Here is a 72,089-nt window from a genome sequence, read left to right on the forward strand (position 1 = left end):
CGGTGCGTTGCTAGGCAGTCTACGGCCTGCCCCATGGTCTCTTCTCTCGTGGTGTCCACCGTGGGGGAGTTTTCGCCACGGACTCAGCGGGTTCCATCCTCAGCACGTGTCCCAGAGTCTTTCTCCCTGTTCTGTCCTACGTCTTCAATTGGTCTCGATGTTACAGGTTCCGGTTCGAAATCTTGTTTGCCAGGAGATATTTCTCCTTAGGCAGTTGTTGTGAAAGGTTCATAGGGGGGAGGTCATGTCTGCCTATCAAGGGTGGGGGGGGGTTAATTACTGTCGTTTTAAATTAATGATCAAATCGTTTAAGATATTTATTTATTGTCGTTTTAAATTAATGAATTATCAAATCGTTTTGAATATTTATGTTATTTATTATTATTTTTTGTACTTTTTAAAACGCGATGTCGGTGGTGGAGTTTAACTTTTAAGTTAGGAGTCAACTGTCCCAAACAACATCCCTTACTTCGTAGTCCAGTAAGTCCCGGGTTGCCGAAGACCCCCGGGGACTTACGGAGATTCTTCCTTAGGGAAATGCCCCCCGCCCCCCCATGAGTCGCGTTAAACAAAAACAAAAAACGAAACACGCCTAAAACGTCCGCGTTAGTTAGGCGAGCGCAAAGTAGTGCGGCGCGGATGAACACCGCGGAGCGAGGAGGCGTAAGTCGGCCGACCGCCTCACGCCTCGTCGCTCCGCCAAAACGCCACCCTCACCGAGCTTCGGCAGGATGAAGGGAATTCGGATTTTTACAGGTGGGAACAACAGGTTCCACACTGCCCACCAGGGATTATTTGTCTGTCTGTCTGTCGTGCATAGCCGCGTGACACGGATCGCACGAATGCGCTGTCCAACCAAGCTCCTACCTGTCCACTCCGAATGAACATGTTTGTTTGTAGCGTTGCGGAGATTGTTTTCCTTTTGTAGCATTGCATCATCGTTCGTTCCCTGGATGCACGAGTTTAATAATGGTGGGGGGGGGGGGGGTGTAGTGTTTGGGTAGATATTCGGTGGAATTAAAGAATCGTGGGAGGTGCGGGGAGCAATATGATGTGGGCAGCGATAGAAAATGGGCGACGGCGCGACACGGCGCCGGGAGAAAACGAACCCGGCTATCGGGTAGTAGGGGAGGCCACAACTATTGCCGGCTCTGGGATGTTTATCGATAATTTTCAGGGGGTGGAGGGGAGATTTGTTTAGTTTCCGACACGCGGAAAATCCTGGGTTACGGATCGTTCTGGAGAACCTAACCCTTGCGTGAGCCGGGGACTGCCCCAATTAAGCCGACAGTGGAAAAGCCCCATTGGAACCTCGAGCTCTCATACTCTGATGGTGCGTTGTCTTTGAGTTGTGCGCCTTTTGGCGTCATCTGGTCCAACACCATGTGAGACTAGGCTCTAAGGAAAGCTGTCTCGGGTGTGGACCAATCAACTTCAAGGACAGTGCATACATTATCAGAGTTGTGTTTTTTGTTTGCATTATGACTGCAGGTATTGTGGTCTATGCAAACATGACTCCTTGTAAAAAGGTGTCAGTTTTGTTGCCAGATAGAAGGGTAAAAAAACAATTATCGGTGGAAAAGCCGTTGACGATGAACGAAATTTCATTGTTTTTTTTTTCTTTTCCATCCACCACGCGCGGTTATTTTGTTTCGAAGGCCACATCGTCCCCTGTCCTGGAGCCGCGGGATATGCCCCGTCCACCACGAGTTGGCCCAGCGGCAGGCCAGGCCACGTGCGGGTGGGGTAGCGCCATCCTCCTACCAACGTCGAACGGTCATCTCGAATCTGGAGCGTCGCCGCCGCCGGTCGAAACGAACGTTCGTGTCTCGTTCGTCGTTGAAGCCCCCCGGCGAGTAGCTCAGTGGTGGAGCTTCCCGATGAGACCCCGGGTTGGCGAAACGTCGGGCGCCGGAGTTCGCTCGCTTTGCACGTGGCTCGAGCGAGAGGCCGAGGGGCTGGAAGGCCACTTCGTTGAGACGCGGAAACAAGGGGCACTGTTTGTTGATGTTTTTGGAGCCGTTTCTTTGAACGCATCGACGCGATTTCTCGTCGGTGGGTCACGGAGTTCGTCCCGGTCGCTCCCAACACGACTGACCGAGCGACTGACCGAGCGAGTCCACTCCACCCTGCTCCTCCTTGACAAACGACCCAATCGTAAGCGCCCCTTCCCCACGTTGCGGTGAGACCACATTGTTACCTGTAATTGTTGATTCTGTAAAACAAAAAAATAACGATAATACTAATTTAGAGTAACGTTTTTGCGTGTAAATTAAAGCGATTCAAGCCCCCCATTACGTTGGCTCTGTGTGTGCATTCTTTTTCTGTTTCAATTGCCACGAATTCCACTCGACGACAACTTCGTCGTACATCGAGAGAGGACCGCAGAACTTGGGCAACCTCATCGCCACCACCGCTGTGGAGGGGGGGACGTGGCGGATTGACGCGGGCAGGAAGATGCAAGAGTCGTGTGTGCATGCGCCCCTGGCGGGGGGTCTGCAATGTGACCCGAAAAAGAATCTGCTCCCCAGCGAACGTTTGCCCTCCTCGGAGGGCATTTCATGAGCGACCGTGAAGATCTACGTCGGTTTTGTTTCCCCCCCCTTTAGCCACACGGCACGCACGGACGCTGGCCACGCGTCTTGATTTAAAGCTTTCGTGACTGCAGGAAACCATCTTCTGTGGTTCTTTCGGTAAAGTCCACGTGGGTAGAAAAACTACATTGTGTTTTTTTCGGTAAAGTCACGTAGGTCCGCGTGGAGGGGATTCATTCTAGATTTGAAGCTTTCGTGACTGCAAGGATTACATCGTGCTACCAGGTGCGAAGGCGGCCTCAACGTGAGCTGCAGTGGAGCTCTTCGCTTGTCACAAGCGAACTCCCCGTCACAAATGAAAGCAGCTCTACCGAGCCGGAGGTCCAATATCGCCATCGCTCGCTCGTGGCCAATTGTCGGCGGAGCTTCTGTTCAGCCGCCCGCTCTATTCCCCGCCGATGAGTTGCGTTGCCTATTGAAGCGAGGCAAAAATTCCAAGATACAAGTTCTAAAATACAACTTCTTGGTTCTTTCGGTAAAGTCACGTAGAATGGAAATAATAAAATAATAAAAATAAGGCAGCCCCGAGCCAGAGCCGTCGCTCCCGGCGGCTCTGGCTCGCCTGAGCCACGGTCAGCGCAGCCCCGAGCCCGAGCCGAGCCGTGGCCGAGAACCCGGGGCCCCGAATAGTCTGAGAGGCGCGTCACAGGCAGAGGCGCTACTCTGGACACAAACGCAGCAGCAGTAGTAGCAGTAGTAGCAGCAGTAGTAGCAGTAGCAGCAGGGGTGCTACTCTGGACACAAACACAGCAGTAGTAGCAGTAGTAGTCGCAGTAGTAGTAGCAGCAGCAGCAGTAGCAGCAGCAGTAGCAGCAGCAGCAGCAGTAGTAGCAGTAGTAGCAGCAGTAGCAGTAGTAGCAGCAGCAGTAGCAGCAGTAGTAGCAGCAGTAGTAGTAGTAGCAGCAGTAGCAGCAGCAGTAGTAGCAGCAGCAGTAGTAGCAGCAGTAGTAGTAGTAGCAGCAGTAGCAGCAGCAGTAGTAGCAGCAGTAGCAGCAGCAGCAGCAGTAGTAGTAGCAGCAGCAGCAGTAGTAGCAGCAGTAGCAGCAGTAGTAGTAGCAGCAGTAGCAGCAGCAGTAGTAGTAGCAGCAGCAGTAGTAGTAGCAGTAGTAGTAGCAGGGGCAGCAGTAGCAGCAATAGTAGCAGCAGTAGTAGTAGCAGCAGCAGCAGTAGTAGTAGTAGCAGGGGCAGCAGTAGCAGCAATAGTAGCAGCAGGGGCAGCAGGGGCGACAACACACGGAGACGCTTCGAGCGGCCAAACTCAACTTTATTGTTCTCGCTCCGGCGCCGGCCTGCCCCACATGTGACGAGCAGACCGGGCACAACAATCACGGCCACAACCGTCACGGCACAACCAGCACGGCACAACCGTGCCAGTGAAATAAGGGGGAGTGCTGCGCGTGAAAGGGGGGGTGAGAGGAGGGGCGAGAGGAGGGGCGAGAGGGGGGGCGAGAGGGGGGGGGGGGCGAGCATAAGGGGGGTGGCGGGCATGAGGGGGGGGGCGTGAGGTGGGGGGCGTGAGGGGGGGGCGTGAGGGGGGGTGAGCGGGAAGGGGGTAAGGGGGGGTAAGGGGGGGGCAAGAGGGGGATGTTGAGACAGGGAGTGGGAGGGTTGAGAGGGGGCGAGAAGGGGAGGGGGGGCAAGAGGGGGGGGTAAGGGGGGGGGGGTGAGCGGCAAGACCACGTGGAGAGGCAAGCCACGTGGGCCACACCCTGACCACGGTGGCCACACCCTGACCACGCGGGCCACACCCTGACCACGGTGGCCACACCCTGACCACGCGGGCCGCGTGACCGGTGGCGGTGGCGGTGACGCTGACGCAGGCCGAGCCCTGCCTTGTGGCGGCAGGAGAACAAGTCGTCATAATTTAAAGCGCTGGAGGAAGCAGACCCGGACACACGGCTGCCATCCTCCCGTGGGTGGTGGGGGGGGTCGTTGTCTAGGCGGGGGGGGGGGGGTCGTTGTCTAGGCGACGGGGGCGTTGTCTAGGTGATGTCTAGGTGATGGCGTTGTCTAGGCGGTGGCGTTGTCTAGACGGTGGCGTTGTCTAGGCGGTGGCGTTGTCTAGGCGACGGGGGCGTTCTTTAGGCGACGGGGGGCGTTGTCTAGGTGATGGCGTTGTCTAGGCGACGGTGGCGTTGTCTAGGCGACGGTGGCGTTGTCTAGGTGATGGCGTTGTCTAGGTGGTAGTGTTGTCTAGGCGATGGCGTTGTCTAGGCGACGGTGGCGTTGTCTAGGCGGTGGCTTTGTCTAGGCGACGGTGGCGTTGTCTAGGCGGTAGCGTTGTCTAGGCGACGGTGGCGTTGTCTAGGCGACGGTGGCGTTGTCTAGGCGACGGTGGCGTTGTCTAGGCGACGGTGGCGTTGTCTAGGCGACGGTGGCGTTGTCTAGGTGGTGACGTTGTCTAGGCGACGGTGGCGTTGTCTAGGCGGTAGCGTTGTCTAGGCGACGGTGGCGTTGTCTAGGCGACGGTGGCGTTGTCTAGGCGACGGTGGCGTTGTCTAGGCGACGGTGGCGTTGTCTAGGCGACGGTGGCGTTGTCTAGGCGACGGTGGCGTTGTCTAGGCGACGGTGGCGTTGTCTAGGCGGTGGCGTTGTCTAGGCGACGGTGGCGTTGTCTAGGCGGTGGCTTTGTCTAGGCGACAGTGGCGTTGTCTAGGCGGTAGCGTTGTCTAGGCGACGGTGGCGTTGTCTAGGCGACGGTGGCGTTGTCTAGGCGACGGTGGCGTTGTCTAGGCGACGGTGGCGTTGTCTAGGTGGTGACGTTGTCTAGGCGGTGGCGTTGTCTAGGCGACGGGGGCGTTGTCTAGGCGACGGTGGCGTTGTCTAGGCGACGGGGGCGTTGTCTAGGCGACGGTGGCGTTGTCTAGGCGACAGTGGCGTTGTCTTGGTGGTGACGTTGTCTAGGCGGTGGTGTTGTCTAGGCGACGGTGGCGTTGTCTAGGCGACAGTGGCGTTGTCTTGGTGGTGACGTTGTCTAGGCGGTGGCGTTGTCTAGGCGACGGTGGCGTTGTCTAGGCGACAGTGGCGTTGTCTTGGTGGTGACGTTGTCTAGGCGGTGGCGTTGTCTAGGCGACGGTGGCGTTGTCTAGGCGACAGTGGCGTTGTCTTGGTGGTGACGTTGTCTAGGCGGTGGCGTTGTCTAGGCGACGGTGGCGTTGTCTAGGCGACAGTGGCGTTGTCTTGGTGGTGACGTTGTCTAGGCGGTGGCGTTGTCTAGGCGACGGTGGTATTGTCTAGGCGACGGTGCCTCCGCCCTGCTTGCTCTCCGCCTGCCTCCGCTTCACGTCCCAGTTGTAGACACGCGCCATGTCTGCCGCGTCGACCCCGCTCAGGAAGAACCACGACGTCGGGGGGAGGGGGGGGAGCATCCAGCGTAAGGTTGGGCTGGAGGCGGGGCTAGAGGGTTTAGAGGCGGGGCTAGAGGGATTAGAGGCGGGGCTAGAGTCGGGGCTAGAGGGTTTAGAGGCGGGGCTAGAGGGTTTAGAGGCGGGGCTAGAGGCGGGGCTAGAGGGTTTAGAGGCGGGGCTAGAGGATTTAGAGGCGGGGTTAGAGGGTTTAGAGGCGGGGCTAGAGGGTTTAGAGGCGGGGCTAGAGGCGGGGCTAGAGGGTTTAGAGGCGGGACTAGAGGGTTTAGAGGCGGGGCTAGAGGGTTAGAGGCGGGGCTAGAGGGATTAGAGGCGGGACTAGAGGGTTTAGAGGCGGGGTTAGAGGTTTAGAGGCGGGGCTAGAGGGTTAGAGGCGGGGCTAGAGGGTTTAGAGGCGGGGCTAGAGGGTTAGAGGCGGAGCTAAAGGGTTTAGAGGCGGGGCTAGAGGGTTTAGAGGCGGGTTTAGAGGTGGAGCTAGAGGGTTTACAGGCAGGGCTAGAGGGTGAGAGACGGGGCTAGAGGATTAGAGGCGGGTCTAGAGGGTTTAGAGGCGGGGCTAGAGGGTGAGAGACGGAGGGGGGGGGCTAGAGGCGGGGCTAGAGGGTTTAGAGGCGGGGCTAGAGGGTGAGAGACGGGGCTAGAGGATTAGAGGCGGGTCTAGAGGGTTTAGAGGCGGGGCTAGAGGGTGAGAGACGGAGGGGGGGGGCTAGAGGCGGGGCTAGAGGGTTTAGAGGCGGGGCTAGAGGCGGGGCTAGAGGGTTTAGAGGCGGGGCTAGAGGGTGAGAGACGGGGCTAGAGGGTTTAGAGGCGGAGCTAGAGGGTTTACAGGCAGGGCTAGAGGGTGAGAGACGGGGCTAGAGGATTAGAGGCGGGTCTAGAGGGTTTAGAGGCGGGGCTAGAGGGTGAGAGACGGAGGGGGGGGGGGGGCTAGAGGCGGGGCTAGAGGGTTTAGAGGCGGGGCTAGAGGCGGGGCTAGAGGGTTTAGAGGCGGGGCTAGAGGGTGAGAGACGGAGGGGGGGGGGGCTAGAGGCGGGGCTAGAGGGTTTAGAGGCGGGGCTAGAGGCGGGTCGAGAGGGTTTAGAGGCGGGGCTAGAGGGTTTAGAGGCGGGGCTAGAGGGTTTAGAGGCGGGGCTAGAGGCGGGGCTAGAGGGTTTAGAGGCGGGACTAGAGGGTTTAGAGGCGGGGCTAGAGGTTTAGAGGCGGGGCTAGAGGTTTAGAGGCGGGGCTAGAGGGATTAGAGGCGGGGCTGGAGGCGGGGCTAGAGGGTTAGAGGCGGGTGGATGAGTGGGTGGGTGAGTGGGTGGATCGATTAGTAGGTGTGTGAGTGGGTGAGTGGATGAGTGAGTCGGTAAGTGTGCAAATCAATGAGTAGGTGGGTAAGTAGATGAATGGGTCGATGGGTGAGTGAGAGGGTGAGTAGTAGGTGAGTGAGTGAGTAGTAGGTGATTGTGTGGGTGAGTGGATGAGTGAGTGAGTAGTAGGTGAGTGGGTGGGTGAGTAGTAGGTGATTGTGTGGGTGAGTGAGTGAGTGGGTGAGTGGGTGAGTAGTAGGTGGGTGAGTGGGTGAGTAGTAGGTGATTGTGTGGGTGAGTGAGTGAGTGGGTGAGTGGGTGAGTAGTAGGTGGGTGAGTGGGTGAGTAGTAGGTGATTGTGTGGGTGAGTGGGTGAGTGAGTAGTAGGTGGGTGAGTAATATGTGATTGTGTGGGTGAGTGGGTGAGTGTGTGAGTGAGTGGGTGAGTAGTAGGTGAGTGAGTAGTAGGTGGGTGAGTGGTAGGTGATTGTGTGGGTGAGTAGTAGGTGATTGTGTGGGTGAGTGGGTGAGTGTGTGAGTGAGTGGGTGAGTAGTAGGTGAGTGAGTAGTAGGTGGGTGAGTAATATGTGATTGTGTGGGTGAGTGGGTGAGTGGGTGATTGTGTGGGTGAGTAGTAGGTGGGTGAGTAGTAGGTGAGTGAGTAGTAGGTGATTGTGTGGGTGAGTAGTAGGTGATTGTGTGGGTGGGTGAGTGGGTGGGTGAGTAGTAGGTGGGTGAGTAGTAGGTGATTGTGTGGGTGAGTAGTAGGTGAGTGGGTGAGTGTGTGGGTGAGTGGGTGAGTGTGTGGGTGAGTGGGTGAGTAGTAGGTGAGTGGGTGAGTAGTAGGTGGGTGAGTGGGTGAGTGTGTGGGTGAGTGGGTGAGTAGTGGGTGAGTGAGTAGTAGGTGGGTGAGTGTGTGGGTGAGTGTGTGGGTGAGTGGGTGAGTAGTGGGTGAGTGAGTTGTAGGTGGGTGAGTGAGTAGTAGGTGGGTGAGTGTGTGGGTGAGTGGGTGAGTAGTAGGTGATTGTGTGGGTGAGTAGTAGGTGATTGTGTGGGTGAGTGGGTGGGTGAGTGGGTGATTGTGTGGGTGAGTGGGTGAGTAGTAGGTGGGGCAGTGGGTGTGTGGGTGAGTAGTAGGTGATTGTGTGGGTGAGTGGGTGAGTAGTAGGTGGGTGAGTAGTAGGTGGGTGAGTGGGTGAGTAATAGGTGATTGGGTGAGTGGGTGGGTGAGTGAGAGGGTGAGTGAGAGGGTGAGTGAGAGGGTGAGTGAGAGGGTGAGTGTGTGGGTGAGTGTGTGGGTGAGTGAGTGTGTGAGTGTGTGAGTAGTAGGTGAGTGAGTAGTAGGTGAGTGAGTAGTAGGTGGGTGAGTGGGTGAGTAGTAGGTGATTGTGTGGGTGAGTGGGTGGGTGGGTGAGTGGGTGATTGTGTGGGTGAGTGAGTAGTAGGTGGGTGAGTGAGTGAGTAGTAGGTGAGTGAGAGGGTGAGTGAGTTTGTGGGTGAGTGTGTGGGTGGGTGAGTGTGTGAGTAGTAGGTGAGTGAGTAGTAGGTGAGTGAGTGAGTGAGTAGTAGGTGAGTGAGTAGTAGGTGGGTGAGTGGGTGAGTAGTAGGTGATTGTGTGAGTGAGTAGTAGGTGAGTGAGAGGGTGAGTGAGTGGGTGGGTGGGTGAGTGAGTGTGTGAGTGTGTGAGTAGTAGGTGAGTGAGTAGTAGGTGAGTGAGTAGTAGGTGGGTGAGTAGTAGGTGATTGTGTGGGTGAGTGGGTGGATGAGTGGGTGATTGTGTGGGTGAGTGAGTAGTAGGTGGGTGAGTGGGTGAGTAGTAGGTGATTGTGTAGGTGAGTGGGTGGGTGGGTGAGTGGGTGATTGTGTGGGTGAGTGAGTGAGTAGTAGGTGGGTGAGTGAGTGAGTAGTAGGTGAGTGAGTAGTAGGTGGGTGAGTGAGTGAGTAGTAGGTGGGTGAGTGAGTGAGTAGTAGGTGGGTGAGTGAGTGAGTAGTAGGTGGGTGAGTGAGTGAGTAGTAGGTGAGTGAGAGGGTGAGTGAGTGGGTGGGTGGGTGAGTGAGTGAGTAGTAGGTGGGTGAGTGAGTGAGTAGTAGGTGGGTGAGTGAGTGAGTAGTAGGTGAGTGAGAGGGTGAGTGAGTGGGTGGGTGGGTGAGTGAGTAGTAGGTGATTGTGTGGGTGAGTGAGTGGGTGGGTGGGTGAGTGAGTGAGTAGTAGGTGAGTGAGTGGGTGGGTGGGTGAGTGAGAGGGTGAGTGAGTGGGTGGGTGGGTGAGTGGGTGAGTGAGTGGGTGGGTGGGTGAGTGGGTGAGTGGGTGGGTGGGTGAGTGGGTGGGTGAGTGGGTGAGTGGGTGAGTGATTGTGTGGGTGGGTGAGTGAGTGAGTAGTAGGTGATTGTGTGGGTGAGTGAGTGGGTGGGTGGGTGAGTGAGTGGGTGATGATCGCTACGTCGCCGAGCCATCATTTGTGACGTCCAGCTCCATGGTAGCTCAGTGGTAACAAAACAAAAGTAGTGCAACGCGCTAACCGCTCCACTCCCGCTCACGCGCGCCGGCTGGCGACTCTCCCGTCTCCTCGGCGGAAGGATACTGACTTCTGTGGTGGTGAACTGGTCCCGCAAGAAATCCAGGTCGGTGCCCAGCTGCTCCATGTTGCGCGTCGCCGTGTCCAGATTACGCTCGAGCAGCGAGCGAGCCTCACTCACCTCGTACTCCAGCATCACGTTCGCCTGACGCACACACACACACGCACACACGCACACCGAGTTAGCCTGACACACACACACACGCACACACACACACCACGTTAGCCTCACTCACCTCGTACTCCAGCATCACGTTCGCCTGACGCACACACACACGCACACACACGCACACACACACACGCATCACGCGCACACACACACACACACCACGTTAGCCTCACTCACCTCGTACTCCAGCATCACGTTCGCCTGACGCACACACACGCATCACACGCACGCACACACACAAACACACACACCGAGTTAGCCTGACACACACACGCACACACACGCACCACGTTAGCCTCACTCACCTCGTACTCCAGCATCACGTTCGCCTGACGCACACACACGCATCACACGCACGCACGCACACGCACAAACACACACACCGAGTTAGCCTGACACACACACACGCGCACACACACACACCACGTTAGCCTCACTCACCTCGTACTCCAGCATCACGTTCGCCTGACGCACACACACACGCACACACACGCACACACACACACGCATCACGCGCACACACACACACACACCACGTTAGCCTCACTCACCTCGTACTCCAGCATCACGTTCGCCTGACGCACACACACGCATCACACGCACGCACACACACAAACACACACACCGAGTTAGCCTGACACACACACGCACACACACGCACCACGTTAGCCTCACTCACCTCGTACTCCAGCATCACGTTCGCCTGACGCACACACACGCATCACACGCACGCACGCACACGCACAAACACACACACCGAGTTAGCCTGACACACACACACGCGCACACACACACACCACGTTAGCCTCACTCACCTTGTACTCCAGCATCACGTTCGCCTGACGCACACACACGCATCACACGCATGCACACACACACGCACAAACACACACACCGAGTTAGCCTGACACACACACACGCGCACACACACACACCACGTTAGCCTCACTCACCTCGTACTCCAGCATCACGTTCGCCTGACGCACACACACACGCACACACGCACGCACACACACACACACGCATCACGCGCACACACACACCACGTTAGCCTCACTCACCTCGTACTCCAGCATCACGTTCGCCTGACGCACACACACGCATCACACGCACGCACACACGCACAAACACACACACCGAGTTAGCCTGACACACACACACACCACGTTAGCCTCACTCACCTCGTACTCCAGCATCACGTTCGCCTGACGCACACGCACACACATCACACACACACACACGCACACACGCACACACACACACCACGTTAGCCTCACTCACCTCGTACTCCAGCATCACGTTCGCCTGACGTACACGCACACACCAAGTTAGCCTGACGCACGCACACACACACACATCACACACACGCACGCACACACACATCACGTTCGCCTGACACACACACACACATCACGTTAGCCTGACGCGCACACACACACACCAAGTTCGCCTGGCGCACACGCACACACACCACGTTGGTGAGTGAGTTGGTGAGTGGGTGGGTGAGTTGGTGAGTGGGTGAGTTATTGAGTGAGTGAGTTGGTGGGTGAGTTGGTGAGTTGGTGGGTGAGTTGGTGATTAAGTGGGTGGGTGAGTTGGTGGCTGAGTGAGTGAGTGGGTGAGTTGGTGAGTGGGTGATTAAGTGGGTGAGTGAGTTGGTGGGTGAGTTGGTGGGTGAGTTGGTGAGTGGGTGATTAAGTGGGTGAGTGAGTTGGTGGGTGAGTTGGTGAGTTGGTGGGTGAGTTGGTGATTAAGTGGGTGGGTGAGTTGGTGGCTGAGTGAGTGAGTGGGTGAGTTGGTGAGTGGGTGATTAAGTGGGTGAGTGAGTTGGTGGGTGAGTTGGTGGGTGAGTTGGTGAGTGGGTGATTAAGTGGGTGAGTGAGTTGGTGGGTGAGTTGGTGAGTGAGTTGGTGAGTGGGTGGGTGAGTTGGTGAGTGGGTGAGTTGGTGAGTTGGTGAGTGGGTGAGTTGGTGGGTGAGTTGGTGATTAAGTGGGTGAGTGAGTTGGTGGGTGAGTTGGTGAGTGAGTTGGTGGGTGAGTTGGTGAGTGGGTGAGTTGGTGAGTGAGTGAGTTGGTGAGTGGGTGAGTTGGTGGGTGAGTTGGTGATTAAGTGGGTGGGTGAGTTGGTGGCTGAGTGAGTGAGTGGGTGAGTTGGTGAGTGGGTGAGTTGGTGAGTGAGTGAGTTGGTGAGTGGGTGAGTTGGTGGGTGAGTTGGTGATTAAGTGGGTGGGTGAGTTGGTGGCTGAGTGAGTGAGTTGGTGAGTGGGTGATTAAGTGGGTGAGTGAGTTGGTGGGTGAGTTGGTGAGTGAGTTGGTGAGTGGGTGGGTGAGTTGGTGAGTGGGTGAGTTGGTGAGTGAGTTGGTGAGTGGGTGATTAAGTGGGTGAGTGAGTTGGTGGGTGAGTTGGTGAGTAAGTTGGTGAGTGGCTGGGTGAGTTGGTGAGTGGGTGAGTGAGTTGGTGAGTGGGTGGGTGAGTTGGTGAGTGAGTTGGTGAGTTGGTGAGTGGGTGATTAAGTGGGTGCCGGCCTTCATAGGTGCTGCTCGCTAACAGCACTTGCCCCAACGGTCCGTTCAGGCTACGCGGGGGATCTTTGTCTTCGACGCTGGCGGTGATGATAGTGGAGGTGGCGATGGTGGCGATGGTGGCGATGGTGGCGATGGTGGCGATGGTGGCGACGGTGGTGGTGGTGGCGGCGATGGTGGCGATGGTGGTGGTGGCGACGGTGGTGGTGGTGGCGATGGTGGCGATGGTGGTGGTGGCGATGGTGGCGATGGTGGCGATGGTGGCGATGGTGGTGGTGGCGACGGTGGCGATGGTGGTGGTGGCGATGGTGGCGATGGTGGCGATGGTGGCGATGGTGGTGGTGGCGATGGTGGCGATTGGTGGCGATGGTGGCGATGGTGGCGATGGTGGTGGTGGCGACGGTGGCGATGGTGGCGATGGTGACGATGGTGGCGATGGTGGCGATGGTGGTGGTGGCGATGGTGGCGACGGTGGCGATGGTGGTGGTGGCGATGGTGGCGATGGTGGTGACGGTGGTGGTGGCGATGATGACGATGGTGGCGATGGTGGCGATGGTGGTGGTGGCGATGGTGACGATGGTGGCGACGGTGGTGGTGGCGGCGATGGTGGCGATGGTGGTGGTGGCGACGGTGGTGGTGGTGGCGATGGTGGCGATGGTGGTGGTGGCGATGGTGGCGATGGTGGCGATGGTGGCGATGGTGGTGGTGGCGACGGTGGTGGTGGTGGCGATGGTGACGATGGTGGCGATGGTGGCGATGGTGGTGGTGGCGATGGTGGCGACGGTGGTGGTGGCGATGGTGGCGATGGTGGTGACGGTGGTGGTGGCGATGGTGACGATGGTGGCGATGGTGGCGATGGTGGTGGTGGCGATGGTGACGATGGTGGCGATGGTGGCGATGGTGGTGGTGGCGATGGTGGCGATGGTGGCGATGGTGGCGGTGGTGGTGGTGGCGATGGTGGCGATGGTGGCGACGGTGGTGGCGATGGTGGTGGTGGCGGCGATGGTGGCGATGGTGGTGGTGGCGGCGATGGTGGCGATGGTGGTGGTGGCGGCGGCGATGGTGGCGATGGTGGCGATGGTGGCGGTGGTGGTGGTGGCGATGGTGGCGATGGTGGCGACGGTGGTGGCGATGGTGGTGGTGGCGGCGATGGTGGTGGTGGCGGCGATGGTGGCGATGGTGGTGGTGGCGACGGTGGTGGCGGCCTTCGTAGGCCCTGCTACTCGCCACTAACAGCGCACGGACCCCGACGTGTAGACTCACCCCGAGCCACAGGCACACACGGTCGGTGGGGGCGATGGTGGCGCGTGCGTACAGGTTGTCCAGCAGCAGGAAGTGGGTCTCCAGCGGTTCTGTGGAGTCCTGGACGCAGGGCACAAGACTCAGCACCCACACACACAGGCTCCTCCCACTCACCCACAGGCTCCTCCCACTCACCCACAGGCTCCTCCCACTCACACACAGGCTCCTCCCACTCACACACAGGCTCCTCCCGCTCACACACAGACTCCTCCCACTCACCCACAGGCTCCTCCCACACACCCACAGGCTCCTCCCACACACACAGGCTCCTCCCACTCACCCACAGTCTCCTCCCACTCACCCACAGTCTCCTCCCACACACACAGGCTCCTCCCACTCACCCACAGTCTCCTCCCACTCACCTACAGTGGGTGGGTGGGGGGAGACCCCCCCCCCCCCCCATTCAACCCATGTGGTGGTGGGTGGTGCCACCCCCCCCTGCCGCTGCTGCTTGTTTGCGCCATCTCCCCTCCCTCCCTCCCCTCCTCCCTCCCCTCCCCTCCTCCCTCCCTCCCTTCCCTCCCCTCCCTCTCCTCCCTCCCTCCCCTCCCTCTCCTCCCTCCCTCCGTGCCTCCCTCCCTGCCTCTCTCTCTGCCTCTCTCCCCTGCCTCCCTCTCCTCCCCTCCCTCCCTGCCTCCCTCTCCTCCCCTCCCTCCCTGCCTCTCTCCCTGCCTCTCTCCCTCCCTCCCTCCCCCCCTCCCTCCCTCCCTCCCCCCCTCCTTCCCTCCCTCCCTCTCTCCCTCTCCTCCCTCTCTCCCTCCCTCCCTCTCTCTCTCCCCTCCCTCCCTCCCTGCCTCCCGATGGCGCTCCACTCCGTCACGCCCACCAACTCCTCACCTTCTTCTTCTGCATGTGCCGGATGATGTCCAGAGACTGCTTGATGTCGGGCACCTGGTTCTTTAACCTGGAACGCAAGCGCATGGACACAGACACACACACACACAGCATCACACAGAATCACACAGACACACACACACAAAGACACAGACAGACAGACACACACAAAGACACACACAGGTGCGAACACACGCATACACACACACACGTGCACACAGACACACACAGACACGCGTGCACACAGACACACACAGGCATGAACAGACAGACACACACAGGCATGCACAGACAGACATACACACAGAGGGACACACACAGACACACACAGGTGCAGACACACACAGACACGCGTGCACACAGACACACACAGACAGGCGTGCACACAGACACACACAGACACGCGTGCACACAGACACACACAGGCATGCACAGACAGACACACACAGGCATGCACAGATAGACACACATACAGAGGGACACACACAGACACACACAGGTGCAGACACACACAGACACACACACGTGCACACAGACACACACAGACACACGTGCACACAGACACACACAGGCATGAACAGACAGACACACACAGGCATGCACAGACAGACATACACACAGAGGGACACACACAGACACACAGAGACAGACACACACAGACACAGACACGCGTGCACACAGACACACACACACAGACACACACAGACACACACACACAAAGACACACACAGACAGACACACACAAAGACACACACAGGTGCGGACACACACAGACACACGTGCACACAGACACACACAGACACACACAGACACACACAGACACACAGACACACAAAGACTCACTCAGACACACACACAAACACACACAGACACACACAGACACACACAGGCATGCACAGACACACAGACACACAAAGACTCACTCAGACACACACACAAATACACACAGACACACACAGACATGCACAGACACACAGTAACACAAAGACTCACTCAGACACACACACAGACACACACAGACAGCCCACGCGAGACAGCACGCACGAAATAAGACGGCACGCACGCGCTTAGTAGAGTGATGCACGTGGTGGCGGCAGTGGTCGTCGTGATGACAGTGACGGTGATGGCAGTGGCACCGGTGGTGGTGGTGTTGGTGGTGGCGTTGGCGGTGGTGATGACAGCGGTGGTGGTGTTGGCGGTGGTGTTGGTGGTGTTGGCGGTGGTGTTGGTGGTGTTGGCGGTGGCGTTGGTGGTGTTGGCGGTGGCGTTGGTGGTGTTGGCGGTGGCGTTGGTAGTGTTGGTGGTGTTGGCGGCGGTGTTGGTGACGTTGGTGTTGGTGGTGATGGTGGTGGTGTTGGTGGTTGTTGGTGACGTTGGTGTTGGTGGTGGTGTTGGTGTTGATGTCTGTGCCCGCCGCCCTCTCCGTCTGCGCTCACCGCAGCTTCTTCTGCAGCAGGTTCATCTCGAGGTATTTGTACTTCTGGTGCTGCTCGTCCAGGTGCTTGAGAACCGACTCCGTCGTCTCCGCGCTGCCCTTGCTCTTCATGTACGCGTCCACGTCCTCCTGCGCAAGCACCAGCAGCACCAACAGCAGCAGCACCAGCAGTAGCAGCAACAGCAGTAACAGCAGTAGCAGCAGTAATAGCAACAGCGGCAGTAGTAACAACAGCAGCAGTAGCAGCACCAGCAGTAGCAGCAACAGCAGTAACAGCAGTAGCAGCAGTAATAGCAACAGCGGCAGTAGTAACAACAGCAGTAGCAGCAGCAACAGCAGTAGCAGCAGCAGCAGCAGCAGCAGCAGCAGCAACAGTAGCAGCAGCAGTAGCAGTAGCAACAGCAGCAGCACCAGCAACAACAGCACCAACAGTAGCAGCAGCAACAGCAGTAGCAGTAACAGCAGTAGCAGTAACAGCGGCAACAGCAGCAACAGCAGCAACAACAGCAGCAACAGCAGCAGTAGCAACAGTAGTAGCAGCAACAGCAGTAGCAGCACCAGCAGCAGCAGCAGCAGCGACAGGAGTAGCAGCAACAGCAGCAACAGCAGCAAGAGCAGTAACAGCACCAACAGCAGCAGTAGCAGGAGCACCAGCAGTAGCAGCAGCACCAACAGCAGCAGCAGTAGCAACAGTAGTAGCAGCAACAGCAGTAGCAGTAACAGCGGCAACAACAGCAGCAACAGCAGCAGCAGTAGCAGAAGAAACAGCAGCAGCACCAGCAGCAACAGTAGTCTCAGGGTTAGCGAGTCCGAGTTTGTGTGCGAGTCTCTGTGAGTCTCTGTATGTGAGTCTCTCTCTGTATGACTCTCTCTCTATGAGTCTCTCTGAGTGTGAGTCTTTCGGTGAGTCTCTGTATATATGAGTCTGTGTGTGAGTCTTAGTGAGTCTGTGTGACTGTGTCTGTCTGTGAGTGTGTAACTGTGTTAGTGTGTGAGTCTGTTAGTGTGCGTGTCTGTGAGTCTTAGTGTCTGTGAGTCTTAGTGAGTCTGTGTGACTGTGTGTGTCTGTGAATGTGTTAGGGTGTGAGTGTGTAACTGTGTGAGTCTGTGTTAGTGTGTGTGACTGTGTGTGGTTGTGTTAGTGTGTGTGAGTCTGTGTGTCTTAGTGTGACTGTGCGTCTGTGTGTGACTGTGCGTCTGTGTGTGACTGTGCGTCTGTGTGTGACTGTGTTAGTGTGTGTGTCTGTGTGTGTGTGACTGTGTGTGTGGGGAGTGGTGGTGCAGTGGTTAGCGCGCTGCGCTATGAACCCGGCCACCCGAGTCCGATTCCCGCTCACGGCCACCACCACCACCAGTGACGACTATCTGCACCGGTCCCTGGGCCTCCCCTAGGTCGACTCAGCCTCAAATGGATCCCTTGCGCGGTGTGTAAAACATCGCTAGCACTGGGGAGACAAAGGCGGTCGGGCGTGGTGCTGGCCACCCACCCCCGCACTTGCCCCTACAGCGTGTGAAGGCTACACGAGGGGGGGGGGATCTTTGTCTTTGTGTGCCACTCTGACCATGAACACGGCCGCCGGGATTCCGAGATGTGACTTCGTTTCGGACGCCATCTTGCAAAAGAGCCGCGCCCACGTGACACCCCCCTCTCGTGACGTCACGCGCGGCCACCAACAGCCGCGGGCGATGACGTCACTCGGATCCCCCCGCCCCCTCGTGACCCCCCTCGTGACCCCACCTCGTGACGTCACTCACGGCCACCAACGGCCGCGGGTGATGACGTCACTCGGATCCCCCCGCCCCCTCGTGACCCCCCTCGTGACGTCACTCACGGCCACCAACGGCCGCGGGTGATGACGTCACTCGGATCCCCCCGCCCCCTCGTGACCCCCCTCGTGACGTCACTCACGGCCACCAACGGCCGCGGATGATGTCGTCACTCGGTTCCCCCCGCCCCCTCGTGACGTCACTCACGGCCACCAACGGCCGCGGGTGATGACGTCACTCGGTTCCCCCCGCCCCCCCTCGTGACGTCACTCGCGGCCACCAATGGCCGCGGTGATGACGTCACTCAGGTCCCCCCGCCCCCCCCGTGACGTCTCCGACCGCGTTGGTCGATGACGTCATGTCAGCGGCGGGCTTGATCGATTCGCTTCTGGATGAAGGCCTCAGCAATCCATTGACATCCTGCATTTGTATCGTAAATCCTTCTCCTTTCCCACGTTAGTTGAACAAACAACATGTTGACAATGTGTTTTCATGGGTTGTATTCTGGCCACAAGCATTGCGGTCAATGCAGTAACATGATTCCTTGTAAAAAAAGGTGTTTTATTGGGGAAAAACCTCTTATCAAACAATGTCGTTATTGTTCTTTTTCAGAAAACTACCCTGGCTATCACAAATTATAGCGGCGAAACAGCGTGGCTTATCATGTGCACATTTATACCAGTAGCCCAATGATAACCCACTCACCAACTCACTCACCAACTCACCCACTCACTAATTCACGAACTCACCCACCCACTCACCAACTCACCCACCAACTCACCCACTCACCAACTCACCCACCCACAATCACCCACTCACCAACTTAATCACCCACTCACCAACTCACTCACTTAATCACCCACCAACTCACCAACTCACTCACTCACTTAATCACCCACTCACCAACTCACCCACCAACTTAATCACTCACTCACCCACCAACTCACCCACCCACAATCACCCACTCACCAACTTAATCACCCACTTACCAACTCACTCATTCATTGCAGCTTCTGCGGTCTTCAAGTTTGGCTTTTATTTATTTCCGTGTTCCACGCGTTTTAAACTTTGTACATTCCACTTGCAAGGTTCGTCTCGTGCGCGCTGTCGTTGTGTGCGTTGTGTGTTTACAGCCACCAAATCCCTCGCTCCGAGGGTCAAGTGCCATCGCGTTCGGTTGCTCCTGGGGCCACGTGCCCACATTCTCAGCGCAAATCATCTGGTCGCGGTTCGAGAGATTTAGCCAGCGCAGCTGAAATAGCCTGGGTTCAAGCCCTGGGTCTGAGTGTGTCTCTATTAGTGGGTTCATAATGGCCGTGTCAGAGACACTGAATCAATACCAATGAGATCCTCATCCTGGGTTCAAGCCCTGGGTCTGAATGTGTCTCTTAGTGGGTTCATAATGTCCGTGTCAGATACTCTGGGTCAAGACAGCTGAGATACTGATCCTGGGTTCAAGCCCTGGGTCTGAGTCTTTCTTAGTAGGTTCATAATGGCCGTGTCAGAGACACTGGGTCAAGACAGCTGAGATAACCTGGGTTCAAGCCCTGGGTCTGAGTGTGTCTCTTAGTGGGTTCATAATGGCCGTGTCAGAGACACTGGGTCAAGACAGCTGAGATAACCTGGGTTCAAGCCCTGGTTTTGAGTCTTTCTTAGTGGATTCATAATGGCCGTGTCAGATACTCTGGGTCAAGACAGCTGAGATACTCATTCTGGGTTCAAGCCCTGGGTCTGAGTGTGTCTCTATTAGTGGGTTCATAATGGCCGTGTCAGAGACTCTGGGTAAACACAGCTGAGATACTGATCCTGGGTTCAAGCCCTGGGTCTGAGTGTGTCTCTATTAGTGGGTTCATAATGGCCGTGTCAGAGACTCTGGGTCAACACAGCTGAGATACTGATCCTGGGTTCAAGCCCTGGGTCTGAGTCTTTCTTAGTGGGTTCATAATGGCCGTGTCAGAGACTCTGGGTCAAACACAGCTGAGATAACCTGGGTTCAAGCCCTGGGTTTGAGTCTTAGTGGATTCATAATGGCCGGGTCAGAGACACAGAATCAACACAGCTAGGATTATTTACATGGGTTCAAGCCCTGAGTCTGACTGTGTCTCTATTCGTGGGCTCATAACGGCCGTATCAGAGCCACACACACAAGAGCCAGCGCTGTGGAGGTGCTGGATTTGAACCCCGGTCGGAATCTTCCCCCGCGCATCACAACCCAGACCACCCTTCACGACGCCTTTCATTCCACTTCGAATTCGTCGGTCATTTTAATAGAAAATCATTCGGAGGAAAAGAAACGGGTCCGGATTAAATAAAAATAACAAAACAAAAATAATCATCTCGCGCGTGATGCCCACATCGATTACAGCCACGAGCTGAGATCAACAGGTAAACGTCGTTCACGTTCAACCCAATTGAGCGCTTTCCGTGATGCGGTGACCGAGTTGAAATAAACTACATGGGCTGGAGGAGCCCATCCGACCCCGTCCCATCCTACCCGACCCCGTCCGATACTACCCAATCCTGTCCAATCCTACCCAATCCTGGTCCAATCCTACCCGACCCCGTCCGATACTACCCAATCCTACCCGACCCCGTCCGATACTACCAGACCTCGTCCGATACTACCAGACCCCGTCCAATCCTACCCGACCCCGTCCAATCCTACCCAATCCTGTCCAATCCTACCCGACCAATCCTACCTGACCCCGTCCAATCCTACCCAATCCTACCCAACCAATCCTACCCGACCAATCCTACCCGACCCCGTCCGATACTACCAGACCCCGCCCAATCCTACCCGACCCCGTCTGATACTACCCAATCCTGTCCAATCCTACCCGACCCCGTCCGATACTACCCGACCCCGTCCAATCCTACCCGACCCCGTCCGATACTACCCGACCCCGTCCGATACTACCAGACCCCGCCCAATCCTACCCGACCCCGTCCAATCCTACCCGACCCCGTCCGATACTACCCGACCCCGTCCGATACTACCAGACCCCGCCCAATCCTACCCGACCCCGTCCAATCCTACCCGACCCCGTCCGATACTACCCGACCCCGTCCGATACTACCAGACCCCGCCCAATCCTACCCGACCCCGTCCGATCCAATCCCACTGCTGGGTGCCGCTGGACTCATCATCAGCTCACCTCACGGGCGCCGGGGTGAGGGGTCAAGCCGGGGTGAGGGGTCAGGCCGGGCGAGGGGTCAGGCCGGGGCGAGGGGTCAGACTGGGCAAGGGGTCAGGCGGGGCGAGGGGTCAGGCTGGGGTGAGGGGTCAGGGTGGGTAAGGGGTCAGGCCGGGGTGAGGGGTCAAGCCGGGCGAGGGGTCAAGCCGGGCGAGGGGTCAAGCCGGGTGAGGGGTCAGGCCGGGCGAGGGGTCAGGCCGGGGTGAGGGGTCAGGCGGGGTGAGGGGTCAGGCCGGGGTGAGGGGTCAGGCCGGGGTGAGGGGTCAGGCCGGGGTGAGGGGTCAGGCCGGGCAAGGGGTCAGGCCGGACACCACAACAACAACCACCGCCACAACCACCACCGCTGCCGACACCACAACAACAACCACCACCACAACCACCACCGCTGCCGACACCACAACAACAACCACCGCCACCAAAGCCGATACCCGCGTCATTCGCCACTAAGCCACGGCGCCTGTGCCAGGCTAGGTGCACTTTGAGGCCACGTGAAGTGTCGAAGGCTCGCCGACACCACAACAACAACCACCGCCGCCGCCTCCGCCGACACAACAACAACCACCGCCACAACCACCACCACAACCACCACCACCGCCGCCGTCACCGCATCGGACAAATGGTCAATTTGCGGGAGGGAATCGGTCGACTTGGTGCCGGTCTCGCGGGGGGCACCAGGCGGGGTGGGCTCAGGGGGCACGGAGAGGGGGGAGCGGCAGAGGGTGGAGGTGGAGCTGGATTCTGGGTGGAGGTGGGGTTTGGGTGGAGCAGGAATCTGGGTGGAGGTGGAGCTGGAGGTGGAGCTGTAATCTGTGTGGAGCTGGATGTGGGTGGAGGTGGAGTTTGGGTGGAGCTGGATGTGGGTGGAGGTGGAACAGGAATCTGGGTGGAGTTTGGGTGGAGGTGGAGCTGTAATCTGGGTGGAGGTGGAGCTGTGTGCGTGACCGCTCGCCCCCCGGGTCGATCCGCCGCGTCGGCGCCGCCGGGAATCCTGCGTTCAACCCGCCGTGAAACGCCGTGGGCAGCTCCACCCAGCGGTGCGGTGAAACACCCAGCGGTGCGGTGAAACACCCAGCGGTGCGGTGAAACACCCAGCGGTGCGGTGAAACGCCGTGGGCAGCTCCACCCAGCGGTGCGGTGAAACACCCAGCGGTGCGGTGAAACACCCAGCGGTGCGGTGAAACGCCGTGGGCAGCTCCACCCAGTGGTGCGGTGAAACACCCAGCGGTGCGGTGAAACACCGTGAGCGGCTTGGACGCTGAATGTCGAAAATCTCCTGCGAACATCTTGGCAAGTTCAAAGCCACTTGCTGATCAGATGCCCGATCCCCTTCATCCCAGACCCCCTCATCCCAGACCCCTCATCCCAGACCCTTCATCCCAGACCCTCATCCCAGACCCCTCAGCCCAGGCCAGAGCCACCATCCCCACGCGCCGAGGCATCGGCGAGGCGCTCACTTGCCGAAGCGCTGCTCACACTCGGCAAAGCCGCGCATGGCCGAGTGGAGGTCCTCGTAGCACAGGCCTTGCAGGGGGCCCACGGGGCTGGGGGGGGGGGGGCAGGGGGGGGGGGGACGGGGGGGGGGACAGGGGGAGACGAGAATTACGTCACGGGGCAGAGACAGAAGTGTGGGCACAGTGGTGATGAGGGTGACAGAGCGCTGTGTGTCTCCCCCCCCCCCGTGTCCCCCCCCCCCACGTCACCCCCCCCCCACGACCCCCCCCCCTCCCACGACCCCCCCACGTCACCCCCCCACGTCCTCCCCCCCCCACGTCACCCCCCCCCACGTCCTCCCCCCCCCACGTCACCCCCCCCCACGTCACCCCCCCCCACGTCACCCCCCCCACGACCCCCCCCACAACCCCCCCCCACGTCACCCCCCCCACGTCACCCCCCCCTCCCACGACCCCCCCCCGCCCCCCCCACGTCCTCCCCCCCCCCCACGACCCCCCCCCCCCACGACCCCACCCACGCCCCCCCCCCCAGCCCCCCCACCGACCCCTCCCCCACCCCCCCACGCCCCCCCCCCCTCACCCCCCCCCCTCACATGATCTCTGCGAGGTGCAGGTGCCAGGGTGGGTACCCCAGGGTGCTCTCCACGCGGCCAAAGCGCAGCACCAGGTCCGGCTCGGGGAAGCCCTTCATGGCTGAGGGCACAAAGACAAAGACCCCCCCCAACCCCGTGTAGCCTTAGCAGACTGTTGGGGCAAGTGCTGTTAGCGAGCAGCAGCAGCTATGATGGTTAGCGCACACACACTAACAACTACACTAACACACACACACATCTACTAACACACACACTAACACACACACACACACTAACACACACACTAACACGCACACACACTAACAACTACACTAACACACACACTAACACACACACACACTAACACACACACACACACATCTACTAACACACACACACTAACAACTACACTAACACACACACACACATCTACTAACACACACACATCTACTAACACACACACACACTAACAGACACACACTAACAGACACACACACACACTAACACACACACACTAACACACACACTTACACACACACACACTAACACACACACCTACACTAACACACACATGCGCCTACACTAACACACACACACACACACGCGCCTACACTATCACACACACACTAACACACACACGCGCCTACACTAACACACACACACACACTAACACACACACACGCGCCTACACTAACACACACACACACACTAACACACACACACGCGCCTACACTAACACACACACACTAACACACACACGCGCCTACACTAACACACACACACTAACACACACACACGCGCCTACACTAACACACACACACCTCTAGTAACACACATACACACGCGTGACACAGTGAAACAGTGACTCTACCACGTGACACAGTGACTCTGTCACGTGACACAGTGACTCTACCACGTGACACAGTGACTCTGTCACGTGACACAGTGACTCTACCACGTGACACAGTGACTCTACCACGTGACACAGTGACTCTGTCACGTGACACAGTGACTCTACCACGTGACACAGTGACTCTGTCACGTGACACAGTGACTCTACCACGTGACACAGTGACTCTACCACGTGACACAGTGACTCTGCCACGTGACACAGTGACTGCCACGTGACACAGTGACTGCCACGTGACACAGTGACTCTGTCACGTGACACAGTGACTCTACCACGTGACACAGTGACTCTGTCACGTGACACAGTGACTCTGTCACGTGACACAGTGACTCTACCACGTGACACAGTGACTCTCACGTGACACAGTGACTCTACCACGTGACACAGTGACTCTACCACGTGACACAGTGACACAGTGACTCTACCACGTGACACAGTGACTCTGTCACGTGACACAGTGACTCTACCACGTGACACAGTGACTGTCACGTGACACAGTGACTCTACCACGTGACACAGTGACTCTGTCACGTGACACAGTGACTACCACGTGACACAGTGACTCTACCACGTGACACAGTGACTCTGCCACGTGACACAGTGACTGCCACGTGACACAGTGACTGCCACGTGACACAGTGACTCTGTCACGTGACACAGTGACTCTACCACGTGACACAGTGACTCTGTCACGTGACACAGTGACTCTGTCACGTGACACAGTGACTCTACCACGTGACACAGTGACTCTACCACGTGACACAGTGACTCTACCACGTGACACAGTGACACAGTGACTCTACCACGTGACACAGTGACTCTGTCACGTGACACAGTGACTCTGTCACGTGACACAGTGACTCTACCACGTGACACAGTGACACAGTGACTCTACCACGTGACACCTCAGTGACACAGTGACTCTACCACGTGACACAGTGACTCTGTCACGTGACACAGTGACTCTGTCACGTGACACAGTGACTCTGTCACGTGACACAGTGACTCTGTCACGTGACACAGTGACTCTACCACGTGACACAGTGACTCTATCACGTGACACAGTGACTCTGTCACGTGACACAGTGACTCTGTCACGTGACACAGTGACTCTGCCACGTGACACAGTGACTCTACCACGTGACAGTGACTCTACCACGTGACACAGTGACTCTGTCACGTGACACAGTGACTCTGTCACGTGACACAGTGACTACCACGTGACACAGTGACTCTACCACGTGACACAGTGACTCTATCACGTGACACAGTGACTCTACCACGTGACACAGTGACACAGTGACTCTACCACGTGACACGGTGACTCTGCCATGTGACACAGTGACTCTGTCACGTGACACAGTGACTCTGTCACGTGACACAGTGACTCTACCACGTGACACAGTGACACAGTGACTCTACCACGTGACACAGTGACACAGTGACTCTACCACGTGACACAGTGACTCTGTCACGTGACACAGTGACTCTGTCACGTGACACAGTGACTCTACCACGTGACACAGTGACACAGTGACTCTACCACGTGACACAGTGACTCTGCCATGTGACACAGTGACTGTCACGTGACAGTGACTCTACCACGTGACACAGTGACACAGTGACTCTACCACGTGACACAGTGACTCTGCCATGTGAGACAGTGACTCTGTCACGTGACACAGTGACTCTGTCACGTGACACAGTGACTCTGTCACGTGACACAGTGACTCTACCACGTGACACAGTGACACAGTGACTCTACCACGTGACACAGTGACACAGTGACACAGTGACACAGTGACTCTACCACGTGACACAGTGACTCTGTCACGTGACACAGTGACTCTGTCACGTGACACAGTGACTCTACCACGTGACACAGTGACTCTACCACGTGACACCTCAGTGACACAGTGACTCTACCACGTGACACAGTGACACAGTGACTCTACCACGTGACACAGTGACACAGTGACTCTACCACGTGACACAGTGACAGTGACTCTACCACGTGACACAGTGACACAGTGACTCTACCACGTGACACAGTGACTCTACCACGTGACACAGTGACTCTGTCACGTGACAGTGATGAGTGGTCTTCTTGGTTCTTTCGGTAAAGTCACGTAGAAGGGAAATCATAAAATAATAAAAATAAAACGTAATAAAATACAAAAAAAAGTGATGAGTGGCTCACCGGTGAGGCTGGCCCCGAGCTCGCCGGGAGTGAGCCCCGGTGCCGTGCGTCGCCGTGCCGCCACCAGGGAGCAGAAGGCGGCGGCGGCGCGAGCCACAGCGGCACGGCCGTCACGCGGGGACAGCAGCGCCACGCGCACCGTCGCTACGCACACAGCAACAACAACAACATCATCAACATCAACAACATCGTCACCATCACGCGGGGACAGCAGCGCCACGCGCACCTTCGCTACGCACACAACAACAACAACATCAACAACATCGTCAACAACAACAACATCGTCATCAACAACATCAACATCACCACCGTCACAGAGACAGCAGCGCCACGCGCACCGTCGCTACGCACACAACAACAACAACATCAACAACATCATTACCACCATCATCACCATCAACATCGTCACCGTCGCTACGCACACAACAACAACAACATCAACAACACCATCACCACCATCATCACCACGCGGAGACAGCAGCGCCACACGCACCGTCGCTACGCACACAACAACAACATCAACAACATCACCAGCACCATCAACATCGTCACCACCATCATCACCACCGTCACGCGGGGACAGCAGCGCCACGCGCACCGTCGCTATGCACACAACATCAACATCATCAACATCGTCACCTCCATTACCACAATCACCATCGTCGCCTCCATCACCACAATCACCACCGTCACCTACGTCACCACCATCACCATCGTCACCACCACCATCACCACCACCATCGTCTTCACCATCACCACCACCACCGTCACCACCGTCACCACCTACACCATCGTCACCATCGTCACCTACGTCACCACAATCATCGTCACCACCACTTCTCCTCATGTCACATGACCCCCCCCCCACCTCACCTGGTGTACCCTGCAGTAACGCCTCTGCCGATTGGTCGTCCACAAACTCGACCTTCCGCTTGGACCAATCGGATCCCAGCTGCTCCCTCTGCTGCCTCAACACCTCCTCCATGAGGCGGCCGTTGGTTTCCTTCAACATCCCTGGAAACCACCACACACACCAACATCATCAACATCACCATCAACACCATCAACACCATCAACATCATCAACAACATCAACACCATCAACACCATCGACACCAACACCATCAACACCATCATCATCAACACCACCATCAACATCAACACCATTTCAACAACACCACCATCACCACCATCAACACCATCAACATCAACACCATCAACATCAACACCATCAACATCAACACCATCAACACCATCAACATCAACACCGTCAACATCCCTGGGCAGGAGGCAACCACCACACACACCATCACCATCAACACCATCACCACCATCAACATCACCACCACCATGCACACAAACAACATCAACACCATCACCATCAACACCACCATCACCACCATCACCAACACTACCACCAACATCAACACCATCAACACCACCATCACCAACACTATCACCATCATCACTGCCATCACCACCACCACACACACCATCAACATCAACAACATCATCACCACCACCATCACCACCACCACACACACCAACACCATCACCACCATCACCACGCACACCAACACCACCATCACCACCACCATGCACACCATCAACATCAACACCATCACCACCATCACCACCACCATCACTACCACCATCACCACCACCAACACTACCACCATCACCACCACCATCACTACCACCATCACCATCATCACTTCCAATACCCGCCATTCGCCACTAAGTGACGGTGATGTCACCACGGCGCCTGTGTCAGGCGCACTTTGAGGTCACGTGAAGTGTCAAAAGTCTCGCCTCTATGCAGCCAAACAAAAGCTGTGTAGGCATGCGGTGGCTGGGCATGCGGTGGCTGGGCATGCGGTGGCTGGGCATGCGGTGGCTGGGCATGCGGTGGCTGGGCATGCGGTGGCTGGGCATGCGGTGGCTGGGCATGCGGTGGCTGGGCATGCGGTGGCTGGGGCATGCGGTGGCTGGGCATGCGGTGGCTGGGCATGCGGTGGCTGGGCATGCGGTGGCTGGGCATGCGGTGGCTGGGCATGCGGGCTACGTGACCCACAGCCAACGCAGCCTTGCCTGCTGGAGGAGCTCACCGATGGGAATGTGTCCAGATCTTACGACCACCATCAACCACACACATGTCCCGGCAACCAGCATCACTACCATCGCCTCCACCACCACTACTACCATCATCACCACCAATACCATCACCACCATCACCACCACACACACCAACACCACGCACACCAACACCATCACCACCACGCACACACCATCAACACCATCACCACTACCATGCACACCAACACCATCAACACCATCACCACCATCACCAATACCATCACCACCACCAATACCACCACCAATACCATCACCATCACCACCACCATCAACATCAACACCATCACCACCATCACCACCACCAACACTACCACCATCACCACCACCAACAATACCACCATCACCACCAAACAAAAGCTGTGTAGGCATGCGGTGGCTGGGCATGCAGGCTACGTGACCCACAGCCAACGCAGCCTTGCCTGCCGGAGGAGCTCACCGATGGGAATGTGTCCAGATCTTACGACCACCATCAACCACACACACGTCCCGGCAACCAGCATCACTACCATCGCCACCAATACCATCACCACCAATACCATCACTACCATCGCCACCACCACCATCACTGCCATCATCACCACCAATACCATCATCACCACCAATACCATCACCACCACCAAAACCATCACCACCAACATCATCATCGCCGCCGCCACCACCACCATTCATCGGCACCACCACCACCACAATTATCACCAGCATCACCACCGTCGTCACCACGTGTGGCAATGTTAATAACGGGAGCGGCCCAGTCCAATCTGGTCCGGGGCAAATGAAACCCGCAGCAGCAGCAATCACCACAGCAGCTTCCATTGAGTGTAAACAAACAGGCACACAGACAAAGATCCCCCGTGTAGCATTGAATAGGCTGTTGGGGCAAATGCTGTCAGAGAACACACTCACACAGACAAAGATCCCCCGTGTAGCCTTCAACAGACTGTAGGGGCAAGTGCTGTCAGACAGCACACACAGACAAAGATCCCCCGTGTAGCCTTGAACAGGTTGCTGGGGCAAGTGCTGTCAGACAGCACACTCACACAGACAAAGATCCCCCGTGTAGCCTTGAACAGGCTGCTGGGGGAAGTGCTGTTAGCGAGCACACTCACACAGACAAAGATCCCCCGTGTAGCCTTAACAGGCTGCTGGGGCAAGTGCTGTTAGCGAGCACTCACACAGACAAAGATCCCCCGTGTAGCCTTGAAAAGGCTGTCGGGGCAAGTGCTGTCAGAGAGCACACTCGCACAGACAAAGATCCCCCGTGTAGCCTTGAACAGGCTGTTGGGGCAAGTGCTGTCAGAGAGCACACTCGCACAGACAAAGATCCCCCGTGTAGCCTTAACAGACTGTAGGGGCAAGTGCTGTTAGCGAGCACCACCTATGAAGGCCGGCACGGTTCACGAGGGGGTGGGTGGCCAGCACCACGCCCGACCGCCTTTGTCTCACCAATGGCGATTTTACACACCGCACCGGGTACTCATTTGAGGCTGAGTCGACCTAGGGGTGGCCCAGTACCGGTTCAAGACAATCGTCACCGGTGTTGGCCGTGAGCGGGAATCGAACTCGGGTCGCCGGGTTCGCAGCACGGCAGCGCGCTAACCACTTCACGGCACCCACACCAAGACCAGCCACTAAGTGACGGTGGTGAAGTCACCAGGCCGCCTGTGCCAGGCTAGGTGCACTTTGGGCTGGCTGACTTAGATGACTGTAATACTCACACACACACGCACACACGCCTGCACCCAGACACACAGATACACGTTCACACGCCACTCACACACCCATCCACCCAATCACTCACCTCTCACCCACATTTCAGTACCTACCTCCCCACCCAATCCCTCACCTCCAACCCAAATCCCATTACCTCAAACCAACTTCCTCACCCTATCCCTCACATACTCACCCTATCCCTCACCCCGACCCTCTCACCTCCTGATCTCCCCATCCTCACCTTGTCCCTCACCTCCTCACCTTGCCCCCCTCTCCCCCACCTCCTCACCCTGTTTCCCACCCCTCCTCACCATGTCCCCCACCCCCTCCCACACCTCCTCACCCTGTCCCCCCCTCCCTCCCACCCCTCTTCACCGTCCCCCCCCACCCCTCCTCACCCTGTCCCCCACCCCCCCTCCCACCCCTCCTCACCCTGTCCCTCACCTCCTCACCCTGTCCCCCACCCCCTCCCACCCCTCCTCACCCTGTCCCACACCTCCTCACCCCGTCCCCCACCTCCTCACCCTGTCCCCCCCCCCTCCCTCACCTCCTCACCCTGTCCCTCACCTCCTCACCCTGTCCCCCACCCCCTCCCCCACCTCTTCACCTGTCCCCCACCCCCTCCCACATCTCATCACCCCCTCCCTCACCTCCTCACCTTTGCCCCCACCCCCTCCCACACCTCCTCACCCTGTCCCCCACCCCCTCCCACCCCTCCCTCACCCTGCCCCCCCCTCCCTCACCCTGTCCCACCCCTCCTCACCCTCGACTCACCCCCTCCCCACCCCTCCTCACCCTCAGCTCGCCGCCCTCGACTCACCGCGCGCGTCGAACACGCTCACGTAGGAGACGCCGAGCGCCACGCACCACAGCACGGCGTTCGCCACGTCGCGAAATCCACGCTCGGCTCCAGCCGCCTCGCTTAGCACGAGCCCCACGTGCACGGGCAGCTTGCGCAGGGCGCGCCCGTCGTGCCGCGCCATCTCCAGCCCCCTCCTGCCCTCCTCCTCCTCATCCTCATCATCATCATCGCAAGCATCGCCATCATCAACTCCCCCGACCCCTTTCCCCCTGCCCCGGCCGCCGGCGAAGGCGCGCCTCGGCCGGCGGCGCTTCCAGGCGAGCCCGAGGCTGTCCCATCGCGCTAGGCCGCGCTGGAGTTTCGCCTTGAGCGCGAGCAGCGCGTGCAGCAGGCGGAGCACGAGCGCGTACAGCAGGGCCATGGCGAGCCTCTCATGTCGCGGCGCGGGCCTCCTTCAGCCCTCCCGCAACAACCCGGGCGACGAGAGGGCGACAAGAGGGCGTCTGAATGAGGTAGTGAGCGAGAAGAAGCCGTCAGGCGGGCGCCATGCTTGCGAGGGGGTGCGCGTCACACACATCACGCCCCGCCCCCCGTGAGCACATGGAAGCTTCCCATTGGTCCGCTGTGGCAATGACGTCGTGCGTTTTGGTGTGGGGGGGGGAGGGGCGAACGACGTGGCAGTGTGCGCATGCGCGGCAACATCCGCCAACGTCGCGCAAGCGGAATGACGTCATCACGCACTACGGCGGGGCTTGCGCGGTGACGTCACCACGCGCAACTTCGAGCCCACGTGACATGGGGTGACGTCATGGCGGCACTTTATCCTTTCCCACAGTGAAATTCTCATATGATTGGTTCTTTCGGTAAAGTCACGTAGAAGGGAAATAATAAATTAATAACAATTCAACAATTAAATTAAAACAATAAAAACCACAGCAAGCTGTGTTTTTTTTAGTTTTTTTAAACCACAGCAAGCTGTGGTTTTTATTGTGGTTTTCACACCTGATGACGATTGCTTGTGTTGCAATCGAATGTTAATATTTTATTATTATTATTTTATTATTTCCCTTCTACGCGACTTTACCGAAAGAACCAATCTTATCAATCCCTGCAGTCACGAAAGCTTTAAATCGAAAAGTGAAATTCTCATTTACCCACAGTGCCCTGCGCCGTTTCCCATAACGCACTGCGCCCTTACACACAATGCACTGCGCCCTTACCCACAGCGCACTGCGCCCTTACCCACAGCGCACTGCGCCCTTACCCACAGCGCACTGCGCCCTTACCCACAGCGCACTGCGCCCTTACCCACAGCGCACTGCGCCCTTACCCACAGCGCACTGCGCCCTTACCCACAGCGCACTGCGCCCTTACCCACAGCGCACTGCGCCCTTACCCACAGCGCACTGCGCCCTTACCCACAGCGCACTGCGCCCTTACCCACAGCGCACTGCGCCCTTACCCACAGCGCACTGCGCCCTTACCCACAGCGCACTGCGCCCTTACCCACAGCGCACTGCGCCCTTACCCACAGCGCACTGCGCCCTTACCCACAGCGCACTGCGCCCTTACCCACAGCGCACTGCGCCCTTACCCACAGCGCACTGCGCCCTTACCCACAGCGCACTGCGCCCTTACCCACAGCGCACTGCGCTCTAACGTCTGACCCCGTGCCCCTACTGGAGCTTTACAGTTACTCTGTGGTTCTTTGGGTAAAGTGACGTATAAAGATAAAATAGTGAATTAAATACTAGCATACTACGACGTTTCGATTGCAACACAAGCAATCGTCGTCGGGTATAAAAGAAATAGCAACAAAAATCTAACCAGAAAACTATAGACAGACATATGTGTTGCTCTCTCTCTCTCTGTGTATCTTGGTGATATCTGTCTGCCTATATGTCTGTCTATAGTATTTCCGTTTAGATTTTTGTTGCTATTTCATTTATACCCGATGACGATTGCTTGTGTCGCAATCGAAACGTCGTAGTATGCTAGTATTTAATTCACTATTTTATCTTTATACGTCACTTTACCCAAAGAACCAAAGAGTAATTCCTGCAGTCACGAAAGCTCCAAAACAGGTCCCTGCGGGGTGGGCTGGTAGGAACGAACAAATGAATGGCTCTAATAAAATGAAATGGCGGGGGTACGATACGAAGGGAGAGTTTGAGGCCTAGTTCTAGGCTTTAGGCCTAGCTGTAGGCTTTAGGCCGCTGTGAGTTAGTTTTTAATTTAAATGTTTTAATTAAAAACTATCTCAGGGAATTATAAGGGAATGTTACACTTGTTTAGCCAGGAAAGCCTCACCGAGTCTAAAGGTTTTTGTAGGGTCCTGCCAAGTGTTTGCAGTAGGGGGCGATGCTGCTACACCTAATCGGACATCGGACGGACGGACGATATAATCTATTGTAGGCTGGTTCACTTCGTTCCTACCAGTATTAAGCTTTACAGTTGATCGGATTCCTCCTGCAGTCTAAATAACGAAGCTATTTGTGGGTTTACTCTCAGACACATAACCGGTCAAGGCTGATCCTGGGAGCGTCCTCGGGCACGTTTTTGTTTACGCGACAAACCTCACCATCTTCTTGGTTCTTTCGGTAAAGTCACGTAGAAGGGAAATAATGAAATAATAAAAATAAAACATAATTCAATAATTCTCACGACGTTTCGGCCACAACGCAAGCAGCCGTCCTCAGGTGCAGAACAGGTCAATTCAGACTCTGTCTACTTGACGGACCTGTTCTTCACCTGAGGACGGCTGCGTGTGTTGTGGCCGAAACGTCGTGAAAATAATTTTATTATGTTTTATTTTTATTATTTTATTACTTCCCTTCTACGTGACTTTACCGAAAGAACCAAGAAGATGAAACCTCACCAAATAAAACAAACAAACAACCTTTAGAATCAATAACATTGGTAGCGAAAGCCCTACTACGACTACTGCTCGTTACAATGAATATCGGCACCCTAGCACTCACCTCCTCACCTTGATCCTCACCTCACCCTCACCTTGATCCTCACCTCCTCACTCTGCCCATCATCTCCTCCTCACCCCGCCCCTCACCTCCTCACCTCCTCACCTTAATACTCACCCTGTCCCTCACCTCCTCACCTTCACCTTACCCACACCTCCTCCTCACCTTAATCCTCACCTCCTCACCTTAATCCTCACCTTACCCTCCCCTCCTCACCCCGCCCCTCACCTCCTCACCTTAATCCTCACCTCCTCACCTTAATCCTCACCCTGTCCCTCACCTCCTCACCTTCACCTTACCCACCCCTCCTCCTCACCTTAATCCTCACCTCCTCACCTTAATCCTCACCCTGTCCCTCACCTCCTCACCTTCACCTTACCCACCCCTCCTCCTCACCTTAATCCTCACCTCCTCACCATCACCTTACCCCCTCCCCTCCTCCTCACCTTAATCCTCGCCTTACCCCACCCCTCCTCCTCACCTTAATCCTCACCATCACCGTACCCTCCCCTCCTCACTTTCGCCTCCTCACCTTAATCCTCACCATCACCTTACCCACCCCTCCTCCTCACCTTAATCCTCACCTCCTCACCTTAATCCTCACCATCACCTTACCCCACCCCTCCTCCTCACCCTGTCCCTCACATCCTCACCTCCCCCATCCCCTCTACACCCTTGTCCCTGTGGGGGGTGGGGGGGTGTGTGTGGGTGGGGTGTGTGTGGGTTGGGGTGTGTGTGTGTGTAGGTGGGGGTGTGTGTGGGTGGGGGTGTGTGCGGGTGGGGGGTATGTGTGTGGGTGGGGGGTGTGTGTGTGGGTGGGGGGTATGTGTGTGGGTGGGGGGTGTGTGTGTGGGTGGGGGGTGTGTGTGTGGGTGGGGGGTGTGTGTGTGGGTGGGGGGTATGTGTGTGGGTGGGGGGTGTGTGTGTGGGTGGTATGTGTGTGGGTGGGGGGTGTGTGTGTGGGTGGGGGGTGTGTGTGTGGGTGGGGGGGGGGTATGTGTGTGGGTGGGGGGTGTGTGTGTGGGTGGGGGGTGTGTGTGTGGGTGGGGGGTGTGTGTGTGGGTGGGGGGTATGTGTGTGGGTGTGTGTAGGTGGGGGGTGTGTGGGTAGGTGGGGTATGTGTGTGGGTGTGTGTGTGTAGGTGGGGGGTATGTGTGTGGGTGTGTGTGTGTGTGTAGGTGGGGGGTGTGTGGGTGGGGTATGTGTGTGTGTGTAGGTGGGGGGTATGTGTGTGGGTGTGTGTGTGTAGGTGGGGGGTGTGTGTGTGGGTGGGGTATGTGTGTGTGGTGGGTGGGGGGTATGTGTGTGTGGGGTATGTGTGTGTGGTGGGTGGGGGGTGTGTGTGTGTGGGGTATGTGTGTGGGTGGGGGGTATGTGGGTGGGTGGGGTATGTGTGTGGGTGTGTGTGTGTAGGTGAGGCTCGTGAAGGACGCTACTGGGCAGTTGGAGGCAGTCGCCCTCCAACAACAACGGAGGGCGGAGGAGCGACGCTCACAACAACGAGCGGAGCGCCGGGTGGCTAAAGCACAGCAAGTTGGCACAGTAGGGGGCACAGGTGGTGCATCAGCCAGTCATCTCGGTCATCTCGGTCATCTCGGTCATCTCGGTCAGTCGACCCGTGGCACCTGGGTCTGCCCCGTGACCTCCTGCCAGCGGGCGTTCGACACTTCACGTGGCCTCAAGGTGCACATGGCCTGGCACAAGCGTCGTGGTGACGTCACCGCCACTTAGTGGCGAATGGCGGTTGTTGTTGTTGTAGGTGGGGGGTATGTGTGTGGGTGTGTGTGTGTAGGTGGGGGGTGTGTGGGTGGGTGGGGTATGTGTGTGTGTGAACCCATCCCCTCTACCAAGATGGCGTCGACGCGTCGCTTCCAGAATCCGTACCCCGACTACAGCGGGTCCCTGGTGCCGAGCTGCACGAGGGAGGCGCTGCTCCCCGTCGTGGCCGAGCTGGTGGACAGGGTCGTGTCCCACACGAGCGGCGCCGGAGGCCGCGGCAGCGGCGGCGGTGTCTACGTGGGGCCAGCGGGTGCGGCCTACATGCTGGTTCGGGCCCTAGACGCTGGCCTGGAGGCTCCGCGGGACGTGAGCTACCTGGAGACGGCGTGGCGGCTAGGCGAGGCCGGGCTGCGCGGAGTCGAGCGGGACCCCGAGAGCCGGGCCTCCTTCCTGCTGGGTCTCGACTAACACTCTATCGTCTCACGTCTCTCTGTGTCTCTCTGTGTGTCTCTTTGTGTCTCTCTGTGTCTCTCTGTGTGTCTCTGTGTCTCTGTGTGTCTCTGTGTGTCTCTGTCTGTGTGTCTCTGTCTGTGTCTCTGTGTGTCTCTGTGTATCTCTGTGTCTCTGTGTGTCTCTCTCTGTGTGTCTCTTTGTGTCTCTGTGTCTCTCTGTCTCTCTGTGTGTGTCTCTGTGTATCTGTGTCTCTCTGTGTCTCTGTGTGTGTCTCTGTCTTTGTGTCTCTCTGTGTCTCTGTCTTTGTGTCTCTCTGTCTCTCTGTGTCTGTCTTTGTGTCTCTCTGTGTCTCTGTGTGTCTCTCTGTGTCTCTGTGTCACTGTGTGTCTCTCTGTGTGTGTCTCTGTGTCTCTGTGTGTCTGTGTCTCACTGTGTCTCTGTCTGTCTCTGTGTCACGGTGTCTCTATCTCTGTGTCTCTGTCTGTCTCTGTGTTTCTGTCTCTGTGTGTCTGTGTGTCTGTGTCTCTGTGTCTCTGTGTGTCTCTGTGTGTCTCTCTGTGTCTCTGTGTCTCACTGTGTCTCTGTGTGTCTCTCTGTCTCTCTGTGTGTCTGTGTGTCTCTCTGTCTGTGTCTCTGTGTGTCTCTGTGTCTCACTGTGTCTCTGTCTGTGTCTCTCTGTGTCTCTGTCTGTGTGTGTCTCTGTGTGTCTCTCTGTCTCTCTGTGTGTCTGTGGGTCTACTTGAGTCTGTGGGTCTCTGTGTGAGTCTGTGTGTCTCTACGTGAGTCTGTGGGTCTCTGTGTGAGTCTGTGGGTCTCTGTGTAAGTCTGTAGGTCTCTGTGTGAGTCTGTGGGTCTCTGTTTGAGTCTGTGGGTCTACTTGAGTATGTGGGTGTCTGTGTGAGTCTGTGTGTCTCTACGTGAGTCTGTGGGTCTCTGTGTGAGTCTGTGGGTCTCTGTGTGAGTCTGTGGGTCTCTGTGTGAGTCTGTGTGTCTCTACGTGAGTCTGTGGGTCTCTGTGTGAGTCTGTGGGTCTCTGTGTGAGTCTGTGGGTCTCTGTGTGAGTCTGTGGGTCTCTGTGTGAGTCTGTGGGTCTCTGTGTGAGTCTGTGGGTCTCTGTGTGAGTCTGTGGGTCTCTACGTGAGTCTGTGGGTCTCTACGTGAGTCTGTGGGTCTCTACGTGAGTCTGTGGGTCTCTGTGTGAGTCTGTGGGTCTCTACGTGAGTATGTGGGTCTCTACATGAGTCTGTGGGTCTCTGTGTGAGTCTGTGGGTCTCTGTGTGAGTCTGTAGGTCTCTGTGTGAGTCTGTGGGTCTCTGTTTGAGTCTGTGGGTCTACTTGAGTCTGTGGGTCTCTGTGTGAGTCTGTGTGTCTCTACGTGAGTCTGTGGGTCTCTGTGTGAGTCTGTGGGTCTCTGTGTGAGTCTGTAGGTCTCTGTGTGAGTCTGTGGGTCTCTGTTTGAGTCTGTGGGTCTACTTGAGTCTGTGGGTCTCTGTGTGAGTCTGTGTGTCTCTACGTGAGTCTGTGGGTCTCTGTGTGAGTCTGTGGGTCTCTGTTTGAGTCTGTGGGTCTACTTGAGTCTGTGGGTCTCTATGTGGGTCTGTGGGTCTCTGTGTGAGTCTGTGGGTCTCTGTGTTCAATGTACACACACAGAGACCCACAGACATCCAGACCCATAGAGATACTCACAAAGACTCCTGGTGAAGGGCAACACCAGTGACGATTATTTGAACCGGTCCTGGGCCTCCCCTAAGTAGACTCGGCCTCAAATGAGTGCCCGGTGCGGTGTGTAGTGAACATCGCCACTGGGGGAGACAAAGGCGGCCGGGCGTGGTGCTGGCCACCCACCCCCTCTGTGTGTGCCACAGTGCCGGTAGCCTTCATAGGCGCTGCTGCTACTCGCTAACAGCCCTTGCCCCTCCAGTCTGCTACAGGCTACACGGGGGATCTTTGTCTTTGTGTGTTCATAGGCGCTGCTACTCGCTACTGACAGCACTTGCCCCTACAGGCTGTTAGAGGCTACACGGGGGGTCTTTGTCTTTGTGTGCTACTCGCTAACAGCACTTGCCCCTTCAGTCTGCCACAGGCTGCACGGGGGATCTTTTTCTTTGTGTGCTACTCGCTAACAGCACTTGCCCCTCCAGTCTGCTACAGGCTACACGGGGGACCTTTGTCTCTGTGCGCGTGTGTTGCAGGTGGAGCTGGCGTGTACGTGGTGCTGGCCATGGTGAGCCTGCGCATGGGGCAGAGGGAGCGTGCGCTGGAGTTTGCGTCGCAATACGCCGCTCTTTACGAGGTGAGTAAGTGAGTGAGTGGGTGGGTGGGTGAGTGGGTGAGTGGGTGAGTGGGTGGGTGGGTGAGTGAGTGGGTGGGTGAGTGGGTGGGTGAGTGGGTGAGTGGGTGAGTGGGTGAGTGGGTGAGTGAGTGAGTGAGTGGGTGGGTGAGTGGGTGGGTGAGTGGGTGGGTGGGTGGGTGAGTGGGTGGGTGGGTGAGTGGGTGGGTGGGTGAGTGGGTGGGTGTGTGAGTGGGTGAGTGGGTGGGTGGGTGGGTGAGTGGGTGGGTGGGTGAGTGGGTGGGTGGGTGAGTGGGTGGGTGTGTGAGTGGGTGAGTGGGTGGGTGGGTGAGTGGGTGGGTGGGTTGGTGAGTGGGTGGGTGGGTGGGTGAATGGGTGGGTGGGTGGTTGAGTGGGTGGGTGGGTGGGTGAGTGGGTGGGTGAGTGGGTGGGTGAGTGGGTGAGTGAGTGGGTGAGTGAGTGAGTGGGTGGGTGTGTGGGTGAGTGAGTGGGTGGGTGAGTGAGTGAGTGGGTGGGTGGGTGGGTGGGTGAGTGGGTGGGTGGGTGGGTGGGTGGGTGAGTGGGTGGGTGGGTGGGTGAGTGGGTGGGTGGGTGGGTGGGTGGGTGAGTGGGTGGGTGGGTGGGTGAGTGGGTGGGTGGGTGGGTGAGTCGGTGGGTGGGTGGGTGAGTCGGTGGGTGGGTGGGTGAGTGGGTGGGTGAGTGGGTGGGTGAGTGGGTGGGTGGGTGGGTGGGTGGGTGGGTGAGTGGGTGGGTGGGTGGGTGGGTGAGTGGGTGGGTGGGTGAGTGGGTGGGTGGGTGAGTGGGTGGGTGGGTGGGTGGGTGGGTGGGTGGGTGGGTGAGTGAGTGAGTGAGTGGGTGGGTGAGTGGGTGAGTGGGTGGGTGAGTGAGTGGGTGAGTGGGTGGGTGGGTGAGTGAGTGGGTGAGTGGGTGGGTGAGTGAGTGAGTGAGTGGGTGGGTGAGTGGATGGGTGGGTGGGTGGGTGAGTGAGTGGGTGAGTGGGTGAGTGAGTGGGTGAGTGAGTGGGTGAGTGGGTGAGTGGGTGGGTGAGTGGGTGGGTGAGTGGGTGGGTGGGTGGGTAAGTGAGTGAGTGGGTGGGTGGGTGGGTGAGTGGGTGGGTGGGTGGGTGAGTGGGTGGGTGGGTGGGTGAGTGGGTGGGTGGGTGGGTGAGTGGGTGGGTGGGTGGGTGGGTGAGTGGGTGGGTGGGTGGGAGTGGGTGAGTGGGTGGGTGGGTGAGTGGGTGGGTGAGTGGGTGGGTGGGTGGGTGGGTGAGTGAGTGGGTGAGTGAGTGGGTGAGTGAGTGGGTGAGTGGGTGGGTGAGTGGGTGGGTGAGTGAGTGGGTGGGTGGGTGAGTGAGTGTGTGAGTGAGTGTGTGAGTGAGTGTGTGAGTGAGTGTGTGAGTGAGTGTGTGAGTGAGTGTGTGAGTGTGTGAGTGAGTGTGTGAGTGAGTGTGTGAGTGAGTGTGTGTATGTGTGAGTGTGTGAGTGAGTGAGTGTATGTGTGAGTGTGTGAGCGAGTGAGTGTGTGAGTGAGCGAAGTGAGCGTGCGAGTGTGTGTGTGTGTGAGTTGAGTGAGTGGTGCTGACAAAGGCGGCCGGGCGTGGTGCTGGCCACCCACCCACTCGTGTGCCACAGTGTCGGTAGCCTTCATCGCTGCTGCTACTCGCTACTGACAGCACTTGCCCCTACAGGCTGCTACAGGCTACACGGGGGACCTTTGTCTTTGTGTGTGCAGGTGTGTGTGCAGCCGCGCTTCCTGCCGTGTGGCTCCGACGAGCTGTTTGTGGGGCGCGCCGGGTTCCTGCACGGAGCCGATTACCTCTCCAGAGAGCTGGGGGTCCCAGTACGCACACACACACACTGACACACACACACACTGACACACACACACACACGCAGAGACTTACACACACACACAGACACACACACACCTACACACACACACGCAGAGACTTACACACACACTGACACACACACACACACTGACACACACACACACTGACACACACACACACACGCAGAGACTTACACACACACACACAGACACACACACACCTACACACACACACGCAGAGACTTACACACACACTGACACACACACACTGACACACACACACACTGACACACACACGCAGAGACTTACACACACACACAGGCACACACACACCTACACACACACACGCAGAGACTTACACACACACTGACACACACACACACACTGACACACACACAGATACTTACACACACATGCGCAGAGACTTACACACACACACATACAGACTTACACACACACACACACAGATACTTACACACACACACACACAGATACTTACACACACACAGATACTTACACACACACAGATACTTACACACACACACACAGATACTTACACACACACACACAGATACTTACACACACACAAATACTTACACACACACACACAGATACTTACACACACACAGATACTTACACACACACACACAGATACTTACACACACACACACAGATACTTACACACACACAGATACTTACACACACACACACAGATACTTACACACACACACACAGATACTTACACACACACAAATACTTACACACACACACACAGATACTTACACACACACACACAGATACTTACACACACACACACAGATACTTACACACACACAGATACTTACACACACACACACAGATACTTACACACACACACACAGATACTTACACACACACAGATACTTACACACACACACACAGATACTTACACACACACACACAGATACTTACACACACACAAATACTTACACACACACACACAGATACTTACACACACACACACAGATACTTACACACACACACACAGATACTTACACACACACAGATACTTACACACACACACACAGATACTTACACACACACACACAGATACTTACACACACACAAATACTTACACACACACACGCGCAGAGACTTACACACACAGAGAGCTGGGGGTCCCAGTACGCACACACACACACACCTACACACACACACACGCAGATACTGACACACACACACGCGCAGAGACTTACACACACACATAGACTTACACACACACACAGATACCTACACACACACATACAGGCTTACACACACAGACTGACACACACACAGACTGACACACACACACACATACTTACACACACAGAGAGCTGGGGGTCCCAGTACGAACACACACACACACCTACACACACACACAGAGACTTACACACACACACAGATACTTACACACACACAGATACTTACACACACACACACCTACACACACACACGCGCGCAGAGACTTACACACACACAGGCTCACACAGACACACACACACAGATACTTACACACACACACGCGCAGAGACTTACACACACACACACACACAGACTGACACACACACACAGATTGACACACACAGACTTACACACACACACAGACTGACACACACACACAGATTGACACACACAGACTTACACACACACACACAGACTTACACAAACACACATACCTATACACACACACAGACTTGCACACACACACACACACATACTTATACACACACACATATCTCTCCGTGTGTCTCTCCCCGTGTCTCTCCGTGTTTCTCTCCATGCGTCACCCCGTGTCTCTCCGAGTCTCACCCCGTGTCTCCCCGTGTGTCTCCCCGTGTCTCCTCGTGTGTCTCCCCGTGTCTCTCCGTGTGTCTCCCCGTGTGTCTCTCCGTGTCTCTCCCCGTGTGTCTCTCTCCGTGCGTCACCCCGTGTGTCTCCCCGTGTCTCTCCCCGCGTGTCTCTGTGTCTCTCTCCGTGTGTCTCCCCGTGTCTCTCCGTGCGTCACCCCGTGTCTCCCCGTGTCTCCCCGTGTCTCACTCCGTGTGTCTCTACGTGTCTCTCTCGGTGTCTCACCCCATGTGTCTCCGTGTCTCTCCGTGTCTCTCCGTGTCTCACCCCGTGTCTCTCCCCGCGTGTCTCCCCGCGTGTCTCTACGTGTCTCTCTCGGTGTCTCACCCCATGTGTCTCCGTGTCTCTCCGTGTCTCTCCGTGTCTCACCCCGTGTCTCTCCCCGCGTGTCTCCCCGCGTGTCTCTACGTGTCTCTCTCGGTGTCTCACCCCATGTCTCTCTCCGCGTGTCTCCGTGTGTCTCCCCGTGTGTCTCCCCGTGTCTCTCCGTGTGTCTCCCCGCGTGTCTCACCCCGTGTCTCTTCCCGTGTCTCTCCGTGTCTCCCCGTGTGTCTCCCCGTGTCTCTCCGTGTGTCTCCCCGTGTCTCTCTCCGTGCGTCTCCCCGTGTCTCTCCGTGTGTCTCCCCGTGTCTCTCCCCGCGTGTCTTCGTGTCTCTCTCCATGCGTCACCCCATGTCTCTCTCCGTGCGTCACCCCGTGTCTCACCCCGTGTCTCCCCGTGTCTCCGGCTGCGCAGGTGCTGACCCGCGATCAGATAGCGTGCCTGTGCAGCGTGATGGTGACGTCGGGGGAGGAGTACGCTCGCTCCACGCACAGCGCCAGCCCCCTCATGTACGCCTACTACGGCACAGAGTACCTGGGTAGGCAACTCACTCACTCAGTCAGTCACTCGCTCGCTCACTCACTCACTCAGTCACTCACTCACTCAGTTACTCACTCAGTCACTCACTCAGTCACTCGCTCACTCACTCACTCAGTCACTCACTCACTCACTCAGTCACTCACTCACTCACTCACTCAGTCACTCGCTCGCTCACTCACTCAGTCAGTCACTCAGTCACTCACTCAGTCACTCACTCAGTCACTCGCTCGCTCGCTCCACGCACAGCGCCAGCCCCCTCATGTACGCCTACTACGGCACAGAGTACCTGGGTAGGCAACTCACTCACTCAGTCAGTCACTCGCTCGCTCACTCACTCACTCAGTCACTCACTCACTCAGTTACTCACTCAGTCACTCACTCAGTCACTCGCTCACTCACTCACTCAGTCACTCACTCACTCACTCAGTCACTCACTCACTCACTCACTCAGTCACTCGCTCGCTCACTCACTCAGTCAGTCACTCAGTCACTCACTCAGTCACTCACTCAGTCACTCGCTCGCTCACTCCACGCACAGCGCCAGCCCCCTCATGTACGCCTACTACGGCACAGAGTACCTGGGTAGGCAACTCACTCACTCACTCAGTCACTCGCTCGCTCACTCACTCACTCAGTCACTCACTCACTCAGTTACTCACTCAGTCACTCACTCAGTCACTCGCTCACTCACTCACTCAGTCACTCACTCACTCACTCAGTCACTCGCTCGCTCACTCACTCAGTCAGTCACTCAGTCACTCACTCAGTCACTCACTCAGTCACTCGCTCGCTCACTCCACGCACAGCGCCAGCCCCCTCATGTACGCCTACTACGGCACAGAGTACCTGGGTAGGCAACTCACTCACTCAGTCAGTCACTCGCTCGCTCACTCACTCACTCAGTCACTCACTCACTCAGTTACTCACTCAGTCACTCACTCAGTCACTCGCTCACTCACTCACTCAGTCACTCACTCACTCACTCAGTCACTCACTCACTCACTCAGTCACTCGCTCGCTCACTCACTCAGTCAGTCACTCAGTCACTCACTCAGTCACTCACTCAGTCACTCGCTCGCTCGCTCCACGCACAGCGCCAGCCCCCTCATGTACGCCTACTACGGCACAGAGTACCTGGGTAGGCAACTCACTCACTCAGTCAGTCACTCGCTCGCTCACTCACTCACTCAGTCACTCACTCACTCAGTTACTCACTCAGTCACTCACTCAGTCACTCGCTCACTCACTCACTCAGTCACTCACTCACTCACTCAGTCACTCACTCACTCACTCACTCAGTCACTCGCTCGCTCACTCACTCAGTCAGTCACTCAGTCACTCACTCAGTCACTCACTCAGTCACTCGCTCGCTCACTCCACGCACAGCGCCAGCCCCCTCATGTACGCCTACTACGGCACAGAGTACCTGGGTAGGCAACTCACTCACTCACTCAGTCACTCGCTCGCTCACTCACTCACTCAGTCACTCACTCACTCAGTTACTCACTCAGTCACTCACTCAGTCACTCGCTCACTCACTCACTCAGTCACTCACTCACTCACTCAGTCACTCGCTCGCTCACTCACTCAGTCAGTCACTCAGTCACTCACTCAGTCACTCACTCAGTCACTCGCTCGCTCACTCCACGCACAGCGCCAGCCCCCTCATGTACGCCTACTACGGCACAGAGTACCTGGGTAGGCAACTCACTCACTCACTCAGTCACTCGCTCGCTCACTCACTCACTCAGTCACTCACTCACTCAGTTACTCACTCAGTCACTCACTCAGTCACTCGCTCACTCACTCACTCAGTCACTCACTCACTCAGTCACTCACTCACTCACTCGTACCCTACCCGTACTCGGCCGGGTACGGGTAGGGTACGAGTACGGCCGGGTACAGGTAGGGTACGGGTACGGCCGAGTACGGCCGGGTACGGGTAGGGTACGGGTAGGGTACGGGTATGGGTAGTGTACGGGTACGGGTAGTGTACGGGTAGGGTAGGGGTACGGGTAGGGTACGGGTAGGGTACGAGTACGGTACGAGTACGGGTATGGGTAGGGTACAGGTAGGGTATGGTACGGGTAGGGGTGGTAAGGAATCAAAACCCGTTTGCGACCTCTGCCACTGCACCACCGCTCCCCCCCCTCAACTCGCTAACAGCACTTGCCCCGACAGCCCATTAGAGCAGTGGTCGGGACCTTTTCGACTGGGAGAGCCATAAAAGCCAAATAATTCTAAATATATTGCATTGAGAGCCATGTAGTATTTTTAACGTATAATAAATTAAAAATGTCTTACTTTTAATGCGACTTCTGGTGCTGCATGGTTTTGCTGATGGCCTTGTCGTCTGGTTCGTAACGTGGGCATCGAGGCCCCGTGACCCGTGACATTTCTCTTCAAAAACTAATTTCTGTTTACTTTAAAACGACACGGTACCATTAAGCAACATCACAAGTATTTTAAAATCAGTTCCAAACTGATTTTGTGTATTTTTGTTTTTCAACTCAAAAATTGTCTGGGAGCCATATGCCGTCACCGGAAGAGCCACATGTGGCTCGCGAGCCACAGGTTCCCGACCGCTGCATCGGAGGCTACGCGGGGGAACTCTGTCTGTGGTGCAGGGGCGGCCCACTCACTCACCCACTCACCTTCACACACGCCTCACACACACGCCTCACACACACACACGCCTCACACACACACTCACTCACACACTCACTCAGTCACCCACTCACTCACCCACTCACCTTCACACACACACGCCTCACACACAAACACGCCTCACACACACTCACACACTCACTCAGTCACCCACTCACTCACACACTCACTCAGTCACTCACTAACACACTCACTCACTCTACCACACAGCACTTGCCCCGACAGTCCGTCACAGGCTACACGGGGGACCTCTGTCTGTGGTGCAGGGGCGGCCCACTCACTCACCCACTCACCTTCACACACACACGCCTCACACACACACATGCCTCACACACACACTCACTCACACACTCACTCACACACTCACTCAGTCACCCACTCACTCACTCACTCTACCATTCACTCACTCACCCACCCACTCACTCACTCTACCATTCACTCACTCACTCACCCACTCACTCACTCACCCACTCACTCACTCACCCACTCACTCACCCACTCACTCACTCACTCACTCACTCACTCACCCACTCACTCACTCACACACTCACTCACTCTACCACACAGCACTTGCCCCGACAGTCCGTCACAGGCTACGCGGGGGCCTCTGTCTGTGGTGCAGGGGCGGCCCACGGGCTGTGCGCGGTGCTGCTGGCGCTGCTGTGCCACGTGGAGGTGCTGGACGGGCGGCAGGCAGCGCTCGTCTGGGGCGCCGTAGACTTCCTGCTGCAGCTGCAGGGGCCCGAGGGGGCCGCCCCCGGGGCCGACAACTGGGCCCCCGCCATGGGGGAGGGGCGGCCGCGGGTGGACGCCGAGGAACTGGTGCACTGGTGCCACGGGGCGCCTGGTACGGCGCTCGGTCGGTCGGTCGGTCGGTCGGTCGCTCGGTCGGTCGGTCGGTCACTCGCTCGCTCACTCACTCGCTGAGCCACTCGCTCGCTCGCTCACTCGCTCGCTCGCTCAGTCGCTCGCTCGCTCACTCACTCGCTCGCTCACTCGCTCGCTCGCTCACTCGCTCGCTCGCTCACTCGCTCAGTCGCTCGCTCACTCGCTCGCTCGCTCACTCACTCAGTCACTCACTCACTCGCTCGCTCACTCGCTCACTCACTCAGTCACTCACTCACTCGCTCGCTCACTCACTCTCTCACTCACTCTACCACTCACTTACTCTACCACTCGCTCGCTCGCTCATTCACCAACTCGCTCTACCACTCACTCCCTCCCTCCCTCCGACCCTGACGACGCCTGCTGCTGCTGCTGCGGCTGCGGCTGCTGCTGCATATTGGAGTGTGCGTCTCTCTCACCGTGTTCCACGGGGGTTTGTCTCCGGGTCCTCCGGTTTCCGCTCCCACATTTAAACCCGTCGCCCACGCGGCGACGGCGACGACGACGACGCTGAGCCACGTGACCTAGCTGAGCCACGTGACCTAGCTGAGCCACGTGGCCTAGCTCAGCCACGTGACCTAGCTGAGCCACGTGACCTAGCTGAGCCACGTGGCCTAGCTCAGCCACGTGACCTAGCTCAGCCACGTGACCTAGCTGAGCCACGTGACCTAGCTGAGCCACGTGACCTAGCTGAGCCACGTGACCTAGCTGAGCCACGTGACCAAGCTCAGCCACGTGACCTAGCTGAGCCACGTGACCTAGCTGAGCCACGTGACCTAGCTGAGCCACGTGACCTAGCTGAGCCACGTGGCCTAGCTGAGCCACGTGACCTAGCTGGGCCACGTGACCTAGCTGAGCCACGTGGCCTAGCTGAGCCACGTGACCTAGCTGAGCCACGTGACCTAGCTGGGCCACGTGACCAAGCTGAGCCACGTGACCTAGCTGAGCCACGTGACCTAGCTGAGCCACGTGACCGAGCTGAGCCACGTGACCTAGCTGGGCCACGTGACCAAGCTGAGCCACGTGGCCTAGCTGAGCCACGTGACCGAGCTGAGCCACGTGACCGAGCTGAGCCATGTGACCTAGCTGAGCCACGTGGCCTAGCTGAGCCACGTGGCCTAGCTGAGCCACGTGACCAAGCTGCCATCTTGCGTCACGGCATCTGAGTGTGACACCACGCTCGCCCTGACAAAGATACATTTCGATGTAAAGCTTTCGTGACTGCAGCAGGGATTCGCCTTCTTGGTTCTTTCGGTAAAGTCACGTAGAAGGGAAGTAATAAAATAATAAAAATAAAACATAATAAAATATTTTATTATGTTTAATGAAAATAATAAAATAAAACTTAATCAAATGTGAGAATTATTTTATTGTGTTTTTTTAAAATTATTTTATTACTTCCCTTCTACGTGATGCCTTTACCGAAAGAACCAAGAAGATGAAAGATACATTTTTACCGATTTCTGCCAACCGCTACCCCCCCCCCCGTGCCCCCCCCCGTGCCCCCCCCCGTGCCCCCCCCCCGTGCCCCCCCGTGCCCCCCCCCCCGTGCCCCCCCCCGTGCCCCCCCCCCCCTAGGAGTGGCCCACCTGTTTGTGCGAGCGTTTGCGTCTTCGCGAGAGCCACGCTTCCTGCGTGCGTGCGAGCGCGCGGGGGAGCTGGTGTGGCGCAAGGGGCTGCTCAAGAAGGGTCCCGGCGTGTGCCACGGCGTGGCCGGCAACGCCTACCTCTTCCTGCTGCTGCACCGCCTCACCGGGGAGCAGAGGCACCTCTACCGCGCACAGAGGTTGCACAACAACACACACACAGCACACACACACACACATACACCACACACACACACACCACACACACACCGCACACACACACAGACACACACACAGCACACACACACACCCTACCTCTTCCTGCTGCTGCACCGCCTCACCGGGGAGCAGAGGCACCTCTACCGCGCACAGAGGTTGCACAACAACACACACACAGCACACACACACACACATACACCACACACACACACACCACACACACACCGCACACACACACAGACACACACACAGCACACACACACACCCTACCTCTTCCTGCTGCTGCACCGCCTCACCGGGGAGCAGAAACACCTCTACCGCGCACAGAGGTTGCACAACAACACACACACCGCACACAATACACACATACACACACACACACCACACACACACCGCACACACACACACCACACACACACCACACACACACACACCGCACACACACCACACACACACACACCACACAGCACACACACACACACATACACCACACACACACACACCACACACACACCGCACACACACACATCCTACCTCTTCCTGCTGCTGCACCGCCTCACCGGGGAGCAGAGACACCTCTACCGCGCACAGAGGTCGCACAACAACACACACACAGCACATACACACACCACACACACACCACACACACACACACCACACACACACCACACACACACCACACACACACACACCGCATACACACAGCACACACACAGCACACACACACAGACACACACACACACAGACACACACACACACACATTCACACACACAGCACACACACACCACACACACCACACACACCACACACACACCGCACACACATACACCACACACACCACACACACACCACACACACCACACACACACACACACCACCCACACACACACACACCACACACACCACACACACCGCACACACCACCACACACACACCACCCCATCCACCCGTGTCCCCCCTTGACTCCTTCTCCCCGCGTCTCCCCCTCTCTCCCCCTCTCTCCCCGCGTCTCCCCGTGTCTCCCTCTCTCCCCGTGTCTCCCTGCGTCTCCCCGTGTCTCCCTCTCTCCCCGTGTCTCCCCGCGTCTCCCCGTGTCTCCCTCTCTCCCCGTGTCTCCCCGCGTCTCCCCGTGTCTCCCTCTCTCCCCGTGTCTCCCCGCGTCTCCCCGTGTCTCCCTCTCTCCCCGTGTCTCCCCGCGTCTCCCCGTGTCTCCCTCTCTCCCCGTGTCTCCCTGCGTCTCCCCGTGTCTCCCTCTCTCCCCGTGTCTCCCTGCGTCTCCCCGTGTCTCCCTCTCTCCCCGTGTCTCCCTGCGTCTCCCCGTGTCTCCCCGTGTCTCCCCGCGTCTCCCTCTCTCCCCCTCTCTCCCCCTCTCTCCCTGTGTCTCCCTCTCTCCCCGTGTCTCCCTGCGTCTCCCCGTGTCTCCCTCTCTCCCCCTCTCTCCCCGCATCTCCCCGCGTCTCCCCGCGTCTCCCCGCGTCTCCCCGTGTCTCCCTTTCTCCCCCTCTCTCCCCGCGTCTCCCCGTGTCTCCCTCTCTCCCCGCGTCTCCCCGTGTCTCCCCGTGTCTCCCCGTGTCTCCCCGTGTCTCCCTCTCTCCCCGCGTCTCCCCGCGTCTCCCCGCGTCTCCCCGTGTCTCCCTTTCTCCCCCTCTCTCCCCGCGTCTCCCCGTGTCTCCCTCTCTCCCCGCGTCTCCCCGTGTCTCCCCGTGTCTTCCCGTGTCTCCCTCTCTCCCCGCGTCTCCCTCTCTCCCCGCGTCTCCCCGCGTCTCCCCGCGTCTCCCCGTGTCTCCCTTTCTCCCCCTCTCTCCCCGCGTCTCCCCGTGTCTCCCTCTCTCCCCGCGTCTCCCCGTGTCTCCCCGTGTCTCCCTCTCTCCCCGCGTCTCCCTCTCTCCCCGCGTCTCCCCGCGTCTCCCCGCGTCTCCCCGCGTCTCCCCGCGTCTCCCCGCGTCTCCCCGCGTCTCCCCGCGTCTCCCCGCGTCTCCCCGCGTCTCCCCGCGTCTCCCCGCGTCTCCCCGCGTCTCCCCGCGTCTCCCCGCGTCTCCCCGCGTCTCCCCGCGTCTCCCCGCGTCTCCCCGCGTCTCCCCGCGTCTCCCCGCGTCTCCCCGCGTCTCCCCGCGTCTCCCCGTGTCTCCCCGTGTCTCCCCGTGTCTCCCCGTGTCTCCCCGTGTCCCAGGTTTGCGGAGTTCCTGTGGACCCCGGAGTTTGCGTCGGGGGCGCGCACCCCGGACGCGCCGCACAGCCTGTACGAGGGGCTGGCTGGCACCGCCTGCTTCCTGCTCGACCTGCTCAACCCGGCCAGCGCACACTTCCCCCTGTTCGACGCCTTGCTCTGAGCACGGCGGCACAACCACGGGGCACAACCACGGGGCACAACCACGGGGAACAACCACGCGGCACAACCACGCGGGAGAACCACGCGGGAGAACCACGCGCACAACCACACGGGGCACAACCACACGGCACAACCACGGGGCACAACCACGGGGCACAACCACACGGGGCACAACCACACGGCACAACCACGCGGCACAACCACGCGGCACAACCACGCGGCACAACCACGCGGGAGAACCACGCGGGAGAACCACGGGGCACAACCACGGGGCACAACCACGGGGCACAACCACACGGGGAACAACCACGCGGCACAACCACGCGGGAGAACCACGCGCACAACCACGGGGCACAACCACACGGGGCACAACCACACGGCACAACCACACGGCACAACCACACGGCACAACCACGGGGCACAACCACGGGGCACAACCACACGGGGCACAACCACACGGCACAACCACACGGCACAACCACGCGGCACAACCACGCGGCACAACCACGCGGGAGAACCATGGGGCACAACCACGGGGCACAACCACGGGGCACAACCACGCGGCACAACCACGCGGCACAACCACGCGGGAGAACCACGCGGGAGAACCACGGGGCACAACCACGGGGCACAACCACACGGGGCACAACCACACGGCACAACCACGCGGGAGAACCACGGGGCACAACCACGGGACACAACCACACGGCACAACCACGGGGCACAACCACGGGACACAACCACACGGGGCACAACCACGCGGGGCACAACCACGGGGCGCAACCACGCGGGGCACAACCACACGGCACAACCACGGGGCACAACCACGGGACACAACCACACGGGGCACAACCACGCGGGGCACAACCACGGGGCACAACCACGCGGGGCACAACCACACGGCACAACCACGGGGCACAACCACGGGACACAACCACACGGGGCACAACCACGCGGGGCACAACCACGGGGCACAACCACGCGGGGCACAACCACGGGGCACAACCACGCGGGGCACAACCACACGGCACAACCACGAGGCACAACCACGGGGCGCAACCACGCGGTTAGGTAGATGCCCGTGCCTATCACCACCACCACCGCTTCACCACCGCCGCCGCCACCACCATCACCGCCACCACCACCGCCATCACCACTGCCACCGCCACCATCGCGACGGCCGCCGTGCCTCCCGTGTTGTGACGCTCAAGCCCCACCACCGCCGCCACCACCGCCACCACCGCCACCACCACCACCACGCCACTCGCTCACCCCGACAGCACAAACAGCCTCACCACCGCCACCGCCACCACCGCCACCGCCGCCACCGCCACCACCGCCACCACCGCCACCACCACGCCACTCGCTCACCCCGACAGCACAAACAGCCTCACCACCACCACCACCGCCACCACCGCCACCACCGCCACCACCGCCACCACCGCCACCACCACCACCACCACGCCACTCGCTCGCCCCGACAGCATAAACAGCCTCACCACCACCACCGCCACCACCGCCACCACCACCACCACCGCCACCACCGCCACCACCGCCACCACCACCACCACCACGCCACTCGCTCACCCCGACAGCACAAACAGCCTCACCACCACCACCACCGCCACCACCGCCACCACCACCACCGCCACCACCGCCACCACCGCCACCGCCACCACCGCCACCACCACCACCACGCCACTCGCTCACCCCGACAGCACAAACAGCCTCACCACCGCCACCACCGCCACCACCGACACCACCGCCACCACCACCACCGCCACCACCGCCACCACCACCACCACCACGCCACTCGCTCACCCCGACAGCACAAACAGCCTCACCACCACCGACACCACCGCCACCACCACCACCGCCACCACCGCCACCACCACCACCACGCCACTCGCTCACCCCGACAGCCCAAACAGCCTCACCACCACCACCACCACCGCCGCCACCACCACCACCACGCCACTCGCTCACCCCGACAGCACAAACAGCCTCACAACCACCGCTGCTGCTGCTGCTGCTTGTTGTTGTTGTTGTCGTCGTGTTTAGTTTGTTGTCCTTATCCCCCCGCCCGCACCTCCGATTAGCCGCGGTTGGCTACGTACGGCGCGAAAGAAGTTGAACGTACACACACAAAGACCCACACACACACGGACACAGACACACACACACAGACACACACACACAGATACTTACACACACACACAGACACACGCACAGACACACACAGACACACAGACAGACACACACACACACCTAGACACACAGACACACACACAGACACACACACACACCTAGACACACAGACACACACACCTAGACACACAGACACACACACCTAGACACCTAGACACAGACACACACACAGACACACAGACACACAGACACACACACAGACACACACAGACACACACACACACAGACACACACACACAGACACACACACAGACACACATACACACACAGACGCACACACAGACACACACACCTAGACACACACACAGTCACACACACACACCTAGACACACCTAGACACACACACACACCACCAGTTTGTAACCCTCTTTCGCTGCGCCTGTACCACTCCCCGCGTGCACTAGTTATTTATTTATCCGTTCGTCGACAGCGTTTTTCTCGTCGACGATGCACTCCGTGCGTCGTCACCGCCGCCGTTACGTCCACCGCTCCAGAGCCGGCCCAGCCACAAAGCGACCCTTGCAATTGCAAAGGGCCCCGTGGCCAGCAGAGGGCCCCCCTAGAGTCACTGCTAGCTAGTGGGTGAAAACAATCATACATCAAAGGGGCCTCCAAGCAAATTTTGCTTCGGGCCCCCAAAGGTCTAGGGCCGGTTCTGCACCGCTCCGATATCGTCGCGGTGAGCCCGTGTATCACCGCCCCGAGGTTTGTAGGAGCGATCTTCCTCCTCCATAATCAACGTTGTTGGGTTTAGATGGCGTTATTTACAAATGTGTCGTAACCCTCCACCACCCGACACGGCCAATCAGTAAAAAAAAGTGTCACGTTGACAAAAGACAAAATAGTTCACTGCTTTAGCAATTCGCCCGATGATGCTGGATGCAATTACCAGCGAAACGTCGCACTACTCAAATTGTAAATTGTTGTGGTTTCACGCTTCAACACACCGGTGGGGCTAAAGCAGTGAACTATTTGTCTTTTGTCAACGTGACACTTTTTTTTACTGATTGGCCGTGTCGGGTGGTGGAGGGTTACGACACATTTATAAATAACGCGATCTAAACCCAAAAACGTTGATTATGAAGAAGATTGGTCGCGAAAGCCTACGTGTTAAACTGACTAACCCCTCCTCCTCCGCTCGCACGGAGCGGGGATCGCCCCGCTGCTGCGGCTATCTTCAAATCGTGCGAACGACGGGCAGTACAAGGGCCATGGGTCTTTCTTGGTTCTTTCGGTAAAGTCGTCGCGTAGAAGGGAGATAATAAAATGATAAAAATAAAACGTGATAAAATAATAAAAATAAAACATAAATAATAATACAAATAAAACATAAAATAATAAAAATGAAACATAATAAAATAATAAAAATAAAACATGATAAAATAATAAAAATAAAACAATAAATTAATAAAACATAATAAAATAATACAAATAAAACATACTAAAATAATAAAAATTAAACATAATAAAATAATAAAAATGAAACGTAATAAAATAATAAAACATAATAAAATAATAAAAATTAAACATAAAAATAAAACAATAAAATACAATTCTCACGACGTTTCAGACAGACGCCGTCTTTCCGACAGACCTGTTCTTCACCTGAGGACGGCCGCTTGCGTTGTGGCCGAAACGTCGTGAGAATTGTATTTTATTATGTTTTATTTTTATTATTTTAATATTTGACGGCTGCTTGCGTTGTGGCCGAAACGTCGTGAGAATTATTAAATGTTTTATTTTTTATTATTTTATTACTTCCCTTCTACGTGACTTTACCGAAAGAACCAAGAAGATGAATCCCTGCTGCAGTCACGAAAGAAGCTTCACATCGAAATTGTATTATGTTTTATTTTTATTATTTTATTACTTCCCTTCTACGTGACTTTACCGAAAGAACCAAGAAGATGAATCCCTGCTGCAGTCACGAAAGAAGCTTCACATCGAAATGTAAGGGCCGTCGGCTCGAGCGATGTGCACGCGGCACGAACGGCGAGTCGTTGATTCCTCCCCCGCCCCAACAAGCATTGTCACATGGTACGGACGCCTCTGTTCAAAGTATTAAATTGGTGGAATTCCTCCACAAATGTGGCCGTCGCCTGATGGTGTCCGTTGCAATTACTGGCGAAGCGTCACGTTCCTCGGATTCATCTTCTTGGTTCTTTCGGTAAAGTCATCACATAATACAATAATTCTCACGACGTTTCGGCCACAACGCAAGCAGCCGTCAAATAATAAAATAATAAAAATAAAACACAAAATAATTCTCACGACGTTTCGGCCACAACGCAAGCAGCCGTCCGCAGGTGAAAACCAGGTCTGTCGGGGACACAGCGCACGAGCTTGGAGCATATCCAAGCTCGTGTGCTGTTTCATTCAGACGCTGTCTCCCCGACAGACCTGGTTTTCACCTGAAGACGGCTGCTTGCGTTGTGGCCGAAACGTCGTGAGAATTGTATTTTATTATGTTTTATTTTTATTATTTTAATATTTGACGGCTGCTTGCGTTGTGGCCGAAACGTCGTGAGAATTATTGTATTATGTTTTATTATTTTATTACTTCCCTTCTACGTGACTTTACCGAAAGAACCAAGAAGATGAATGCCTGCTGCAGTCACGAAAGAAGCTTTACATCGAAGGTACTCGGATTGTGAATGTTGTGGTGGGTTTACTCTGCCAATACACAGGCGGTTAGTGCTGTACTGATAACGCGCTGATTGCGATTCTATTCAGATTGTGAATGTTGTGGTGGGTTTACTCTGGCGGAGGAGCGACGCTCACAACAACGAGCGGAGCGCCGGGTGGCTAAAGCACAGCAAGTTGGTACAGTAGGGGGCACAGGTGGTGCATCAGCCAGTCATCTCGGTCATCTCGGTCAGTCGACCCGTGGCACCTGCTGGGTCTGCCCCGTGACCTCCTGCCAGCGGGCGTTCGACACTTCACGTGGCCTCAAGGTGCACCTAGCCTGGCACAAGCGTCGTGGTGACGTCACCACCACTTAGTGGCGAATGGGGGTTGTTGTGTGTGGTGTATGTGGGGTGGTGTGTGGGGTGGTTTGTGTGGTGTATGTGGGGTGGTGTGGTGTGTGTGGTGTGGTGTGTGTGGGGTGGTGTGTGGTGTGGTGTATGTGTGGTGTGTATGTGGTGTGGTGTGTATGTGGTGTGGTGTATGTGTGTGGTGTGTGTGGTGTATGTGTGTGGTGTGTATGTGGTGTGGTGTATGTGTGTGGTGTGTGTGGTGTATGTGTGGTGTATGTATGTGTGTGTGTGGTGTATGTGTGTGGTGTATGTATGTGTGTGGTGTGTGTGTGTGGTGTGTATGTGGTGTGTGTGGTATGGGGTATGAATGGGCAGCTGACAGCGTAGAATAAGCAACGGAGCGAGCACACCGGGGGTGAGAACAACTTTATTTTTCACTTCTCTCTCATCGCATTGCCAGTGGTTTGTCCACAACAGCACCACCACCATCGCTAAACCACCACCACCACCATCGCTAAACCACCACCACCACCATCGCTAAACTACCACCACCATGACCATCACTAAACTACCACCACCACCATCGCTAAACTACCACCACCACCATCGCTAAACTACCACCACCACCATCGCTAAACTACCACCACCACCATCGCTAAACTACCACCACCACCATCGCTAAACTACCACCACCACCATCGCTAAACTACCACCACCACCATCGCTAAACCACCACCACCACCATCACTAAACCACCACCACCACCATCGCTAAACTACCACCACCACCATCGCTAAACTACCACCACCACCATCGCTAAACTACCACCACCACCATCGCTAAACCACCACCACCATCGCTAAACTACCACCACCATCACTAAACTACCACCACCACCATCGCTAAACCACCACCACCACCATCACTAAACCACCACCACCACCATCGCTAAACTACCACCACCACCATCGCTAAACTACCACCACCACCATCGCTAAACTACCACCACCACCATCGCTAAACCACCACCACCACCATCGCTAAACTACCACCATCACTAAACCACCACCATCGCTAAACCACCACCATCACTAAACCACCACCACCACCATCGCTAAACTACCACCACCACCATCGCTAAACTACCACCACCACCATCGCTAAACTACCACCACCACCATCGCTAAACTACCACCACCACCATCACTAAACCACCACCACCACCATCGCTAAACCACCACCACCACCATCGCTAAACCACCACCACCACCATCGCTAAACCACCACCACCACCATCGCTAAACTACCACCACCACCATCACTAAACCACCACCATCACTAAACCACCACCACCACCATCGCTAAACCACCACCATCACTAAACCACCACCACCACCATCGCTAAACTACCACCACCACCATCACTAAACCACCACCACCACCATCGCTAAACCACCACCACCACCATCGCTAAACCACCACCATCACCATCGCTAAACCACCACCATCACTAAACCACCACCACCACCATCGCTAAACTACCACCACCATCGCTAAACCACCACCACCACCATCGCTAAACCACCACCACCACCATCGCTAAACTACCACCACCACCATCACTAAACCACCACCATCACTAAACCACCACCACCACCATCGCTAAACCACCACCATCACTAAACCACCACCACCACCATCGCTAAACTACCACCACCACCATCACTAAACCACCACCATCGCTAAACCACCACCACCACCATCGCTAAACCACCACCATCACCATCGCTAAACTACCACCACCACCATCACTAAACTACCACCACCACCATCGCTAAACCACCACCATCGCTAAACCACCACCACCACCATCACTAAACCACCACCACCACCATCGCTAAACTACCACCACCACCATCGCTAAACCACCACCATCGCTAAACCACCACCACCACCATCACTAAACCACCACCATCGCTAAACCACCACCACCACCATCGCTAAACTACCACCATCGCTAAACCACCACCACCACCATCGCTAAACTACCACCACCACCATCGCTAAACTACCACCACCACCATCACTAAACTACCACCACCACCATCGCTAAACCACCACCATCGCTAAACTACCACCACCACCATCACTAAACTACCACCACCACCATCGCTAAACTACCACCACCACCATCGCTAAACCACCACCATCGCTAAACCACCACCACCACCATCGCTAAACCACCACCATTACCATCGCTAAACTACCACCACCACCATCGCTAAACCACCACCATCGCTAAACTACCACCACCACCATCGCTAAACTACCACCATCGCTAAACTACCACCACCACCATCACTAAACTACCACCATTACCATCGCTAAACCACCACCACCACCATCGCTAAACCACCACCACCATCGCTAAACTACCACCACCACCATCGCTAAACTACCACCATTACCATCGCTAAACCACCACCATCGCTAAACTACCACCACCACCATCGCTAAACCACCACCACCACCATCGCTAAACTACCACCACCACCATCGCTAAACTACCACCACCACCATCGCTAAACTACCACCACCACCATCGCTAAACCACCACCATCGCTAAACTACCACCACCACCACCACTAAACTACCACCACCACCATCACTAAACTACCACCACCACCATCGCTAAACTACCACCACCACCACCACTAAACTACCACCACCACCATCACTAAACCACCACCACCACCATCGCTAAACCACCACCACCACCATCGCTAAACTACCACCACCACCATCGCTAAACCACCACCACCACCATCGCTAAACTACCACCACCACCACCACTAAACTACCACCACCACCATCGCTAAACCACCACCACCACCATCGCTAAACTACCACCACCACCATCGCTAAACCACCACCACCATCGCTAAACTACCACCACCACCATCGCTAAACTACCACCACCACCATCGCTAAACCACCACCACCACCATCGCTAAACTACCACCACCACCATCGCTAAACTACCACCACCATCGCTAAACTACCACCACCACCATCGCTAAACTACCACCACCACCATCGCTAAACTACCACCACCATCGCTAAACTACCACCACCACCATCGCTAAACCACCACCACCACCATCACTAAACCACCACCACCACCATCGCTAAACTACCACCACCACCATCGCTAAACTACCACCACCACCATCGCTAAACCACCACCACCACCATCGCTAAACCACCACCACCACCATCGCTAAACTACCACCACCACCATCGCTAAACCACCACCACCACCATCGCTAAACTACCACCACCACCATCGCTAAACCACCACCACCACCATCGCTAAACTACCACCACCACCATCACTAAACTACCACCACCACCATCGCTAAACCACCACCACCACCATCGCTAAACCACCACCACCACCATCACTAAACCACCACCACCACCATCGCTAAACCACCACCACCACCATCGCTAAACCACCACCACCACCATCGCTAAACCACCACCACCACCATCACTAAACCACCACCACCACCATCGCTAAACCACCACCACCACCATCGCTAAACCACCACCACCACCATCGCTAAACCACCACCACCACCATTGCTAAACTACCACCATTGCTAAACTACCACCACCACCATCGCTAAACCACCACCACCACCATCGCTAAACTACCACCACCACCATCACTAAACCACCACCACCACCATCGCTAAACCACCACCACCACCATCGCTAAACCACCACCACCACCATCGCTAAACCACCACCACCACCATTGCTAAACTACCACCATTGCTAAACTACCACCACCACCATCGCTAAACCACCACCACCACCATCGCTAAACTACCACCACCATCGCTAAACTACCACCATTGCTAAACTACCACCACCACCATCGCTAAACCACCACCACCACCATCGCTAAACTACCACCACCACCATCACTAAACTACCACCATCGCTAAACCACCACCACCATCATCACTAAACTACCACCACCATCACTAAACTACCACCACCACCATCACTAAACTACCACCACCACCACCACCGCTAAACCACCACCACCACCATCACTAAACTACCACCACCACCACCACCACTAAACTACCACCACCACCATCACTAAACTACCACCATCGCTAAACCACCACCATCATCACTAAACCACCACCACCACCATCGCTAAACCACCACCACCACCATCGCTAAACCACCACCATCACTAAACTACCACCACCACCATCACTAAACTACCACCACCACCATCACTAAACCACCACCACCACCATCGCTAAACTACCACCACCACCATCGCTAAACCACCACCACCATCACTAAACCACCACCACCACCATCGCTAAACTACCACCACCATCACTAAACCACCACCACCATCACTAAACCACCACCACCATCACTAAACCACCACCACCACCATCACTAAACCACCACCACCATCGCTAAACTACCACCACCATCATTAAACCACCACCACCACCATCGCTAAACTAACACCACCATCGCTAAACTACCACCACCACCATCGCTAAACCACCACCACCACCATCGCTAAACTACCACCACCATCGCTAAACTACCACCGCCACCATCACTAAACCACCACCACCACCATCGCTAAACTACCACCACCATCACTAAACTTCCACCACCACCATCACTAAACCACCACCACCACCATCGCTAAACTACCACCACCACCATCGCTAAACCACCACCACCACCATCGCTAAACTACCACCACCATCACTAAACTTCCACCACCACCATCGCTAAACCACCACCACCACCATCGCTAAACTACCACCACCATCACTAAACTTCCACCACCACCATCACTAAACCACCACCACCACCATCGCTAAACTACCACCACCATCGCTAAACTACCACCGCCACCATCGCTAAACTAACACCACCATCGCTAAACTACCACCACCATCATTAAACCACCACCACCACCATCGCTAAACTAACACCACCATCGCTAAACTACCACCACCATCACTAAACTTCCACCACCACCATCGCTAAACCACCACCACCACCATCGCTAAACTACCACCACCATCACTAAACCACCACCACCACCATCACTAAACCACCACCACCACCATCGCTAAACTACCACCACCACCATCACTAAACTACCACCACCACCATCACTAAACTACCACCATCACTAAACTACCACCACCACCATCACTAAACTACCACCACCACCATCGCTAAACCACCACCACCATCACTAAACCACCACCACCACCATCGCTAAACTACCACCACCACCATCACTAAACTACCACCACCACCATCGCTAAACCACCACCACCATCACTAAACCACCACCACCACCATCACTAAACTACCACCACCACCATCACTAAACTACCACCACCACCATCGCTAAACCACCACCACCATCACTAAACTACCACCACCACCATCACTAAACTACCACCACCACCATCACTAAACTACCACCACCACCATCACTAAACTACCACCACCACCATCACTAAACTACCACCACCACCATCACTAAACTACCACCACCACCATCACTAAACCACCACCACCACCACCATCGCTAAACTACCACCACCATCACTAAACCACCACCACCACCATCGCTAAACTACCACCACCACCATCACTAAACTACCACCACCACCATCACTAAACCACCACCACCACCATCGCTAAACCACCACCACCACCATCACTAAACTACCACCACCACCATCACTAAACCACCACCACCACCATCACTAAACCACCACCACCACCATCACTAAACCACCACCACCACCATCACTAAACTACCACCACCATCATCGCTAAACTACCACCACCACCATCACTAAACTACCACCACCACCATCACTAAACCACCACCACCACCATCGCTAAACCACCACCACCACCATCACTAAACCACCACCACCACCATCACTAAACTACCACCACCATCATCGCTAAACTACCACCACCACCATCACTAAACCACCACCACCACCATCGCTAAACTACCACCACCACCATCGCTAAACTACCACCACCACCATCGCTAAACCACCACCACCACCATCACTAAACCACCACCACCACCATCGCTAAACTACCACCACCATCATCGCTAAACTACCACCACCACCATCACTAAACCACCACCACCACCATCACTAAACTACCACCACCATCATCGCTAAACTACCACCACCACCATCACTAAACCACCACCACCACCATCGCTAAACTACCACCACCATCATCGCTAAACTACCACCACCACCATCACTAAACCACCACCACCACCATCGCTAAACCACCACCACCACCATCACTAAACTACCACCATCACTAAACTACCACCACCACCATCGCTAAACTACCACCACCATCATCGCTAAACTACCACCACCACCATCACTAAACTACCACCACCACCATCGCTAAACCACCACCACCACCATCGCTAAACCACCACCACCACCATCGCTAAACCACCACCACCACCATCGCTAAACCACCACCACCACCATCGCTAAACCACCACCACCACCATCGCTAAACCACCACCACCACCATCACTAAACCACCACCACCACCATCGCTAAACTACCACCACCACCATCGCTAAACCACCACCACCACCATCACTAAACCACCACCACCACCATCGCTAAACCACCACCACCACCATCGCTAAACTACCACCATCACTAAACTACCACCACCACCATCACTAAACCACCACCACCACCATCGCTAAACCACCACCACCACCATCACTAAACCACCACCACCACCATCGCTAAACTACCACCATCACTAAACTACCACCACCACCACCATCACTAAACTACCACCACCACCATCGCTAAACTACCACCACCACCATCGCTAAACCACCACCACCACCATCGCTAAACTACCACCACCACCATCGCTAAACTACCACCACCACCATCGCTAAACTACCACCATCACTAAACTACCACCACCACCATCGCTAAACTACCACCACCACCATCGCTAAACCACCACCACCACCATCGCTAAACCACCACCACCACCACCATCACTAAACCACCACCACCACCATCACTAAACCACCACCACCACCATCGCTAAACCACCACCACCACCATCGCTAAACCACCACCACCACCATCACTAAACCACCACCACCACCATCGCTAAACCACCACCACCACCATCACTAAACCACCACCACCACCATCGCTAAACCACCACCACCACCATCGCTAAACCACCACCACCACCATCACTAAACCACCACCACCACCATCGCTAAACTACCACCACCACCATCGCTAAACTACCACCACCACCATCGCTAAACCACCACCACCACCATCGCTAAACTACCACCACCACCATCGCTAAACCACCACCACCACCATCGCTAAACTACCACCATCACTAAACCACCACCACCACCATCGCTAAACTACCACCATCACTAAACCACCACCACCACCATCGCTAAACCACCACCATCACTAAACTACCACCACCACCATCACTAAACCACCACCATCACTAAACCACCACCACCACCATCGCTAAACCACCACCATCACTAAACTACCACCACCACCATCACTAAACCACCACCACCACCATCGCTAAACTACCACCACCACCATCACTAAACTACCACCACCACCATCGCTAAACTACCACCACCACCATCGCTAAACCACCACCACCACCATCGCTAAACTACCACCACCACCATCACTAAACTACCACCACCACCATCGCTAAACTACCACCACCACCATCGCTAAACTACCACCACCACCATCGCTAAACTACCACCACCACCACCGCTAAACTACCACCCTGACCGACCGATCAAGAGACGGACCGACGGACGTACGAAGAGCCTCAAAGGGCGGGTCACGTGGGGGGCTGGGGGGGTCACGTGGGGGGCTGGGGGGGGTCACGTGGGGGGCCGGGTGGGGGCGTCACGTGTTGAGCCCGGAGGTGTTCACGTGAGCGGGCTGCAATGCAAGTCGACGACCACGTGGTCGACGCGCGGCGCGTACTTCTTGACGCGCGCCACCCGCACCGTGCGCACGCACCAGCCCCCCGCCCCCGCCCCCGCCCCCGCCCCGCCCCCCCCCAGCGGCCCCCCCCCCGGGGCCCGCCCGACGGCGAGCAGCAGGTGCCGCACCTCGCGGACGGCGTCGCGGGCGAAGGCGCGCCACGCGGGGCGGGCACTGGCGCAGACGCAAGCGGCACGCCCCTCTTCAGCCCCGGTGCCGGTACCGCACTCGCACGGAAGGGATGTCGCGTCAGTAGTGTTGTGGTCGGCAGGAAGTGATGTCACTTTAGTGTTGTGGTCGGCAGGAAGTGATGTCGCGTCTGTGGCGCTGTGGTCGGCAGGAAGTGATGTCACTTTAGTGTTGTGGTCGGCAGGAAGTGATGTCGCGTCAGTAGTGTTGTGGTCGGCAGGAAGTGATGTCACTTTAGTGTTGTGGTCGGCAGGAAGTGATGTCGCGTCTGTGGCGCTGTGGTCGGCAGGAAGTGATGTCACTTTAGTGTTGTGGTCGGCAGGAAGTGATGTCGCGTCAGTGGCGCTGTGCTCGGCAGGAAGTGATGTCGCGTCTGTGTCGCTGTCGGCAGGAAGTGACGTCGCATCTGTGGCGCTGTCGGCAGGAAGTGACGTTACTTTAGTGTTGCTGTGGTTGGCAGGAAGTGATGTCACGTCAGTGGCGCTGTGGTTGGCAGGAAGTGACATCACTTCTGTGTCGCTGTGGTCGGCAGGAAGTGATGTCACTTCTGTGTCGCTGTGGTCGGCAGGAAGTGATGTCGCGTCTGTGTCGCTGTGGTTGGCAGGAAGTGATGTCACTTTAGTGTTGTGGTCGGCAGGAAGTGATGTCACTTTAGTGTCGTGGTCGGCAGGAAGTGATGTCACTTTAGTGGCGCTGTGGTCGGCAGGAAGTGATGTCGCGTCTGTGGCGCTGTGGTCGGCAGGAAGTGATGTCACGTCTGTGGCGCTGTGCTCGGCAGGAAGTGATGTCACCGGGGGCTTTGTGGGCGTGGAGGCGGTGACGACGTTGTGATGGATGTGCAGGATCCCGCCGTGGTCCGGCCGCAGGAGCGAACAAGCCAGAGCCCAGGCGGGCCGGGACGACGGCAGCAGCCCCAGGAGCACGCGGTCCGCAAAGCCTCGCTCGCGAAGCTACACACACACACGCACGCACGCGCACATATACACATCACATACACACACACATATACATATATACACGCATACATACATACACACACACACATATATACACACACACACACACGCACGCGCACATATACACATCACATACACACACACATATACATATATATACACGCATACATACATACACACACACACATATATACACACACACGTACACACACACATATATACACACATATACACACATACACACACACATACATTTACATACACACATACACACACACATATACATATATATATACACGCATACATACATACACACACACACATATATACACACACACATATATACACACATATACACACATACGCACACACGCATACACACATACATACATATACATACACACATACACACATATACACACACACACATATACACACAACAACAACAACAACCGCCATTCGCCACTAAGTGGCGGTGACGTCACCACGACGCTTGTGCCAGGCCAAGTGCACCTTGAGGCCACGTGAAGTGTCGAATGCCCGCTGGCAGGAGGTCACGGGGCAGACCCAGCAGGTGCCACGGGTCGACTGACCGAGATGACCGAGATGACTGGCTGATGCACCACCTTTGCCCCCTACTGTACCAACTTGCTGTGCTTTAGCCACCCGGCGCTCCGTTCGTTGTTGTGAGCGTCGCTCCTCCGCCCTCCGTTGTTGTTGGAGGGCGACTGCCTCCAACTGCCCAGTAGCGTCCTTCACGAGCCTCCTCCACTGAGGCCGATCATGACACCGCTGGTACCAGTCATCGGCAAGTCCACTCAGCTCCACGTCCTCCTGTACCACATCACTCCATCTCTTCTCTAGCCCGTGCCGCGCCCGTTTAGCCCCCTCGATCCGGCCGAACAAAAGCTGTGTAGGCATGCGGTGGCTGGGTATGCGGGCTACATGACCCAGCCAACGCAGCCTTGTCTGCCGGAGGAGCTCACCGATGGGACTTTGCCCAGATCTTTCAAGGATTTGTGAGCTCCTCACACAATCCAGCCTGCAGGTTAAACCCAGGATGGATCGTAGGCAGGCCAGCCTAAATGTTTCCAACCGGCGAAGATGCTCCATTAGGGGGGTCCACGTTTCGCAAGCGTAGAGCAGGGAGGGAATGACCGTGGCCGAGAAGACCCGAAGCTTCGTGCGGAACGACAGACCAGGTAGCTTCCACACAGCGTTACGCAACCGATGAAAAGATATTGCCGCTCGACTGATTCGGAGTGAGACCTCTGCTGTTAAACTGGAGCCGGTCATAAGCACACTGCCCAGGTATGGGAAACTCTCCACTCTCTCCACAACTGCCCCATCACCGATTGGGAGTTGTGGGGGTGGAGTGTCCGATGGTACAAAATACCCAGGCAGGTGCTTAGTTTTGGTGGGGCTGATGGTAAGGCCCCACCTCTTAGTGGCACGCTCCAGTCTCAGCAGCAGCGTCTCCAACTCCTCTTCTGAGTGAGCAGCTATTACCAAATCATCGGCATACACAACGTGTTTGGCCAATGGGGAGCCATCCCTTGACCGCACCCGGGCATCGATCAGCCTCCCATTGTATCTGTACCAGATGGAAATTCCCCCGGTACAGCTATTGAAGGCTTCACGAACTACGTGGTTTAAATGGATGTACGTGTTTGTATGTGTGTGTACGTGTGTGTGTACGTGTGTGTGTACGTGTGTGTGTACGTGTGCGTGCGTGTGTCCGCGCGTGTGCATGTGCATGTGTACATGTGTGCGTGTATGTACGTGTGTGTACGTGTGCGTGTGTGCGTGTGTACGTGTGTACGCGTGTGTGTGTGTGTACGTGTGTGTGTGTGTGTACGTGTGTGTGTACGTGTGTGTGTGTGTACGCGTGTGTGTACGCGTGTGTGTACGTGTGTGTGTACGTGTGTGTGTACGTGTGTGTGTGTGTACGCGTGTGTGTACGTGTGTGTGTACGTGTGTGTGTGTGTACGTGTGTGTGTGTGTGTACGTGTGTGTGTACGTGTGTGTGTGTGTACGTGTGTGTGTACGTGTGTGTGTACGTGTGTGTACGTGTGTGTGTGTGTACGTGTGTGTGTACGTGTGTGTGTACGTGTGTGTGTGCGTGTACGTGTGTGTGTGTGTACGTGTGTGTGTACGTGTGTGTGTACGTGTACATGCGTGTGCGTGCGTACCGTCTGGTTGTCCGCCGGGTGAACGGTGCAGCGCTGAGCGACGCCGTTGCGCTCGAGGTTGTAGCGCAGCGCCGCCACCGCGTGGGGGCTCCACTCGCACGCCACAGCCACCGCCGCACCGGCGTGCACCAGCAGCGGCAGCGTCAGGTAGCCGATGCCTGCACCACCACCGTCGTCACCGCGTGTGTGAGTGTGTGTTTGTGTGTGTGCGTGTATGTGTGTATGCGTGTGTGTGTGTGTGCGTGTGTGAGTGTGCGTGTGTATGTGTGCGTGTGTATGTGTGTGTGTATGTATGTGTGCGTGTGTATGTGTGTGTGTATGTGTGTGTGTATGGATGTGTGTGTGTGTATGTGTGTGTGTGTATGTGTGTGTGCGTGTGTGTGTGTGCGTGCTGTGTGTGTGTGTATGTGTGTGTGTATATATATGTGTGTATGTGTTTGTGTATGTGTATGTGTGTGTGTATGTATATGTGTGTGCGTGTGTGTATGTGTGTATGTGTGTGTATATATATATGTGTGTATATGTGCATGTGTGGTGTGTGTACCTGCGTACAGGTCTACGATTGTCTCTCCCCGGCAGTCGAGCGAGGCCAGGTGAAGCTTCTCAGACTCGTTGCCCTTGGAGAACATGCAGAGCGTCACGTCAAACTCGTACCTGCACCAACACCACCAACACCACCAACACCACCAACACCACCAACACCGTCAACACCGCCACCAACACCACCATCACCAACACCACCAACACTGTCAACACCGTCAACACCCCCCCACTCCCCCCCTTTCCCCCAAACCCACGTGATGTTGTTGTCACAGTGCACCACGTGACCGTGCTCCCCCCCGCTCCCCCCCCCCCCGCTCCCCCCCCGCTCCCCCCCCCCCCACCACTCTCCCCTCTCCCCCCCCCCGCCCCCCCCACCACTCTCCCCACTCCCCCTCCCGCTCCCGCTCCCACCCCCCGCGCTCCCCCCCCCACCACTCTCCCCTCTTCCCCCCCCGCTCCCCCCCCCGCCCCCCCCCCCACTCTCCCCCACTCCCCCCTCTCCCCCCCCGCTCTCCCTCCCCGCTCTCCCCCCCCACCACTCTCCCCCCCCACTCTCCCCCACCCCCCACCCACGTGATGTTGTTGTCACGGTGCACCACGTGGCCGTGCTCCCCCAGCAGCAGCTGGGTGCGGGGGCTGCGAAAGTCGTCGGGGGCCACGCGGTGGCAGCGCGCCACGCGGCTCGCGCCCAGCACCCTCGCTACCACCGCCCACAGCTCCGGCTCTGACAACAACAACAACAACATCAACAACAACATCAACAACATCATCGTTATCAACGACATAAACAACATCATCATCAACATCAACAGCATCAGCATCATCTAACAATACAAACGAGAGAGAACAATACAAACGAGTCAGAACAATACAAACGAGGACAATAGAAACAATAGAACAATACAAACGAGTCAGAACAATACAAACGAGTCAGAACAATGCAAACGAGAGAGAACAATACAAACGAGAACAATACAAACGAGAGAGAACAATACAAACGAGTCAGAACAATGCAAACGAGTGAGAACAATAGAAACGAGAGAGAACAATAGAAACGAGAGAGAACAATAGAAACGAGAGAGAACAATACAAACGAGAGAGAACAATAGAAACGAAAGAGAACAATAGAAACGAGTCAGAATAATGCAAACGAGTAAGAACAATAGAAACGAGAGAGAACAATAGAAACGAGAGAGAACAATACAAACGAGAGAGAACAATAGAAACGAGAGAGAACAATAGAAACGAGTCAGAACAATGCAAACGAGTGAGAACAATAGAAACGAGAGAGAACAATACAAACGAGAGAGAACAATACAAAGGAGTCATAACAATACAAACGAGAGAGAACAATAGAAACGAGTCAGAACAATACAAACGAGAACAATAGAAACAATATAACAATACAAACGAGTCAGAACAATACAAACGAGAGAGAACAATAGAAACGTGAGAGAACAATGCAAACGTGAGAGAACAATGCAAACGAGAGAGAACAATAGAAACGAGAACAATAGAAACAATAGAACAATACAAACAAGTCAAAACAATGCAAACGAGTCAGAACAATACAAAGGAGTCAGAACAATACAAACGAGTCAGAACAATAGAAACGAGAGAGAACAATACAAACGAGTGAGAACAATACAAACGAGTGACAATAGAAACGAGAGAGAACAATAGAAACGAGACACAACAATACAAACGAGAACAATAGAAACGAGATAACAATAGAAACAAGAGAACAATACAAACGAGAACAATAGAAGCGAGATAACAATACAAACGAGTCAGAACAATAGAAACGAGAGTGAGAACAACACCCACCCAGCTGCCTCCAGTAGTGTGAGCGGAATGAGCCGCTGGGCAGCACCACGAGGTCTCCGTGTCGCTCGTAGCGGCTCGGCACCTCACGAGCCCAGAGCTCCACGTCCCCCCCACGGAGCTCCACGTCCCCCACACAGAGCTCCACGTCCTTCCCGCGGAGCTCCACGTCCTTCCCACGGAGCTCGTCTCCCCCACGGAGCTCCACGTCCCCCCCACGGAGCTCCACGTCCTTCCCACGGAGCTCCACGTCATTTCCACGGAGCTCGTCTCCCCCACGGAGCTCCACGTCCCCCCCACGGAGCTCCACGTCCTTCCCGTGGAGCTTGCGGGCCGCTAGTGCGCGCAGGGCGTGGAGGAGCCGCGAGGAAGCCGGGCGGCCACGTCGGCGCCGGGGGCCCCGGAGAGACGGAGCGGAGACGCCCACAGAGCTCAGCCACCTGGGGGGGGGGCAGAGGTCGCTGGTACCAACGTTTTGTGTTGTTCCGACTCGTTTGTGTTGTTGTGTTTGTGTTGTGTCTGTTGGTGTTGTTGTGTCTGTATTGTTCTTGTTTATATTGTTCTTGTTTGTATTGTTGTGTCTGTTGGTGTTGTTGTGTCTGTTTGTGTTGTTGTGTTGTGTCTGATTGTGTTGTTGTGTCTGTTTGTATTGTTCTTGTTTGTATTGTTGTGTCTCGTTTCTATTGTTCTGACTCGTTTCTATTGTTGTTCTTGTTTGTATTGTTCTGACTCGTTTGTGTTGTTCTGACTCGCTTCTATTGTTCTGACTCGTTTGTATTGTTGTGTGTGTTTGTGTTGTTGTGTCTGTTTGTATTGTTCTGACTCGTTTGTGTTGTTGTGTCTGTTTGTGTTGTTGTGTTTGTTTGCGTTGTTCTGACTTGTTTCTATTGTTCTGACTCGTTTGTATTGTTGTGTCTGTGTGTATTGTTCTGACTTGTTTCTATTGTTCTGACTCGTTTGTATTGTTGTTTCTGTGTGTATTGTTCTGACTTGTTTCTATTGTTCTGACTCGTTTCTATTGTTGTGTCTCGTTTCTATTGTTGTGTCTCGTTTGTATTGGTCTGACTTGTTTCAATTGTTGTGACTCGTTTCTATTGTTGTGTCCGGTTTGTGTTGTTGTGTTTGTTTGTATTGTTCTCTCATTTGTATTGTTCTTGTTTGTATTGTTCTGGTTTCTATTGTTCTTGTTTCTATTGTTGTGTCCGGTTTGTCCGGGGAGAGAGACAGTGCAGCAGAGGGCGGCCGTTTCTCCCGACTGACCAATCGCGTGCGAGGAGCGTCTCCCCTCGGTCCTCCAACCCGTCGCCCGGTGCCGGCCAATCGGATTCGTCCGCCGCCGCCAGCCCCGCCTCCTGCAGCGCCAGCCGCAGCGGCAGCCAATCACATCGCTCGGCCTCCTCCGCCAGCGGCAGCAGAAGCCTGCCGCTCTCCTGGCGACGAGGCCTCAGCCGCGGATGCAGGAGGCCGCCATCTTCCAGACGCTCCCTGGCCGAAGAGAATCTCTGAGTTCACAAAGACAAAGCTCCCCCGTGTAGCCTGTGACAGGCTGCAGGGGCAAGTGCTGTTAGCGAGTAGCATCAGCAGCAGCAATGAACACACAAAGACAAAGGTCCCCCGTGTAGCCTGTGACAGGCTGGAGGGGCAAGTGCTGTTAGTGAGTAGCAGTGAATGAGTGGGTGGGTGAATGAGTGGGTGGGTGAATGAGTTGGTGGATGAATGAGTGAGTGAGTGGTGAGTGAGTGGTGAGTGAGTGGTGAGTGGGTGAGTGAGTGTGTGGTGAGTGAGTGGTGAGTGGGTGAGTGAGTGAGTGGTGAGTGGGTGAGTGAGTGGGTGGTGAGTAATTGGTGAGTGAGTGGTGAGTGAGTGGTGAGTGGGTGAGTGAGTGGGTGGTGAGTGAGTGGTGAGTGAGTGGTGAGTGAGTGGTGAGTGGTGAGTGAGTGGGTGGTGAGTGGGTGAGTAGTGAGTGAGTGGGGAGTGAGTGGGGAGTGGGTGGTGAGTGAGTGGTGAGTGAGTGGTGAGTGAGTGGTGAGTGGTGAGTGAGTGGTGAGTGAGTGGTGAGTGAGTGGTGAGTGAGTGGTGAGTAAGTGGTGAGTGGTGAGTGGGTGAGTGAGTGGGTGGTGAGTGAGTGGTGAGTGTGTGGTGAGTAATTGGTGAGTGAGTGGTGAGTGAGTGGTGAGTAATTGGTGAGTGAGTGGTGAGTGGGTGGTGAGTGAGTGGTGAGTGAGTGGTGAGTGAGTGGTGAGTGGGTGGTGAGTGAGTGGTGAGTGAGTGGTGAGTGAGTGGTGAGTAATTGGTGAGTGAGTGGTGAGTGAGTGGTGAGTGAGTGGTGAGTAAGTGGTGAGTAATTGGTGAGTAAGTGGTGAGTGAGTGGTGAGTGAGTGGTGAGTGGGTGGTGAGTAATTGGTGAGTAAGTGGTGAGTGGGTGGTGAGTAAGTGGTGAGTGGGTGGTGAGTGAGTGGTGAGTGGGTGGTGAGTAATTGGTGAGTAAGTGGTGAGTAAGTGGTGAGTGAGTGGTGAGTGAGTGGTG

At 56.3% G+C, this 72,089-nt stretch overlaps 4 protein-coding genes across 5 annotated transcripts in view; 1 reads left to right on the forward strand and 3 right to left on the reverse strand.

Annotated features, from left to right (window-relative positions):
- Positions 1-5,363: 5,363 nt before the first annotated feature.
- VBP1 (VHL binding protein 1) lies at positions 5,364-17,771 on the reverse strand. Of its 2 annotated transcripts, XM_078879915.1 has the most exons (6): positions 17,653-17,771; positions 16,092-16,219; positions 14,659-14,725; positions 13,783-13,881; positions 9,834-9,972; positions 5,364-5,904 (listed from the first exon to the last, which is right to left on the reverse strand). In XM_078879915.1, the coding sequence occupies exons 1-6, from the start codon at positions 17,701-17,703 to the stop codon at positions 5,828-5,830; spliced, it is 561 nt and encodes a 186-aa protein (XP_078736041.1). In that variant the 5' UTR covers positions 17,704-17,771; the 3' UTR covers positions 5,364-5,827. The 2 variants fall into 2 exon arrangements, with proteins under 2 accessions (XP_078736041.1, XP_078736042.1); XM_078879916.1 differs by lacking the exons at positions 5,364-5,904; positions 9,834-9,972 and adding an exon at positions 11,129-11,301.
- Positions 17,772-20,091: 2,320 nt separating this feature from the next.
- Positions 20,092-31,423, reverse strand: NUS1 (NUS1 dehydrodolichyl diphosphate synthase subunit). Its single transcript, XM_078879910.1, has 5 exons — positions 30,850-31,423; positions 27,058-27,198; positions 26,185-26,328; positions 23,096-23,195; positions 20,092-22,592 (listed from the first exon to the last, which is right to left on the reverse strand). Exons 1-5 carry the CDS (start codon positions 31,250-31,252, stop codon positions 22,502-22,504), a joined length of 879 nt encoding a protein of 292 aa, XP_078736036.1. The 5' UTR covers positions 31,253-31,423; the 3' UTR covers positions 20,092-22,501.
- Positions 31,424-35,635: 4,212 nt separating this feature from the next.
- LOC144949915 (lanC-like protein 3) lies at positions 35,636-50,655 on the forward strand. The gene is made up of 7 exons (XM_078879901.1): positions 35,636-35,985; positions 38,174-38,274; positions 40,003-40,110; positions 42,707-42,830; positions 46,122-46,346; positions 47,963-48,344; positions 50,361-50,655. The coding sequence occupies exons 1-7, from the start codon at positions 35,661-35,663 to the stop codon at positions 50,518-50,520; spliced, it is 1,425 nt and encodes a 474-aa protein (XP_078736027.1). The 5' UTR covers positions 35,636-35,660; the 3' UTR covers positions 50,521-50,655.
- A 12,952-nt stretch (positions 50,656-63,607) lies between these two features.
- The window catches only part of TYW2 (tRNA wybutosine-synthesizing protein 2), a 10,093-nt gene continuing 1,611 nt past the window's right edge, over positions 63,608-72,089 (reverse strand). The window contains exons 2-7 of the mRNA XM_078879898.1: positions 70,823-71,047; positions 69,566-70,002; positions 68,312-68,462; positions 67,740-67,849; positions 67,196-67,353; positions 63,608-64,997 (exon numbers count right to left, since the gene is read on the reverse strand). Of these exons, the coding sequence (XP_078736024.1) occupies positions 63,801-64,997; positions 67,196-67,353; positions 67,740-67,849; positions 68,312-68,462; positions 69,566-70,002; positions 70,823-71,047 (2,278 nt within the window). The 3' untranslated portion in view covers positions 63,608-63,800. The remainder of the gene's footprint in view (positions 64,998-67,195; positions 67,354-67,739; positions 67,850-68,311; positions 68,463-69,565; positions 70,003-70,822; positions 71,048-72,089) is intronic.

Source organism: Lampetra fluviatilis, chromosome 55 (genome assembly GCF_964198595.1).
Source record: "Lampetra fluviatilis chromosome 55, kcLamFluv1.1, whole genome shotgun sequence".
In the NCBI taxonomy this organism is placed as follows: Eukaryota; Metazoa; Chordata; class Hyperoartia; order Petromyzontiformes; family Petromyzontidae; genus Lampetra; species Lampetra fluviatilis.

Excerpts from the sequence above, each read along its gene's own strand:
- NUS1 (XM_078879910.1), bottom strand. The coding sequence starts at position 31,252 with ATGGCCCTGCTGTACGCGCTCGTGCTCCGCCTGCTGCACGCGCTGCTC. Across the intron at positions 26,329-27,057 it reads GTTACTGCAGGGTACACCAG|CGACGGTGCGCGTGGCGCTG; the intron begins GTGAGGTGGGGG and ends CTGTGTGCGTAG. Across the intron at positions 23,196-26,184 it reads GCTCGGGGCCAGCCTCACCG|CCATGAAGGGCTTCCCCGAG; the intron begins GTGAGCCACTCA and ends TTGTGCCCTCAG.
- LOC144949915 (XM_078879901.1), top strand. The coding sequence starts at position 35,661 with ATGGCGTCGACGCGTCGCTTCCAGAATCCGTACCCCGACTACAGCGGG. Across the intron at positions 42,831-46,121 it reads CTACGGCACAGAGTACCTGG|GGGCGGCCCACGGGCTGTGC; the intron begins GTAGGCAACTCA and ends TCTGTGGTGCAG. Across the intron at positions 46,347-47,962 it reads CTGGTGCCACGGGGCGCCTG|GAGTGGCCCACCTGTTTGTG; the intron begins GTACGGCGCTCG and ends CCCCCCCCCTAG.
- VBP1 (XM_078879915.1), bottom strand. The coding sequence starts at position 17,703 with ATGGCGTCCGAAACGAAGTCACATCTCGGAATCCCGGCGGCCGTGTTC. Across the intron at positions 14,726-16,091 it reads CTGCTGCAGAAGAAGCTGCG|GTTAAAGAACCAGGTGCCCG; the intron begins GTGAGCGCAGAC and ends CTTGCGTTCCAG. Across the intron at positions 9,973-13,782 it reads GTGTGTGCCTGTGGCTCGGG|GCGAACGTGATGCTGGAGTA; the intron begins GTGAGTCTACAC and ends TGTGTGCGTCAG.